The sequence below is a fragment of the Spea bombifrons genome, chromosome 7 (assembly GCF_027358695.1).
Source record: "Spea bombifrons isolate aSpeBom1 chromosome 7, aSpeBom1.2.pri, whole genome shotgun sequence".
Classification (NCBI taxonomy): Eukaryota; Metazoa; Chordata; class Amphibia; order Anura; family Pelobatidae; genus Spea; species Spea bombifrons.
In genome coordinates this window covers 27121994-27194082 of record NC_071093.1, presented here as the reverse complement: position 1 = coordinate 27194082, position 72089 = coordinate 27121994, and positions in this window count along the sequence as shown.

Sequence of the window (72089 nt, the reverse complement as noted above, 5' to 3'; positions counted from 1 at the left end):
GGTCCTTCTCGCTGTTTACATATCGCTCAAGCAAAATTCAAGAAAATGCATTTAAACTACCGTATTTGCACGATTATAAGACCACCCTGATTATAAGACGACCCCACCAAATCGGAATATTAATTTAGGAAAAGAAGAAAGCCTGAATATAAGACTTCCCTATAGGTGTGTTTTACTAGTAAATATTAATTCACATGTAAGCTATTTTTTTCATATTTAATAAAAACTGATTGAGAAATATGCATTTTTTGTTTTTATTATTTTTTATTTGCCAACCTGCCCCCAAGTTATGCATATCTGCGCACCTATATGCCACTTGGCCTCTCTGATATGCGACTCTGCCCCCAGAAATGCCTTATATCCCCCCTATATGCCACTCTGCCCCCCAGACATGCCTTATATACCCCTATATGTCACCCTGCCCCCCAGACTTACCAATCATGTCCCTCCATTTGCCTCTTCTTGAATAAGGTTGCGTGGGTGATCAGGGAATGCTACTGCATCACTCTCCAATCTCACATCCCATGTACAAGAAATAATTAACAATACATTACTTAAATGCAGCTAAAACTATCATCCCGAGGTATTGGAAGTCAGTGCATACGCCACCTATTCGGGCTTGGCTTAAAAGCATTGTATTTATATACTAGATGGAGAATTCATGTCTGCGAGAGGCTTGGGATTCCAAAATGAGGTTAAGCAGCTCTTATGAAAAGAGCTTATAAACTCAGCATCCTTTGAAACCATTATTGGGACCGGAACCACTACCCAGTTACCCAGTGGTGCCCGCCTGGACCCCCATAACATCCCGCACAACAAACAATGTATCCCTGCTGTGCATAGCAGGGGCGAGGGGGCCATCCGCCCTGGGTGCCGCTCATCAAGGGGGTACCACGACACCAGTACCCCTCCAGAGACGCAGGCTCGGTTGGGAAGATCAAAGATTTCCCGCTAACCGGCTTAAAGTCAGTCAAGGGAGCGGGAGGTCTGTTAATGCAGCCTCCACCAACCGTTAGAGCAACCTACCGTCTATACCCTGCCAGCCCCGCTCCCTCCTATGGTTATTGATCTTTGTTCTATTAACACGTACGCAAGCGCTATGGACTTCCCTTTGTCCTTTCCCTGGGTGACGTTATGACCTCAGAAGTTTTAGGGAGCAGCTTCTCATATAGTCTAGCTCCCTACTTAAATCCCTGACTCATTATGTACCTTGCCCTTGTGTGGTACACATCCTGTATAGTGGTCGCTTAGCTATCTTGAGTGTATCCTGGTATTCTGCCCTGGCCTGTGTATCAACCATTCTCTGATCTCCACTTAGACCGACCTTTTGTTTGTGACCACAACTATTCTCTGATCTCTGCTTGGACCGACCTTTTGTCTGTGACCCTGTCTGTTCTCTGACCTCCACCTGGACCGAGTTCAGCTAGTTATTGACTACTTCTGTTTGAAAACTGTCCCTCAGCTACCCGCACCTAGAGGCTCAACCTGCGGGGAAAGGGGGTTGAAGGGCTAACCTTCTCCTCTCCCTGGGATCCTCCTCACCTGTATCGTTACACTAAGGCACAAAATCAACATTCACAGGTGGCTGCCCTATACAGGGCTCTGTGAGTGTAGCCGTACCTGCACGGCAATTGTAACCTGACCAGGTCACAACAAATGGCTACCAGCTCATTAGGAAAACCTAGTAGTGCAGATAGACTACTGGTGGTGTTAGACAAACTCTGCCCCATAAGGTTCAATTACCAGTTCAAACAGACATCACATGACAGAAGACAATGCTTTAACCTACTGAAGAATTTAAATCAAATTCAACGTGAGTTCACTATTTCATAAGGTAAAGATAGTGTGGTAGAGTTTCCATAAATTTTACCTGATTGATAAATATGGTTTTACTTTTACTCAATAATGTCATGCAAATTATATATTGGTATGTGTGTCCACTTATTTATAAAAAACATGAATACTCTTGAAAGTGCATCAGAGACTGATATTTAATTTAGTTTGGACAGTAGAAAACCTTGTAAAACCAACTACTTACACAAAATGTAGGCCATGACCATTAGAGATGTGCAAATTTTCGGCCGAACCGAATGAACAGGGAACAAGATTTGTGGGCCAAAAACAAACTGAAAAATTAGTCTGAATCGTTTTTGGCCCATTTGTTGCAATGAATTTTGTTCTCTGTCCACTCAATTCAGGGACATTTTTAATTTGGGAATGATATTCATTGCCCGGTGCTGTTAGGGATATGAATGAGATAAAATAGGCCGAACAAATATTCTATCACATACACAAAATGCTAGCGCTATTAATTATTGTAGGACCACACCCCCAATATTAATTTAAAGAGATACCCTATATTTTATCTATGATCCTAAATTCTTTCAGATCACGCCAAAATGTATAATTCAAAATGAGATATTATACCATCACGATCAAAATAATAATTATTGTAAAAAACACAATCTACAATATATATATATATATTACCTGTGCAGTGCAGAAGATAAAAAGAAAAATTATCATTGTCAAAATAAATCAAGTCATTATTGATTGGTTATCAAGTATGAATCATTGTCTTATGAGTCCAACACATACAAAATGTAATAGGTGAACAAGCACATTGCATAAACATTTTAGCTTAATCAAATGATATTCCCTTATATAAACGACATTTGTTAATATCAAACCAATTAATCTCCAATTCACTCAGCAACCAAAATAAAACTCAAAATGTAATAATCAGGGTGGTAACAAAAAGATCACTATCTGTACGAGTGTGTATCAGTGTTACTAATACAATTCAAATAATTTAATAATGTCTAAAGAGTATTAGTGAAATTTCTAATAGATGCAAATAATGTCAAACTTCAATTACAGGTAAAAATACTTTTTACATCATTGTCATTATTCTGGGTTATAAGCTGCAGTCTCACAAGCCGTGATATACAATAATGTCATATACTATTTCCCCAAAGAAGGGAATAAATTGTTCTATATTGACCATGATGTTTACCACCAACTGTTGCTGTGGTCCAACTGGTCCTTGTAGATATCAATCCAGGTTCAGTGGAAGAATTAAGTGGAAAGGAAAATAACTTCCTTAAAGTTAGATCACTGCCATAAAATTGCAAATGGCCAGAAGAACGTTTGATACTCAAAGTAATTATGAGAGTAAAAATATGGTGCCAAAATCTTGTGATGTTCAGAAAATCAATTGTCTGACGCCCTCCTTTGTAAAAAACATAAACTTTTAAAGACAGGGCTTATAGTCTCCACCTATTGATTGAAATCCTAATCATAATCCAATCATAATTGTGGATTTTACTCATTATAATTTGCACCATTGTATTTCCATTCTTGACCTCTAAGAGACGCTCCAGTCTAAGAAATAACTTTAAGACAATTACATAAGACATCTGGAATTTGTCCTTAATTACATGTATCTCTTGAAGATAATACTTCCTAGGTAATAAATCAGTTTTGGTGGTCCCATAGATTATAAACTAATTAGGAAATACTTGCTGAAACAGCTATATTCATAAAAGCTTCTTTGTTCTCAAGAACAAGGTATAAAATCCTTTATATGATTAAGGAAAACAAAATGGCTCTGACTCCATTTTTGTGTTCATGTAATATACAGAAATATAAAATACTTGTTTTCCCTCCTAAAATATCTGACAGTGCCCACATTATCCAATCAAGGGAGAGGAAGTCACAGCAAGCACTGTCATTTTGCCCTCACTTGAACTTGGAGCAACTTGCTGTGACATCCTCTCCCCGATCTTTATATGATTATAGAATTATTGTTATGTGTAAGCGTTCTTCTTAAAAGATATCAACTAAACTGTTATATTTTTATACACATCAAATGCATCACCACACAGTTCACATTGAATGTTTCATAGTAATAGCAGTTATCAAATAAAAGGGTTATATGATTAGGCATATTTAATTGCTTTAATACTCAGGGCACCACAGTTGGCAGCTGTACTCCTTTAGAGCTATAATATGTTAGGTGGACTACATGGTGGCCTTAAGTGCTAACAAAAAGAATAAAACTAATGGTCAAACAATGAAATTAAATGAAAAATGAAAAGCAACTAAAAGGGGGAGAGGTTGACTATATGTTGCCTAGCTACAGGAGAAATGAGGCAATACAAAATAATTAATAATAAAAGCAACTTAATCCATGTTATATTAATAGGAATATCACTTACATTAACTACATTAATTGTCTCAAACGTGGAACACTGAAAAACTTGAATCCAGTACACACGCTTTCTCCTAACCTGAAGAGTTTTTATATATTTACTAATATCCTTTCAATGTTGTAAAATTACGGCAGAGGATTGCCAAGGCCGCCTTGCACCCCCGTAGTCCAGACCTGCTTCCTACCCATCAGTAATGGCAACAGACATGAATATCATATCTGGCTGTCCATAGCTCTGTTGTGTGATACATTGCCACCTGGTCTGTTAAACATTCGGGATTAAAATAGCTAAGGTAAATAGGTTTTGATTTACTCAGTCTATTCCACACATTTTAGTGTAATCATTTTGTAAATATTGATTTATAGAAGATGCCATTCACTTCAGGTCAGCTACTTAAAATAACCATTATGACTGTATTTTTACTAACGGTAGCAATAAAATGGTTGAATAAGTATTTGCATATAGAATTGTGGCCACTGATAATAGTATGCGTGGTTATTTATATCATTGTATAAATAGCAATTACTCTTTATAAAACATATGCCCTTTTAATTATGGGAATCTATGTTTGAAATCTATATTTACTTTCTAATGTTAGCAAACAAGTGTAGTAGATTTCTGGTACCAATACAAAACTTAGACACCAAAAGAATAACATATAAATAATACTTGTGTTAATGATTACAGAATGTTTGGAAAATCAAGTGTCTCTGCACCTGATAGTAGCCTCCCAAACTAATGATTTCCATCAAATGCAAGGTGATTAACAAGTGCTTTATATTCTGTGTAATCAAAGCAAGTTTACAAAAATCAGTGTCAGAAAAAAAAACCTTGCAGCTTTTGAATGTATGGTAATTCATTCAATAAATATATTTAACTATTAAAATTAAGATTGCATACTGGAGCACTGACTCTATTTGTTCCACTGCCGATTTCCAACAAACTATGCCAAGATCCAGATATGAAATGCTATTGCATGTCTTAAATTTTAATGATAATAGCCAGTTTTTACCCAATTCCCTCCCCTGATATTACAGGCTATTAAAAATTAGTCACTTCCAGAGAACTTTTGCAGAGGAAGTGAACTTTTGAAGGAAATATTTGTAGATGAATCCCCATAAAATATAAAGGAAGATTGGGGTTTAAACAGTTTATTCCCTCCAAGCGCTCCAGGTATGGAGTCAAATTCTATAAATTATGTGAAAGTGTCAGTGTTTATACATACTCCTTCCAAGTGTATGAGAGCAAGGACCTTGACCCACCAGGTTGCCCTGACAATCTAGACACGAGTGCCAAAATTGTATAGGACCTCCTACATCCGTTATTGAACAAAGGGTATCACTTTTATGTGGATAATTTGTATTCTAGTGTCTCTTTGTTCAATATTATTTTTTGCCTCGCCATAAAGGAGTTGCAAAAACCAGGCTAAAATGGGCCTTTGTGCCAAGAAAAGACATTTAAGGACAAGGGGGATTGGTACAAAAAGGTCACCATCTATATGATGCAGATTTGCAACTAAAATTCATTTCAAATGAAAAAAAAAAACCTGAAATAATGTGAACATTCCTACAATATCAGCTCCAATTTATTTCAGGAAAAATAGAGCTACTTTTTGGGCCATTTTCCCAAACCCCCAAAAAGAAAGATGCATAGAATCATTGTAGGGTGTGCTTCAAGAACAGGAGTAGAAGAGAAACAAGTCTTCACTGTCCTGATTGCCCTGATCACCAAGGGCTGTGTTTCAAGATTTATCACACAGTTGAGAACTACAAAATTCCTTTTTTTTCCTTTCCCCAAAAAATCTAATTATCTTTATCGGTTGAAGCTTATAAGGTACAGGTATACATATTTCCAATTCAATTAAAATTTTAATGGGTCCCTCTTTATAATGTTTGTTTAATGTTTGGTATAATTGGATCTCTTTTTTTGTGTTGTCTACTTTTCCAAAACATATACTTTGATGGGGCTAGACTGTCCAAAATGGGATATGGGCCCAACAATCCAATTTCCAAATTTGAAAACTGAAATGTGCATGTTCCAGCTTTGGCCCAATAGCTTCCTAAAAACATGCCTTATCTATGTATGTGGGGTACTGGTGTACTCCTGGAAATGTAGCTGAACATACATAACAGTTGCACATATGCTATGCAAGAAATTCAAAGCAACATTGAACAGTATGCATAAAATGCGAAAAATAAACTTACTGCAAACTTTGGTAGTGATGAAATGGCTGCCTGAAAAGTGTCTAAATAAACCTTGTTCAACACCTTGAGTTGTGTTCACAAATATATAATTCCTGTGGATAATTGAATCGGGGCTGCTAAACTGTCCCAAATCAGATATAGGCACAGAAAACCAATTTCTGAAAACTCCACATTTGAATACTGGATTGTGTATGGTCTAGCTTTGACCCCACAGCTTCTGCATAGCGTCTCGAAAACTGACCAATGTTTGTGATGCATTGCTGTACTCAAGAGATGTTACTGAAGACATACTGGGTGTTGTTTGGCAGTGACATATAGCGGGAGCTGTTAATTCATACCTGTCGTACACCTGTAGTATAGGCAGTCTCTGTAATGTTTAAATATTTTTTGTGCATTAACAGTATGAACACATATACCATTGCCTGAATGGTTCTGAAGACAGTTATCTCATCAAAATTCAAGAACTCAAGTGCCCTAATATACCCCTAAATGCAAAGAGGCTATGGTTTCTCTAAATCCCCCAGAACAGATGTTAGCTTTTATATGTTTTTTTTTGTTTTAAACATAGATTATTAAAGAAAACATTTATTTTTACCTAACACATTCAATCATTTGTCATTCACTTATGTGCTGAACAGCATCTGTTTTGGTCTGATCAGGCTTTCTTTTACAAAGCTTTCAAACTGCTATGGACAAATTCTGTAGGATTTATTATCCCCTGATCATTTTAAGAAAGAACTTTGAAGGTTGCTTTCATTTTTAATATGTGATCAATGGCTTGAAAAGGAAAGTAATTCTTTGCAACATATGGAAATGTCACAGTATCAGTCATTTTCCTGAGCAAGCAGAGTTGATAGGGTTTTATACCATTGGTATAAGGCAACACTTGGTGTTGTATAGTACCTCCTGCTATCAGCCTAATGGAGTTACATTAATGTATTAGACTATGGGATGCCTTCACGTCTACAGTCCCAGCAAGCAGTTTAGTACAATGCTTGCAGCTGTTAAATATGTTCTACACTCCATTTACATTTAACATTGCCTTTCAGCAGGAGACCTGGCCTATCAAAATAGGTTTAAAATTCTGATATTTTATTTTCCACATTCACTAGTTTTGCCCCGTGGTGTTTGTTCTCTTCTATAAGATCATTAAATGTGTTCCTCTAGATGGTTTACAGCTACATTAACTTTTGAGATACACCTGATTTTGTTAGTATTAAAAAGTTTTTATGAAAGTTCAGTAAAATACCCATCTGTCTTCTGTAAAATGCACAGGCATTCTAAAGGCAGTATCTGGGATCTGAAAAAGGAAAGTAATACTAAATCCAAAATGAAGCTCTAAATATAATATAATATGGTGGGCTTCTTATTTAAAGTGTGATAACCTTTAGGGTTGGCATACACAAACTAAAATGTTACTTAAAAAGTGAACATTGTGCAAATGTACCATAATTACAAATAGCCTTCCAAAATGCACTTTAATAGAATGTTGGGCTTAGCGGAAAAAAGAGAGAGTAATGAAAAAAGAGAGGAGGTTGGGAGAAATAATTGACTGTTTCATCTAAGTGACTCAAGTATGCATTATGATGAACCAAACTACAGTTGGTAAAATAAGTGAGACTTTTGACATCAGCTATAAATTATACAACACCAATTTTACCTTCTTACAAAGGATATTTGCAAGAATTGGCATTTCTCAGTGTATAAATGAATGTTTTAATTGTTTTAGCTAACCTTCATTCACTTTAGTCAATAGGCTCCTCAAATGGTTTCGCTAATGGTTTTAATATTTAAATGAGGCACACATTGTTTTGAATACAACACATGTTCGGTTTACAATAGTTAGACAAGCAAATGGGCCAAAAACGTTTTCTGCGTGTTACTTTCAGAGGAAGATCGGGGTAATTTTAAATTTGAGAATTCAATTTGTTCAACATTTAATGTCACACTCTCATTTCTGTTCATTCTCTCTCACGCACCCTGAATGTCTCCTGCTTCTGCGTCTCGGAGCTATGTGTGTCATATCTTCTTGTTATTCATCTTCTTCTTCTCCCTTCACTCTTCTGTCTTTCTCTTTTCATCCACATCTCCATGGACATAACCTCCCGGCAAACTTCTGCCAAAATGGTGAAGCTTCCCACAGTGTCATTTCCCCTTGACCCTCCAATACGGGTAGAGGAGGTCAACATAAGATCAGCCATATTGGTGAAAGTTCACACTAGGTTATTTAAGGGCTAAATGGGAGAGCTTCCCATGACTTCCTCTCCCTGATCCTCCATCCTTCGTGGGAAATTCTCTTTCGTAAGCGGGTTGCAGAAATTGATGAATGTATCACTAGAAGGTATACCACTTGCTCAAGTTTTAAAAATGTCCAACTTGCAAATTTACTAAATCCTACTTTCATTAGCACTGTAACAAATACAAAAATACATTCACTTCCATGCAAGTTAATGTGAGTTGAAAATACCTAAATTATTACCCACAAAGTCACAAATTTGCATCACTTTGTCTCTGAGCTTTTTACCCATACCAATACAGCTAGCCTCCAAATTAACTTTAAAAAAACTAAGATACCAAATATCTGACTATAATGCTAAACTGTGTAGGTGTGGTAGTGGACTTAAAAGTGAGATGTGGGGGGATTTCCTGCTGGTGGCAATAGCAGACAGATACAGCTTCTATTAGCCAAAAGCAGAAGGAGTCAGTATTGAGGTCTGGTCACGTTTGAGTCGGCTCATGATTATGTTGTCTGTGAGTACAATGCTTGCAGCTCGGGCCCAACTTTTTAATGTGTCTGGCATGTGGGGCAAAATTCTTACTATGGCCTTTTCAGCCTGACACACCAGGGGCTTCTACCCGCGCAAGCTTTTGTCGTTTCTGGCTGCAAGTGCAATCTCTGTGTTCCTGAGTTCCTGTGCATGACCTGGCTTTGCCTGACGTCCCTCCTGGCTCCTGATTCCTGGCTTGTTCCTGACTTCATGGTCTCCGTATTCCTGACCCCGGCTTGTCTGAGTACCCATCTTGGTTCCTGACCCCGGTTTGTATTTTGGTATATGCTCTTGGATCGTGATTTGGCTTTGTTTGTTATTGTTATTACAATAAAGGTGTTTTGTATTTTACGTTTTGTGTCCGTCTGGTTCCTGGTCCCTAACAGCACTCCTCTGTTGTGGATACTATGTGATGTCCATGCTATTTTGTACTGGTTAGATCTGTAGCTGTGAATAAATATATAGTTAAAAATAAAATAAAATATAGTTAAAAAAGGTGAGATTTGTACTATATCAGGGTTTGCCAATGCTATGTTAGAAGAGTGACTGATAGTAAAACCTGTTCAAGATGAAAACAATATAAGATATACTAGACAATGACAGCACAAAAAAACACACAGGGAATGGAAACCTGACTTTACCCCTGATCTTCCATCATAAACCTAAAATAACTTTTTGAGATAAAAATGTTACTGTAAAATATTGTATTTAATAACATGGTGATATAGAAATCTTCCTCTGAAACCCTGTTGAATGTATAATAATATGACACATTATTATGATATTTAACTATTAAGTAGTAAAAATGACATTGTTCCTTTTGGAAGTGTATATTATAGCCCATGTTTATCTGATAGAAAATATACAATATTGTATAGTTCCGTCCAAATATAATCATCCATCAAGTCATACATTTAGAGAGGATTTCAAAAAACGGAATGAACTATTGTACAACACCCCTGGTAATAGCAGGAGAGATGTAGTTGAGTAAACAGCTTCTGAAAAAAATGGAAATAAAGATTTCTATAAAACCTTACAACATGTATTTTTTATCAATACTTAAAAAAACGTTACACATGTGTAAGGATTGCAAATGATTTGTAATATGACAATTACCTATTTTATTATAGTAAAAGTTGGAATGAATCAGTAGCAAAGACTTATTTAATAGCTGTTGTATGATATGCCTAGATGTACATAAAATAAATCCAATAACAAAAAAGTAAAGCAAACATGCATTTTTTTACAAATACAATTTCATTTTAGAATTACTTCCAGTTACATTTACGGAACAGAAATGAAATGTGTTTGTTTATATTTACAAATAATTTTCAGCACTATCTACATTATGACTCATTTGGAGTCAAGATAATGCTCTTTCTGACAGTTCAAAGTGAAAAAGGTCACTGCAACAGATAAAATGTATTAAATAACAACAAATTGATTGGTAAGGCCAAATAAATGGTCTCACCTGCTCTAAAGATAACATGTCCAAGACTGATCTTTTGGTTATACCCTTGTCTCTTCAGTCCCCAGTTCCTGATATCTCATTTGAGAATTCTGCAATCCACCAAACAGCCCACGTTTTCTGAGTTGGTGTTCCACTAGACTACTCTCTATACTTTCAGTAACCAATCAAATACTGCCACCTCCTCCTGTTAAATTTCTATTGATTTCACCCTTTCTTCACACAAGCAAAGGAAGGCTAGCACCTTCTGGCCCTTTTGTGCGTGCGGGTGCAAAACACCTTACCAATTTTAGTAACTTGTCAGCCAGCCCCCAGGAGGCAGGGAAAGGGAAAAACCTCTTCTATGATCTGGTCAGCGCCCATGATAGAGCCTGGTAGCCTTTTACTGGCGTTGATGATATTTCTGATTAATTGATTCTCCGGTATTGATTATGCTTGTTTTCTGTCTATGATTTTGGATTATTTTTTGGTTCATATGGTCCAGAGCTTGCCTGACTATTCCGCTGCCTTCTGTTTGATTCCTGTTACCTGGTTCAGATTTACTCTCAGCTGTTTGGTGCCATTCTGCATTGCGGATCCACCTGCTATATCGGTACATGACAAGGAAGCAGGTAAAACCAAGTGGCCTTATCAGCACCTTGCCCACCACTAACAGGGAACTAAAAAACACACTGGCACACATATTTATACATACCCTCACGCTGATGCACAAACGTACACATACACTTTCATGCTAACACACACTTAGACATACAATCTCACTCATCTAATATACAATTCCTCTCTCTCTCTCACTTCCCACTAACTCACCCTTCCCAGAGCCTTCTTTCCAGCATGCGATCAGCATCACTTTTACTGTGGAGACACATCATTTCACATTATGTGACCCAGCTTCCATGAGTGGCCCAGTCCGCATCGTGAACAATTTTGCCCCCACCTCCTGCCAAACCGATACCTGCACACAAGACATCATGTCTGGATTATTGCAACTCCCTCCTGCTATCAGCTGCTGCCTGCACCATGTATTTAGCACTTCCTGCTAATAGGCGAAAAGTAACTTGGTACGAAGGTTCACAGGTACAAAACATCGCCCAGAGCAATTCCGGTAAAGTGTAGCAGTAATTTTATTGATGTTTTTTTATTGTGATTTAAAATATTGGCTTGTGAAACTGAAAAACGTATAATAAACTTGTATTGTGATAAAATAAAGTGCTAAGGAAAAGGTAAAAATTGGGTGTTCCCAAAATAAAAGTGGACAATAACTGTGGATTTTTACCTCTTTTAGTAAAGGGCCGGTGTGCATGTGTGTATCCAATTTTAAGGCAAGACAGGAGACTTCCTATTTCGCATATGTTCCTTTACTCTCACCGACAGCAGCATAGAAAGCGTTAACATAACACTGATAACAACCAATAAAAAACAAGGTACAGCAGTATATAAACCCTCAGACACCCCTAATCTTTCCCTTTCTTTGCTGCTCACCGTAGCTGCAGGTCGGATCATTTGTCTATGATTCTTTCTGCTTGGTGTTTTGAATTTTCTAGTCTATTTAATATTTATATATATATATTTGGGTGTTACTCATACACTTTTGTTTATTTTATTTGTTGCTATGTCTGTTTCTCTAGTAGTATGTTTTTTTTTGTTATAATTATATTTATTTATATATTGCATTTAGCTTTATGTCCTTGGTGTAGGGACCCCCCCATTTTTCAACAGCCCCCCTCCGTGATTTTTATATCCCAGGTTCTTCTGCTTACCTGTTCTTCTGTCCTTCTTTCTGTTTCCTCCGCCTTGCTCTGTCAAGATGGGTAGTTGTTTTACCTCTGCCGCCTGTGTTCACTTTCCCTGTGTATTTTGCGGATGAATTCTCGCGTTTCACAAGAGTTTGCTGCCATTTTTGGTCGTCGCTCTGCCCCCATCTTGGTTTCTAAGTTTCTTTCATTTCAGCCATCTTGGTGTCCTTTTGTTATCAAACGCTCTAACGGCGGCCATCTAGCTTGGGGTGCCGAAATCTCGCATTTTGAGATTTTTGCGCCATCTTTTCCCTGCAATACTTCTCCGTTTTGTCTACCATAGCACGTTGTTGCTGGAGCGCCGTGTTCCATATTACAGTTTCTCTGCACTGTGTTTGTGAGGTTTAATCTTGTCTTAATTGAGGTGAGCCCTCTATATTCCCTGTGCCATGGGCATTTGTCTATTTGGAGTTGAGCCCTCCATTTTGCCTATTTACAGGGTGAGCACGTGTGCGCTTTGGGTGTCTTTTAGGTTGAGCCCCTTTTATATATACTGCTTTATTTTCTCACGGCCTCCATTTGTGTATTATGTCTCAGGACATCACCCCCAAACAGCAAGCCTTTATGGTATGGCTGGAGTCTAAGTTCTCTAGTTCTGTGGAGACTTTTATTTCTAAGATGTCTGCCTCTATGCCCCAGTCTGGCAGACTCTCCCTCCTGCTCCTGCAACCCCAGCCACTATTCCTTCGGATTCTGACTCTGAGAAATCTGATGAGGTGTCCCACTCCAGTGTCCTTGGAAGGGTAATAGTGCCTCTGCTGGTAAAGGCAAGGCCCCAGCGAAGCACCCAAAAACCTCTGCTACCTCCCTGCCCTCTGGACACTGCCAAGCTACTGATGAGAGTCCTTTTCAACTCTCACTGTCTATAGTGGATGAGTGGTTGGAGGACTCTGCGGATGAGTCAGAGGCTTCTATTAACCTGTCTTCGTCCTGGGCCATGGACTCATGCTTTGTTTGTGAGTGTTTGGTGGATGAGCCCCACCATGGTGAGCCCCATTACTCTAGGGGAGCATCTGTCAGCCCCCATTTGGCATCTAACTCGACGGACCTCCCGGTCGTTGTTCCAACTGGCTCTTATTTGATCCTACCTCTATGTGCCACCCCAGGGCCACAGAATGGGCTCCACCGGAGCATAATGCACTATACTTGCACAAATAGCTGCGCAGACCTAAGGAGGTGCACAACAAGCTTCGGGCTGAGTGTCCCCGTCCCTCGCTCCTAGACAAGGTGACGGTTACCCCGGTGTTTGACCCTAATGTGGTTGCTCTCCTTTCTTTGAATAGGAGGGACCCTACAAAGGGTCTAGAGCAGGGTCTTAAGTCTGCTCAGGATAAGATCCTGGATTTAGTAGGGCCTGTCACTCAAATCCTTTCCCTTGCTAACCGAGTGTTCCTGCAGGCCACTCCGTTGGATCCAAAACGTATCCGAGATTGGGCCTTGGGTGCTGTCTGCCCCCTAGGCAACACCAATGTAGCTGTAGCCACGGAGTGGTGTAAGGCGGCCCTCCTACGAATGGGCCCCCGTTTGGCAGAGCTGGGCTCTTAGGATATCGGTGCAGCAGCTAAGGGTCTGCTGTTTGCGGATGCCTTTGTGAAGGCGCTTAACAGGCATGTGTCCCTGATGACCTCATGGAACAAGGCAAAGCTCTCCATGAGGAAGGTCTTCCAGACTGGCCCTCTTTTTGTCCGGTAGGGCTGGATGACTGCGGGGCCAGGTCACCTGCCGCTCATCCTATCAAGGCTCCAGAGCTTTCCAGCAGGCACAGCCAGCTTATCGCTGCTCCTTCCAGCACCGCTCCTTCACACCTAGAGGAGGAAGTAGAGGCAGAAGTTCCACCAGTTTCCCCAGGGGTCGCTCTGGATTCGGTAAGTCCAGATGTTTCCTATCTCTCTTCCCCTCCACAGGTTGCGGGCAGGATTTGGCATTTTTTCCACAACTGGGTGTGGATTACGTCAGACCTCTGGATCCTCCAGACGGTGCACGGGTGTCAGAACAATTTAATCTCTCCTCCTCACCAGGTAAGGTGACCTCCTTTGGTGTATCGGTCTCCCGCCTACAGGGAGTTGGTGGACCTAGAGCTCCGGGACAAAGGGGCTATTCAACAGGCCACAGGGCCCATTTCTTTCCTCAGTTCCATTTTTCTGGTCCAGAAACATTCTGCCCGGTCATCAACCTGCGGGCACTGAATGCTTTTATGGTTTATCGCCACTATCGATCTTCTGCGAGATCTTGTGTCAGAGGAGATTGGTTCACCAGGTTGGACCTCAAGGATGCTTACCTTGCCATTCCGATCCACCCGGCCCACAGATGTTTTCACCATTAGCCAGGTGGATCCGCTGGCTTCTTTCCTTGGCGGGCTTTGCGTGCTCTTTTGGGGCTCATTCCGTTAGGGGCTCCGTGGCGTCCGAGGCTCTGGTGACTGGTGCCCTGGGTGATATTTTGCAGGCTGCAGGTTGGTTGCGTGCTTCCACCTTTTGTACCTTTTATTTCCGCCCGCTGTCTTCGCCGAAATAGGAAGCCTCCTGTCTTGCCTTAAAATTCTAAATTCTAAATTCTAAATTATTCTATCCTTGGTTCCTAAATAATTGCAATTTTAATAAAGACAGGAGGCGAGTACCCCCCCCCCTTTCGCTTTTGGAGCTGTGCTTGGAGTGAGTATGATTTTGGTATTATGTATCTGTTATTTTGTTGCCTGTTTGCTTTATGGCTATGAGTTTGTTGGGGTTAATCCTTTTTTCCTCAACATTATTTTTTAAACAAACATCACTAACACTTTAGTATGGAAACATTTATCAGCACATGTACTGAAATAGTTAAAATGTTTCTTCTTTGCAGAGGGCAAAAACTATATGTGGTCTACCACATATATATTTTTTATACATAAAATGAAGCTAGTCAAAGGTTTAATCAAAATGCCCTTGCAGTGCTAAGGGTGGCTATGCAGCGATCGTGACATTATATAGAGAGTAGGAAATATAAAGGATTATTTTCACATTGTGTCCCAGAATCCCTTTAGCATACACAAATAGTACATTCAAGAACAGTTATTACTTATACAATAAACCTGCATTGTGCAAATGCAGGACATTTATAGGCTGTGCTATTCAGAAATAGATTCAGATGATAATTTCTGAGAATCTTTCCCCAGAATAAAAATATTACCTATGTAACAATAAAGCTTGAAAATACTGATGAACAATCTTTCTTATTTTACAACCAATAAATACAACGATATTGTATAACATAATTTTACAGAAGAAGTTTATTTCCATAATAGTTGTCAGGAGTAATTTAAATTTTATGTGCGCATCTTTGTGAAATGCAAAAAAATATGCATCATTATTTATAAAAATATGAAATATTCCTCTTTTTATTCTATTAAACCCAGTTTGAAGGGGTTTAAACCACTATAGATAAATATTATTTTTAGTGCTGTTTCAGATTAAAGTTCAACAGACACGATCCAGGACCCCTTGTCCTTGGGCAATCTAGCCCCCCCTGGTCAAGTGGGTATAGTGTGGTTGGGTGAGCTGTTTGGGCTTGGTGGTTGCTTGTGTGCACAGCAGTCTCTACATAGGACCCATGCTTACATAATAACGTACCCTTGGAGGTTGCAGCAACATGCCTGGATTTCCAGATCAGGTAGTATATGCATGCACTGGCCAAAGTCCACTAAATGGAGACTGCATTATTTCACGCTGTGAAGCTGGTTGTAAACATTTTGCTACTTGGTGGAGTGAGTGTCATGTGATGCACAGGTTTCCCAAGCATTCTCTTGAGCTAGGCTTGTGGTTTATGACATTACAGACCACTCAGTCTGCCTCTGTTTAATATACATAACAATGTACATAATTATATTTTCATCATAAGAGCCTCTTAAAAATACATTTATGGTGCAGGCACAATATTAGTGCATTTGATGCTACTGGTTTGGGTTAGCACAAAAAAATAGTGACTGAAACAATCAACCTGGGAAAAAATACTTTTAGCACAGTATTTAAGGGAAATCATATATCATAGGATGGAACTGTGGCCTGCAATGACTAAGGATAAACAAGGAAACAAACCTCCCTTTGGTTGATCCGCCAGGTACAGTGCAGTCTCCACTGAGTGGACTGTGTTTGCCAGGACTTAACTGCTTCTCACAGGGTCAACAAAGTAAAAGTGAAATCTGATTCAAAGTCAAAGAACAGGGCAAAGAGTTGGGTCAGACCGAGACCTTTTGTGGTCAACAGAAATAGCTGAAGTCAAAACTACAGAAACAAACTGAAATGAAGAGTACTAAAAAGATCACCAACAAAACTCACTAAATGAGCTAAGAATTAGGGACAATGCTAATGAGCGCTAAATAAGTCACTCACAGAGAAAAGCAAAATTACATCACAAAAGAATATACATGCACAAGGAAAAAACACAGAAATGCAACCCACAAAGGCATGCCAGGGCATGTGACAGAGCCAGACAATGTCATCTTTGGGTGGTGGGTCTGCTACAAGGGGGCAGTAAGGCAGTAACACTATCCCTGCTAAACGAGTGACATCTGGGCACCAAGGAGAAGGCTTGTCTTGAATTCACTGTAAAACTGTGTAAAACTCTTGAAATTTAAGATTGACATAATCATCCTTAGTCAGAACTAAAATTCCCCGGGTTTGTACTGCCCAGCTTAAACAAGTTTACAATCTAGAGGGATTTAGGGTGTATTACACAATAGGTAAAATGTAAAAGTGCCATTGGCAGGGATGGACCAGCCACACTAGTGTAAGTAATGCATTAGAGGGACTAGGAGAGGTGAGCTAAGGGACAATGGGGGGTGTTAATGTGCAGTATTACAAGCATCCTTAAAGAAGATGGATAGACAGGGGGAGGGCATTCCAGAGGATAGGGGCAGCCAATCTACCAAATATTAAAAGGAGGAGAGGTACAAAATGATTCCAGGATTTTAGTTATGAAATACTCCTCATGATCCTGAAAGACAATGGTAGACAAAGGTTTAATAAAATGAAATAGAAATTGTAGATCATAGGTTTCTATGAAGATAATGAAGGCATCTCTAGTCAAAAAGTTGAAAAAAATAAAAAAGAATAATAACAAAGAAATATAAAATTATAAAACCTTTGCTGCCTCAATATAAGTTTCAAAAAAAAATTAAAATGTAGTATAAAGATAAGATGCTTGTCATTTTAAAACTACCTTAAAAGAATTATTCACGTGGGCTGTAGTTAAGTGATGACGATGAAGAAAAATAATTTTCCCCAGGGAAATTGGGAAACCATTGTTCTCATTTTTTATATTTTTTAGTTTTCATATTGCATATATGGCTTACCACAAAGCTCAACTCTCCTTCTAAAGCATTATTAAAATTAATTTAATTTGCATGGGCATATACAATAAACATGAAAATCAAAATTATGGCGAAACATACAGCATTGCTTAAATCACAAAAAAATATCATGCTATAAATGGGATAAGAAGAAAATCTACATTTTCAATTTAGGAATAGCCAAGTTTCAAAGGTGTACAGAACTGCACATCAAATTATCCACAGGGAATTTATTGGGTACATTTACACAGTAAGGTTACGTGATTTAATTATGTAATTACAAAGGATTATAGAAAAAAGACATTAAAAATATATAAACAAATTTTTAATTGTCTTAGTAGCAGTTGCACTTTGAGTTAAGTATAAAATCAATGCAATATTATGGCTCATTTAAACAAAATAATTATACTAATTTACCTTGCTCTGGTTTGAACATAATTACTGAAAGGATTTACCCAAGAACTTAGATAAAATATTACCATTTTTCTTTCTAATAATAAATCTATGACAGTTTGTTTAAAGTTGCTATTTATGTGAAATGATAGGTGCTAATCATGGTTCAAAATATTTTACTGTAAGGTTTTATACTTCTCTTGGTTGATTCTAAGGGTTGTTGTACGAGGTACCCGTGAAACAGGGTTTTCTTCTGTTTCATTTAGTGTAATCATACAAATTATATATATATTTATTATAATTTATATATATATATTTACTATATAAAAAATAATAAAAAACTAAAAAACCCGCTAAATAGATTATAATATTTGTCAAAATAGAAATGTAAAAAATGTTTGTTTTTTTTTAATTGGTGATTTTAATTGACATTGTAAAGGGGGAGAAATGAGGGGGGAGTTAAAAAAAATAGAGATAAAAAAGATATACAGGAGAGATAATGAGTAAGAGAGAAAAAAGGAGCGATAGGGAGAAGGGAAGCTATCGAAAAAAATGAGAGATGGGGAAATTGGGGGGATATTGCAAAAGAGGAGAGATATTGAGGAGGAGGAGAGAAGGGGACAAAGAGGAGTGATAAAAAGAAAGATGAGAGGTAGGTATAAAGAGGGGAGACAAAGAGAAAGGAGGAGAGATAAAAAGAAAGGAGAGAGATAGTGAGAGATGAAAAAGAAGTGAAAAGAAAGAAATAGAAACAGAATTTGACAGAAGATAAGAACCGTTTGGCCCATCTAGTCTACCCATGTAACAGGTTTAAACCCTTATCAGTCTTTGGTCAGGTCCTATAGTAAGGAAACCTTTATGTCTATCGCATGCTAGTGGAGGTGAACTACTATTTAACGCAAACCTACAGCCACAACTAGTTATCGTGGAATAGTCATCACCTACGAGGCAAAAGATAGAGCAGTATCTCAGGATACCACGGAATTGCATAGATATTGATGATTTTTTAAGGAGACAAATAACTTCATTAGTCTTTTTAGGGAAAGGGGATTCCCAGGGCACATATGACTCTTTGTGGGAGGGAGATCAAAAGATTGTTAACATCTATTGGTCAACTTTATGCCATGATCCACAACTGAGTCAAATGCTAAGTCCTCATCCATCAATTACAATTAGGAGAGCACACAAGTTGAGAGACCTAGAATATTTACTCCCCCTACAAGTAAATCAACCCTCATGATTTGGATGCAAGCCTGAGGGTATTTATCAATGTGTCAAAAATTAAAAATACATACAAGGATTTTGAAACAGATTTGATTATTCACTTTGCATACAGCTTCTAATATTTCAGGTTTTATTTCTAATCTTTTAATTCCACAAAAATATACTCAGAACATAAAGGAATATCACAATAGTGTACACTGTAGGGTTAATTCGACGTCCCCTCCTCCAAAAGACTTGTACTAAATTTATGCAATTGTAACACCTTGGGGTGATATACGATAAAAGCTGCAGCTGTCTATAATCTTCACTTCATAGTGGCAGCTCATGCAGCATTTAGGGAAATAATGACATAGGCCCTAAGGGGTTAATTAAGCATCCTGTGTACATTCCTGCAGAATATCTAATTACAGGTTAGAGGGCTAGTGGTCACTCTCCATAATCACCCTTACTGGTCACTTTCCTACTATATCCATTAGTCAGGGGAGGGCTGGCAGCCCAAGGCCTGGGGGGCAAGTCTAGTCAACTGGCCCATTGCGCATCAAAGCGGCTGCGAGCGACATTGAAAGCGGCTGTCGTGCGGCAGTCACTCCACCGGCGCCTAATGAAATCAAAGCGGCCGGCGTGCACGCACTGCACCGCCCAATGGCCGTGCCTCAGCTCTTCATCCCACCCCTTTTAAGATGTGGGACAAAGAGCTGAGGCACAGCCATTGGGTCTGACTGCCGCAAGATGCAGGGGCGTACCGAGAGTATTTGGCACCTGTGGCATATACTGTATGTGGAACCCCCCCACACACACTTTAAAACTGCATAGTTTCTATGGTTAGGCAAACATTGACAGGGGTACAGCATAACTATTATATACTGAGGCACACATTGACGTCAACGCGTGCCTATCACTATACATTGAGCCAGACACTGACAATACTGCACTACAACCCCTATCACTATATACTAAGCCAAACATTGATGTGGTGTAGGCCTACCACGTCAGTGACTGGCTTAGTATATAGTAGGGATGCACTGAAATGAAAAGTCTGGACCTAAACTGAAAATTCAGCATTCACTTGGCCAAAACAAAAAAAAAAAAACCCCAAAAACTTTAAAATACTTTATTAAAATTAACTCACCAAAATTAGACAAAAAAAATCAACAACAATATTAATTATATATATATATATATATATATATATATATATATATATATAATTAACAGCAATCACAATCCTATCATGCCCAGGTTCTAGCATGTGCTGGCTGACTTAGCATGCATGATAGGAGTGTGATTGCTGTTTGCAATATCAATATATATATATATATATATATATATATATATTTATTAATTATTCTGTCCAATAAAAGTGTTGTTAACACACCAAAGTTGGACCCCCCAAAAAAATTGATAACAGCAATCACACTCCTATCATGCCTAGGCAGCCAGTATATGCTGGAATCTGGGCATGAAAGGAATGTGATTACAGCCTCCCTATGCTATGCTATCACCCAACACTCTCACACACTATCCACTCTCCCTCAATCTTGTCCTACCTTTCTTCTGTCACTCCTCCTCTTCGTTCTTCCTCTTCTTCTGTGTCCTGTCCTTCCAGTGCGGAAGACGGTGGGCGTGCCGCGCCGGTACCTCTCAGATGAGCGGCAGCCGCGGCGGGCCGCCCCCTGCCAGGTACGCTACCGACACGACGGCCGCATTCAATCCAGCCACAAACTAAGCGGCTGCGTTGAATATCCATCTGCCGGCCATGCAGCCGGCCCACCGGTCCGGATTCAGGGCGGCCTGGGGGGCAATTGCCCCCCGGCCCAGCCGCCCCTGCCATTAGTACAAATGGTTCACTTTTGTGTCTTGTAATTATTTGGCGATTTGTCTTTGCGTGTTATGATTGTTTCTCAGTTCCACTCTTTCCCATCTCATTAGTCCCTGTTTAGAAACCCAATTAGAATGTTTATCTATGTTACTGTTCTTTCATTGCCTTTACCTGTCTTTAAAAAAAACCCTGTGTTATCTGAATAAATAAAGTTTGTGTTTTCCCTGCTTCTTGACTGGTGTACTCTGCTCTGTGTTTGGTGGTATGGTATTAGTTAGAGGAAGACGGCAATGGTGGCCAGGAATAGAGTGGTCACCCTGGCCCTCATTACACCCCTTTTGAAGCTGTTCAGGTGAAACGTGTAGGATGGGAGAAGCCAATACCTGTCTAAAGTTATACAGTATTTTCTTCTAGCTATATACTATAACGTCTTCAAGCTATCCCAGTCTAATGACATCCTCGTACCGATCCTCCAATTGAGGAGAGGGCGTCACTGAGAGCACCGTTGTGGGTTGCCAAAGTGATATGGATGGTCTGAATATCACGATACAGATGATGCTTGTAATTTGACCTGGAATGCCTCCGCAAGCAATTTGAATAATAGAGGAGGTGTGCCTTACAATGGGAGACGTATGTGCCTGCTGTATAGAGAAAGTCTAATCACGTGATCGGAACAGTGAACTATTTGAAGGCTCTTTCAGAGTTATGCTTTCATGCAGATGAAGCTGTGACTTGATCCGGTGAAATGCATTGAGGCTGTAAATATTCTCATCCAATCATTTTAACTTCTTCTATTTGCTATTATTTATTGCTGTGTGGGCAGCACCGGGCTCTAATTTCTATGCATTCTCACCTGTGAAACACTCAGCTCTGATCACCAAAGTTTCTTACCTGTTATCAGGACGCCCATCAATCATTGCCCTTGGATGGTCATATACTTCTATTTCTATGGTTCTACTCCTGCTTCCTGTTGTGATCTGGCTTGTTTTTGCACAATCCTCTTTTCTGTCTTCCCCACCTCTTTAATGTTGCCAATGTCTTACTTAGATGTTTTGTGATTAGTAATGCTCTTGATTTGATGAAGGGAGGTTGTTACCCCAGAAAGCTTCCCCTTAGAATGGACTGTTAGTCCAATAAAAGGTATTATTTTATATTGCAGTACTGTCACGGCTTGCTACCGGATCCCAGGTCCCGGCTACATCTCGGTGGGCTGCTTCTTCACTCCCTGCGTCCACGCGGGGAGCTGGGGAAGATGGCAACGGAGCGGCGTCGGGTTCCAAGAGAGGGGTGGCACTTCTGCACGCCGCTCCGGCACCTCCTTCTCCTGCCATCTGTGTGCAGCAGGAGGAGGGAAGTGTCTCAGAGGAGGCTGTTGCTAGAGGGGCAGCGCTTCCAGGTCCATTTTGGAAGAGTATAGGAGTTGATAACATTTATTCTGCCTGCCCATGATAGCTCGATGTTTCTCCAATTTTTCAACAAATAGTTTCTTGGAGGCAAGAAAGAAAGCTTCTTTCCATCATATCCTGCACCTTTGCTGTTAATTTCAGACCCAGATAGTTAAGCTCTTGAAATTCCCCTTTAAATTTAAAATCGGCTTGAATTTTTTGAGCAGTTTGTTTGGAGACATTCAGAAATAGAATTTCTGATTTTTCTATATTTAATTTATAATTTGACATATCAGAATAATTATTTATAATTATCATTAGTTCTCTGATTTACATTCCTGGATCTTCAACAGTGAGGAGGACATTGTCTGCATATAGGCATATTTTTAATTCCTCTTGCTCCACCATAGTACCTTTAATCTTTTTATTCCTCCAAAATCTCCATGGTCAAAATATATAGCATTGGGGAAAGTGTATATCAATAAAATTGGTGTCACACAAAAAAAAAAAAAAGAAAAAAAGAAAAGTAACTATTCCTGCGCTCTTCCTTCTGTGCCAGCTGCACCTTAATTATGTGGCCCCCCTCCACATACAATGTGAATATCACATACAATTGTGGAAAACAAAAATCGCCGAAAGAAAGCCATCCTCTATTCCATATAAGCGGATAGATTGAAACATAAAATCCCAGTCAATACGGTCAAATGCTTTCTCTGCATCTAGTGCTAACAAACATGTTGGTCTTCTTTCGGCGTTAGCAAGATCTATAATATCAATAATGCGTCTGACATTGTTGTAAGCCAATCTGTTGGGAACAAACCCTATTTGGTCGGGATGTATTAAAATGTGATCACCTGTTTCAATCTATTCGCTAGAATCCCCACAAAGATCTTCATATCTTCATTTACAAGTGAGATTGGCCTGTAATTAATTAGAATCTTCAGACATTTTATAGGTAAAATATTAGCTCTGAAAACTTCTTCCGGGGCCTCCCCTTTTCTCATTAATTCTTTAAATAGAGCAATTAAATATCCAGCAATATCTCGTTTTAGGTTTTTTTTATAAAAAAAGGCCACTAACCGTTCTTAAGCTTTTCTATCGCCTTTATCACCTCTAGTTCTTCTATAGGTTTGTTTAACTGAGTTAGTTGATATTTGCTCAGCTTAGGAATAGGTAGTGTTTTTTAAATATTTTTTAATATCATCAAGTTTTGTGTTTGTGTTTAGAATATATAAGGAGGCATAGTAATGGTTAAGTGCCCTGCCTATACTTTCCGGAGACATGCAGACTGTATTATCATTAATTCATTTATAAATTTGATTTTTAGCCTGCTTTTTCTTTAGTCTATTTATTAGAGTCTTTTCCATTCTATTATTTTTATAATACCACTGTTGTTTAAATTTTTCTTAGTAAAGTTTTTAGTAATTTGATCATATTACAAGTCTCTTATTTTATTAGATCAAAATTTTGTTGGGGATTTTTTATTAACTTGTTGAGTTTATATAAACTTATATATAAGGTAGATAACTCTGGTCCTCTTTTTTATTTTCTAAATTTCCAATCTTAATAAGATGACCACGAATGACGGTTTTAAAGGCGCACCATAAAATAGTGCGTGATGTTGATTCATCATCATTCTCTTGAAAATAGAATTTTGTGAACTTGCGTAGAAATTCTAGATGTTTTTGCTGGTTTAACAACACATGATTTATTCTCCATTCTCTAGGTACTTTTTGAAAGTGATTGGAATGGGTTTCACAAATAGTGGCATTGTGATCTGACCATGTTATGTCCTTGATCAAAATTTTCTTAATAATATTTACTAAAGAATAGTTCCCTATCAACAGGTCTATGCACACATACGAGGCATGAGGTGCTGAAAAATGGGTGTATTCCCTCGATATTGGGTTGAACACTCTCCAAATGTCTTATAATTTATTTTTTTTAACGAAGTTTGTCAAAAGTTTAGCTGATTTCTCTAATCTCTTGTCAGGGGTTTCTCCCCTTCTTAATATTTTATCAATTTTAATATCCAGAATCCACTGGAATTGCATTACATTGTCCCAGAATTGATGCGCCGTTTTTTGTTTGTTTATTTTCACGCGGAGGAGAGGGGCACCTAGCGGTCGCTCATAAAGTTTTCAGCAATCGCTTGGCACTGCTCCGTCTCCTCTAGCTCGGACGCGGTGCCGGCGCGTCATGCTGAGCACTGGAATATGACATCATATTCTGGTGCTCAGCAGCAGTGAAGCAGCACGCACCGCAGCAGAGCAGGGAGAAAGAGGCCTCGTGCTCTCACCGCAGGACTTCTGGAAGGTAAGCGAACTACAAAGCGGGGATAGATTGTGAGAAGGGCGGGAGGGAGAGGGGTAGATTGTGAGAAGGGAGGGAGAGGGGGGTAGATTGTGAGAGGGGGTTCCAATTTATCTATACCTGCAAAGCTGGGTTTGTGTGTTATTCTGTAGATCCATATCTGATAGGCTATGTTTCCATACATTATTTATGTATACCTGCAAGTACAGGGTTTTTATGTCTTATTTAGTTGATCAATATCTGCAATGCTGTTTCCATGTGTTTATTTGATCTATACCCTCAGTGCTGAGTTTACATGTGATTTCCAGTTGATCTATACCTGCAATGCTGGGCTTGTGTGTTCTGCTGATCTATAGCTGCAATGCTATGTTTCCATACCTTATCATTCTATACCTGCAAATACAAGATTTGTTTGATTCTATGCCTTCAGTGCTGAGTTCACATGTGATTTTCAATTGATCTATGCATGCAAAGCTGGGTTTGTGTGTTAGTGTGTTGATCTATCCCTGCTATGTTATGTTTCCATATATTATGTATGTATACATACAAGTGCTGTTTTATGTGTTGTTTATTTGTTCTATACATATTTTTGGTGCGTGGAGCAGTTTCCAAGCAAATGCTTGCATAGGGTCCAAGTTTATCAATATAAAATGTATTGGCAGCAGGGTCTAATATTTATATATAAAGACAGTGGTCTAATATTTATATATAAAGACAGTTGGGGCTAATATTAATATATATCGGCAGCAGGGTCTAATATTAAAGAAACTGAGCAGTTCAGCTGTAATTTTGAATTCATATTTCAATCATAGTCTTTACTTCAAAGAGATAAGTACATATTATGTAGTTAAAAATGCATGTCTAACATATATATATATATATATACACACACATCTGTGTGTGATCTCATGGGCTTCATAGTGTGTCCCGGAATAGAAGAAATAAAATATGGTCACCCTGGATCCGCGGTAGTGGAATTCGAAGATGGTCGCACGTCCAGCGGCCATCTGACTGTAGGGCCCACCTCCGCTCTTCCTCTTCTGGCCACCTGCGGGCCTGTGGTGGTGTGGCGGACTAGGAAGATGATTTTAAAAGATGGCTGCATATTCTGCGGCCATCTTTAATTCTATAAAGATGGAGTGCTCGCCTCCGCCCAGCCCCAGCGGCACCTCTCAGCTCTGGTGTTTAGAGCTTGCCATGGGTTACCACAGCAATGCTCTAAAACACTAGAGCTGAAACTTGCAAAATAAGAACCCAGCCAATAACACATTGGACCTCCATTGCATAAGGATCCCCCTCCCTGCTGCCCAAAGTAAGGCACAGGGAGGGGGAATAACTTTATAAAGTTTTTGTTGTTTGTTTTTCCTCAGCCTCTTTTCCCCACTATCTCTTTTATCCCCCCATACAGAACCTATCCCCTCCACTACCTATCTCCCCCACTATAACACCTGCCCCCCCATAGTGGGGGGTTGTGGCTGTAGCAGTGGGAATAGAGGCTAGTAGTGGGGGGAACAGGGCTAGTAGGCCCTCCACTACAAGCCCCTGTCTGTCCCCCCACTACAAGCCCTGCCCCCCCACCTACAGCCCCTGTATCTTCCAGTTTTTGCATTTGATTGGCGGGAAGGCAGAAGGAAGGGAGGGGGCCCCCACTATTATGTTGTTTGCCCAGGGCCCACCAGAGCCTTGAATTGGCCCTTGTGACGTATACCTGGAGCTATAAATTTATACCTGAAGTATAATTTGTGTGAAAAAAATACAAAAACATAACTACCACAAACTTTGGCAAAGGCTGGTGGTAGAATCTCATGCATGGAAAGGTTTAAAATAGTAACATTTGAAATACCTTGGGGTGTCTAGTTTTCAACAAATATATGGTTTGATAGGGTAAATTGAATAAGCCGGCTTCAAAGATGGCCCTATTAGGATATGGGGCAGTAAGGCCAGATGTAAAAGTTCCAATTTAAAAAATGTGGTGTTTTACCTCCAAACCAACCCGACCCCCATGCATGGGGGTTATCACTGTACTCGGGAGATATTGCTGAACACATTTTTAGGTTTTGTTTGAAAGTAACGAATACCAGGAGCTGTAAATCTATACCTGAAGAGCAATTTTAGTGACAAAAAAATACAAAATAAATTATTACCACAAAGTTTGACAAAGGGTGGTAGTAGGATTAGTGCATGGAAAGGGTTCAAATGCCAGCATATGAAATACCTTGTGGTGTCTAGTTTTCAAAAATATATGGTTTGATGGGGTAAATTGCATTGGCCAGGTTCAAAGATACCCAAAATAGCACATGGGGCAGAATGACCAGCTTTGGTTAAAAAATGGTTTTGAAATAGCAAAAGGCTACTTGTAGTTATTGCCAAGTAAGTTGCAGAAAAAACATATACACATTGGGTATTTCTAAATTCAGGACAAATAGTAGAATCTATTTAGCAGTTTTTTCATATTTTCATCATATTTTATTATTTTTTGTAGGAAATTAGATAATATGTTAAAAGATGGTATCTAAAGAAAGCCCTTCTTGTCCTGAAAAAAACAATATATAACTTGTATGAGTGTACTACGTTATTGAGGAGAAAATTACCTCTATGCACTAGCACCACAAAAGTGTTAAAACAGTCTCGGTCCCAAAGAATACAAAAAGTAAAAAAAGCCAGGTCCTTAAGAGTTAATTGCTTTATCATCTGTTTGTGTAAAAGGATTGTACACACATTGTGATTAAACCATATACACTGTTATCATAGAAAAGTCTAACCCTTTGGTTGGTGAGAGTGTGTATAGTAACATTGCTCAACTCTTAAGCCTATTGCGATCTGTGGGTGTAGAGTTTAGTGATCTTTGCTTGGGAGATTTAGCTTTAGGATTACTTTCTTCCTCTTGTGAAGTGTAGCAAGGGATTGTCTAGTTACAATTAGATTTATTGATGAGTGTTCAGGTTTTAGTAAATTTAGTGAATTATGATTAAAAATGAATCAGATTAGTTCTTACTTTTAGACTTTTAATACCTACTGAAATCCTTTCTTTACATGTACATCTGTCGAGCCAGCTATTCTGTTTATTCTTACCGCTTGCATTTACAACCTTACAAACACATAGTCTTAGAAAACACTGCTTGGTGAGCAAAGCTTTGCATTACAATATTTTCCAGCAGCTGACCGTTGGATTCTGGAGCATACTTCGCAAATAAAATGAATGGAATATTGAAGTACCATGTGTATGTCTTTGGTAAACGCAGGTGTGATGTTGGAGCTGTGGAAAATACATTTTAACAACTAAAAAAAACACAAGTGATAGATTGTGTTACAGAGATAGGAAAGATTGCCTATACAAGGATACTATTATTGTTAACAACACCTCTTGCATGTATACCTAGATATCTGAATCACCACTAAGGAGAGATCCTGCCATAGAGTTCACTGGAAACTTGATCTGATCCAGTGCAAAAAATTATCCAAGAAGAGCGTCTGAATAAGATTCGAATGGTACCGCATATGCTGTCCTGGTAGCCATACAACTATGAGGACCCCACAGGGTGTGATCAAAAGGGAAAAATAATTTACCATAATCTCAGTTATGACAACAAAGATATGGCTAGGGTTTCATGCTAGATATATAAACATGTACTCTGTTTATATATTTAACATGACATTGCGCAATTGAAGTAAATATGCCAGGAAGAGTACATGAGACATACGAATGTGGTATCAGGTAGAGAAGACATACTCGGTACTTACATTAATAGTGGCTTTAAGGACCTGATGAATCCAATGTTATCAGTATTTGAGGAGCCATAACAGTGTTATGTCAAAAAATATTCTATGAGGCAAGATTTGATGAAAAGCTTAGAATTCAAAGGCTGCCTTGCCTGGGTTTATTACCCTATTCCCAGTCTGTACAAAAATTGAAGCTGCGAGGGAACTTTCAATCACTTTTCAATGAAATCTGTAACATCTGTCTCACATACTACTTTCAAATACCCTAGAAAGTTTTTTTTGGCGTTTTATTCTATTGTATATTTCTTTTTGCATGTGTTTTAAATTGAACTCATATGTTTTGTGGATTTACTATAACAGTTTTTCTAGTGTTTATGTTGAAAGGTTATGGTCAAAGGGTTTACCAAAGACTCTTTAGGTAAAAGGCCATACATATAACCATATTGCCTGAGGGGTGTTAACCCTTTCATGTCCATACACCCTAACTTTAGGCCAGCCAATGACAGATGGTTATCATGCTGGATTCGGTTATGAACAGCTTAGTTTTAATTTAACAAGAAATAGACTGTTCATCTGAATTATATACTAAATAATGACAATGTACCTGAAATGTTAGACTATACAATTGAGCTAAATAGTAAAGTACTTTGTATAACTAGTTTTCTGAAGAGCTTGGACTACACTAATGCAAAGCATTTCTGTACATACAAAAAAAATAAACCCATCAATTGTTAGTAGTTTGTTCAAATTTACTTAATGTCTTTTCACAAGTTTCCCATATCAGAGCAACAAAATCCCTATATGAATGTTTTTGCCAGCAACTGCTTTTCTAAATACTTAAGCTCTGTTCTAGCGGATGTCCAGTTGCAGAAAAGAAGTCCTCAGTGAAAACAAGACCAGATGGCCTCTATTTGTACAAACGCCAAAAACCTTTTCTTCACAGACTATATTCATAACAGTATTTATAACATTTTCAATCAGCACACATCACAACTTTTTGTGACATTTTGTGTATCATTATGAAATTACGCTTCTTGATTTTGTTACATTCTATTTTCTCAGGTTATATTTGCCAGTTTTATACGTGGTTCTAAAGAAAAAACAAAGCACTGCAATGTGTCAAAAATATATTTTTTTGTGTGAATTGGCTCTTTACTCCTAGGGTTTTATCTCCATCTGTTAAATATAAACCCTTAAAATAATGTAATTAGCCAGACTTCACATGAAATTTGCTGATTAATATATAACATTTAAATTATTGGTGGGAATATTTGGTCCTGGGAATAGTTATACAAACTGGGCCCTCATACGTAATGTGGGATAAATAGTGCAAATAGCCAGATTCAGACATGCCATTTTATGTTTTTGTGGACAACATTATTCTATGAATATAATAACAAGCTTTATTTTTATCTCATAACATAATGCAACAGTTTTTCAGGTTTTTTTTCTAAAACTGATGGCTTTGTAAGGGGGTACACACATAGTAAGTGATAGAGATAGTTTTCTAATATATTTATTTATATTTATGTAAAATAAATAATTGTACTATTTTTCTAATATAAAAATCTAATTAGACCACACTATTTTTAATCTGTGGTTCTTCTGTTTTAGGATGCTAATTTGCCACATCTTTTTATACTTCCAACCTCTCTTTGATGCCAACCAATACAATTGATGGCACAATCTGCAGGTTGTTTGTTGTGCATATTTTTACACAGTTAGTCTTTATTTGTGCCATAAAGCCACCTATAAGCAAGTACCAATTTTACATTTGTACATGATATGATGTTTCAAGGTGCAGCCTGAAGTAAGAGGATTTGGGGGTTTCCAGACTCGATAAATACAATATTAGGCATGAGTTTTGAATTTTTGTGGGATTTTAATTCACTTATATTGCACTGATTTACTATGGTTTTACTCTAGCATAGTCTGCACACAACTTCTCTACACTTTATTATGATCTAACTCGAGTATAGCTTGTATAACACCGATTTCTGTATTGTATTAACACTTTTTCTGTGCACAGTTTGCGGAACACAGATTCTTATATATTTTATAAACTAATAGTTTTAGTTGTAGCATAAACAAAATCTTACACAGTGTCCCTTAATCTTTTTAAGGTAAGATATTTAATATAGAGATATATAAGACACAGTTTCAGTATATCAAATTTTATCCCATGACACTTATACAGCTGCTGTACATGTCTCAAAGATAATGATGGTGGCCACCAAAAGATTTCTCTAGCTTGTCTATTTACAATAAGTAACCCCACAAAGCCCAATGTGGCTCGAAAGAGTTCTATGTAGTTATCTACTTAAACTAATGCTGGTACTGTTAAGGATTTTAGCATAACAGATGTCTACTACAGCTTGTGTTTTACACTCAGTGTAATGCATTTAAAAGTTCATTACGTGAAAGTTGAGATCTATGCCTCAGAGAGGTTATCAATGTCCTCTACTAATGTTGTTCCCCTTCTACTTATCCAACCACTACAAAGGCTGCCTGAACCAACCAAAACATAATCAACTTAATGGTAGGGCTAAGACAAGATGAGGCAGATCTTGGAAAAAGGAAGGTTTTTATTATTATTATTATTTTTATCTTTTATTTATATAGCGCCAAAAATTTACGCAGCGCTTCATACAATACATATATTCAAGGGGTATGACAAGATGAAAATTGACAGACTAAGACAAACCGATACATTAGGTGGAGAGAGCCCTCCTCTATATATTAATACTTTAATCTGCAAATAGAGTTACATGGTTTTTTTTAGTGTATGATTGGGATTCTGATTATACCTGAATGCTTTCACCCTTTAATGTAGTTCTTATTTTTTATATATAACAATTGCATGTAAAATGTAAATTAATAGCGCACCTCTGTAAAGAAGCTTTAAGTTTATAATATTCGATTTTTCAAAAGGAGATATGGAAATAATGTAAATCGGTCAGAGCCAATGTTTATTTATTATCGATAAAGGAAAAAAATGTCACCCACCCTCCCTTTTCTGTGGATACGTTAGTGTACAGAAGTAATAACTTCTCTGTCAAGAAAAAGTATCTAACTGCATAAATAATGTACCATTTGCAGAGTTTTTCTAAAATTAATACAATTATCTGTTCTTGATTGCCAAAACATGGATAGAAGTAGATTTATCACAGAATTAGCAGACTGATTAAACAACCATTCAAAGGAATTGAGGGATTTGATATGCATATCATAAAGCTTCAGTATCATAAAGTATACAATAAGTACATCAGTCAACAAGAGAATACAACTATATTTTATATATACAGGTGCACGTCATTGGTTGATGGCAGCGGAGGCCCCTGCTGGCGACCAATAGAGTTGCTCATACGGACATTTAAAATCCTGTCGCCAACGCTGCTGTGTGGTGCGTACTGGGTTAACCCCGGTGGACACGGCTTCAGTGTTGTACGCCAGGATATAACATCAAATCCCGACACACAGCATCAGTTGCCACACGCATCACTCCCTTGATTGTCTTTAAGCAGGTTAGCGGGTGTCAGGCTCCATCCTGTCAGGCGGGATTATGCGATACTTCTTCACGCTCCTGTTCTCCTGCAACCACTAGTGGCCACCCCTCCCTCTCTGAAGCACCCAGATCTAATTACTGAGAACAGCTGTATCTTGTTACCTGGTGGAGCCCTGCCTTTATATACATGCTCTGCCTTTCAGTCAGGGCCTTTGCATTGCAGTGTGAACATCCTATTGCTGTGGCTCTGTACCTGGTCGTGAATTGTTCCTGAATTGTTCCTGAATGGTTCCTGACATCCTGCTGTGCACCCTGCCAGAGGGCGTCCAAGTTGTGTGCCCCGCCAGAAGGGCTTCCAAATCGTGTGCACCACCAGAAGAGCTTCCAAGTCATGTGCCCCACAGAACAGTTTCCAAGTCTTGTGCCCCGCCAGAAGGGCTTCCAAGTCGTGTGCCCCGCCAGAAGGGCTTCCAAGTCATGTGCCCCACCAGAAGGGCTTCCAAGTCGTGTGCCCCGCCAGAAGAGCTTTCAAGTTGTGTGTCCCACCAGAAGGGCTTCCTGCCGCCCTCCCGGCCAGTGGGCTTCCTGCTGCCCGCCCCACCAGTGGACTTCCAAGCCACATGTCCTGCCTGAGGGCTTCCAAGCCGTGGGCCAGTCACTCTGACAGTACCTTGTCCCTGCTACAGTTCCCCAAACTTGCTACAGTTCCCTGTCCTTGCTACAGTTGCCCTGTCTCACTACCATCAAGTCCTGCTTTGCGATCTGTTGTGTGCCTGTCTGTACCTACCTACCAAGATGCATCAAGGAGTACAGACAGACTCCCTAGTATCCCTGCAACTGGGCTTCTACCCGATCTGCTTACCCGAGTCCTGACAAAGGGAGATCCTTGATCTCCCCAACCAAGCCTGCTCCTCTAGCGGCGGACATTAATGTCCGTCTCTGGAGGGGTGGCGGCGTGGTGGCACCCCCCTGACGAGCGCCACCGGGGGGCCCCCCCACTAGGTACGTTGCTGTCTCTAGATAATTACCATATTTGCTTGATTATAAGACAAGGTTTTTTCAGAGCAAATTTTCTGAAAAATAATCATCTTATATTCAAGGTCATCTTCTTATCAGACCTCAAATAGAGGTCTGACTACAAGACTAAGATCCAGGGGTTAAAAGGAATGTCAGGGAGGCAGAGTGGCATATAGAGGGTTAAAAGGAATATCAGGGAGGCAGAGTGGCAAATAGAGGGTTAAGAGGAATATCAGGGAGGCAGAGTGGTATATAGGGGGTTAAAAGGAATGTCAGGGAGGCAGAGTGGCATATAAGGGGGTATAAGGCATATCTGGGGGGCAGATGTGCATAACTGGGGGCAGGTTGGCAAATAAAAGGAAATAAAAACAAAAAAAGCATTTTTCTCAATCATAGCCAATTAATATTTATTAGTAAAACTTGTTTCTAATAGGGTAGTATTTTTCTTTTTTTCCTAAATTAATATTCAAATGTTGGGGGTTCTTTATAATCAAGGGCCTCTTATAATCGAGCAAATATGGTATTTTTAATGCTAGTTGTCTCTAGTGATCAGTACATAATAATTATACAACAACCAGAAAAATAGAGATAGTATATACGTTGTTCAAAGATTTGACAAACCCTACTTATTTGGACAGATTACAAAAGACAAAATATTGTGTTTATTGCACTTTAAACCAATTTAAGCATTTGCAAAAATTAAAATCTATATAAAATATATTAGAAAGTTTAGCAAATAGATGTCCACACTATAATCAATGCAACATTGATTCACAACATCACACCAGACATTGATTAACATTATGCTGCTTTGTATAATACACTCAAAAAACAATAAAATGTTATTGTGTATTTGAACATTATAAGCAGTGCACATTTCTGTTTCGATGTTTTGATGTTCCAAATAAAATAGATTTTCAATAAAAATGAAATTTTATATGTTTTTAATAAGCAGTATTTCAGCCGTCAAACGCTAACTTTTGTAAACTAGATGTGGCCAAGTAAAAATCTGTTGCATTCATAGTAGGCAAAAAGATTCAGTGTTTCATACTATTATTTGATTACTCATGTTCCAAATTACTTTGACAAGTTTGGATATGTAACTATTCCTGAAGGCATGATATCTATAAGATGTATTATATTTGACCCTCAAACTGAGATCCATTATTATGACATACTTATACTCTGGTTGATCAAGTATCATTTATTCCATATTAATGCAATGTATTCAAGAAGCAGTAGGCAAAGGTCAAAAAAGAAAAGTTCTGGTTCCAAGTGGTGATGGAACTGTAACAGAATTGCTTTTTATACATAACGCGTTGCTAGGTATTATTTTTAAGCTAGTTTTTTTCAATTACAACAACTAATATAGCAATATTTTTTGAGGAATTATTTCAGTTTTACAAAGCTGTAGTTATCATCCAATAGTTGTTGTACAAGGTTATGAAATTACATAAATTACTATTAATATAATTTGAATATCTTGAGGCAGTTTTAGAACTCTATAGTGAATGATGCTACAGAGGACATATGATTTTTATGCACTTCAACACTCTGGTAACACGCTCTGTGCGTGTGTGGTTCACCGCTTTGTGGCTGAGCTGTTTGTACCGCTAGATGCTTCCACTTCCCAATAATAGCACTTACAGTGGACCGGGGCAAATCTTGTGTCACACCCTCGGGTACACGGAGACCCGATACGGTCACCCCGTGGTCCGGGGGCCGCGGACGTTTCCCTGCTCGCAGCGCACAGATGCCCGAGGCACCGGCGGTCTCCGTTCCCGCCGGCGATCAATCCCGTGACCGCCGGTACGGGAGAAGGAGTAGCACTTTAGGGAACTCCTCAACGAGCAATCTTATGATTGCTCGCCAGCAGAGAAGTTCCCAGAAGAAGGTACTTACCTCTCCTCCGGTCGTCCGTTGATCCTCTAGAGGCGCTGCTATGCAGAACCCGGGGAATTGATGAACGGCTGGAGGCGTGGCCATGACGTCTGTGGAGGCGGGGCCTGAGAGTGGCGCCAGATTTAAAAGTCAGTCTGTGCTACTTTCAGGCACCCTGTTGTGGTCTATTCAAGTTCTCCTGTGTTTTTGCTGCGAATTGATCTGTGTTTTGACCCTTGCATTTCCTGACTACGTTTTGCCTTACGATTCTGTACCTCTGCCCGTGATTCCTGTGTACCGACCCGGCTTGGCTGACTACCTCCTCGTGTTTTGAACCTCGGCTTGTCTGACTACCTCCTTCGTTACCGACCTGGCTACCCTGACCATTCGTCTGTGTTCACCCCTTCTGTTCTGATCTGCTGGAATTCTGCATATTGCTGTTCACCTTGCATCGAACTCAGTGCATACCTACTACCTGCCTACTCAGAGACCTCCTCACTGTTGGGATCATCTAAGTCCTGGATTATCGCTGTCGAGGGCCCCTCTCTCCTCAGCGGTTCTCTGAGCAGAATAACTTCTGCGGTGAGTGTCTCAGGTGTAGCAGACGCGACATCTTGCATGTTCAGCAAAGCTCCTAGTATATGTCACAGCCAAAAACACCCCAATATATGTGCAGCAACATATCATGAACTGCCCCAGAGTGCTGTTTGCTACATTGGACAACGTTCCATCCTCCCATCCCCCTTTAGATTATATTTGTATGTTCAGCAGTTATGCTGGCATGCAAGGGTAAACATTCCATAGAGGTAGTTTGACTTGCAGTGCACAAGCCTCGGCCTTAAGTCCAAGACACGCCTGGGGCTTTGTGATTCCAGTTGTTTGATGTGGGCTGTCGTGCGTCACAATGTGGGAATTGGTACGCTAATGCCAGCCGTTGGTGGTGTTACAGTTAATTGGTTCTTTTACATTTATGTTATTGTTTGTTAAGTGTGATGGGTTAGTTTGGTTGCCAATAGAATCAAAATAAAGTGATTGGTGCGCTAAAGTGTTATATATATACATATATATATATATATATATATATATATATATACATATATACAATAAACATATTAATGAAACTAATAATGAAGTGCTGCTGGTAAACCCAAAGAAACAAAACCCCACCGTTGTTACACTCAAACAAAATCATACAATAATCACCAGGTGAGTTGGTAACCAAACTAAATCATACAATTGCCAGGTGACTGCGCCGTCACACCCAATGAGTGCGGAATACAAAAACCATGAGATAATAATACTACCAACAGTTTAATGTCAGGAACTTCAAAGAAGTATATCAGGATTGTATACAGAATAAAAATAAAAAACAGAAGTAGTGTAATACGTAAAAAAAAAACAGATTAAAAAAATAGGAACGAGTGGACTCTTGCATTCCAGAGGGTTTCACCAAGCCAATGTATATGCATATAAATCTGGACCAGGAAACTTTCTTCTTCCTGAAGTTTACTCCTTGGAGTCTTCATGTAGACAAATTTGTGAGATTCCAAACACGGAGGTCCTAATTATTATCTTTAATATGGCTTCTTCCGAACAAAATAGGATAAAATAAAATATAAAAATAAGGAATAAAATATAAAGTCCCACTGTCCCGTGTCTCTGCGATCTTCAAATTTGCGGCGTCCCGCTTTCTATCGGAGCCGGGATTAAGGACATGTGTTCTGAGCAGTGAGAAGCTCCTTCCTCCTTCTGAATGCAAATCAACTGTAGGGTGTGTGTTGTTTTTAAAGATTGTCCTCAGGTAAGTATTTCATTATAGTAAAATTCCAATAAATAAAAGCATTAAATATAAACACACAAATACATTTAAAAAACTATTAAATATTGTTTAAACACAGATTAAGTGCTCTTTCAGGCTTCATTGGAGACATTCCTCCTTCATCATAATGACATCCCATATGGTAAATACAAGAGGTCCTTGACCTTTCACATAATCAATACGGCTAAGTCCACTATACATAGGTTCTGGAAACAGCCCAGATCTCCTCCCCTAATGGCATGGCTCAAGAGGATGATGGTTTTTTTTCTCATATGGAGGATCTGATCATGTCTGCAAAGGGTCAGGCTTGCCAGATTAGTATTAAGTGGCTTCCATGGCACACTTTTCTTGCATCCCCTTCATTTTTATTTATACTAGGACCTACTTGTGTGCCCCTTATTGACTAAACACATTTTATAATCCTCGTTGACGACTCCATTCTCTGGGATCTTCCTCCCCATTAATTTGAGAGGTTTGTGAGGAATAACTGTCTGGTTTCATAATTACACATCATCACATATAATTGTCGGTTTTGCCAGTGGTACTCTTATATACCCTTTTCTTACTTCATAACTTGGTCATAACATGTTTCTTATGTATCTAAAATATATTGCAATGTATATAAGAGGTTATGGGATCGTGTATAAAACTATATACAAAATGTAGGAGCATTATATAAAAATACTGCCTATCGAACCAAGGATAAAAACATTTTCTAAAAATGTATGGTCTATAAAATGTGTATTTAAAAATATGTTAAAAAGTGACATAATTCAAAAACATTATTAAGTCCAATAGGTATTAAAGTTTTTAAAGTGTAGATCCACTTCATTTCTGCCTTTCCTAGCTGATTAGTAAAATTACCTCCTCTCCAGGATATATTTATCTTGGAGATGGCCATAAAATTAAGATATCTAGGGTCACCATTTTGATATGCTGTGAAATGAGAAGATGCACTAGGACTGAGAATACGTTTTTTTATATTCCTCATATGTTCTTCAACCCTTGTATCTAATGACCTTGTGATGCGTCCTACATATTGGAGACCGCAGGGACAATTCAAAATATTGACATTTTCTGAATGGCAGGTCAGTTGTTGCTTGATGTTATATCGTTGTTTTGTTACAAATGATGTAAACTTGTTAATTCTTTTATCAGAATCATTCATATGATTATTTACTGTTCTACAGGCCAAGCAGAAACTACATCTTTGGAAGGCATTATTCTCTTTCTTTAAGGTGGACTTATCTTCGTCTTTTAGGTAACTTTTTACCAAATTATTTCTTAATCGTGGTGCTCCCCTGATTACCATTTTAGGTTGTTGTCCTAAGATCTTTCCTAGGTAAGTGCCAATGTCGATGGGTCGCTTTTTTATTTTTATTCCTGCACCATTGTAATTAAGAATTAATGGAATATCTTTTAGTTTGGACTTTTTATGTTCATTCATGTTCGATTTGTTCTTCTTGTAATGTATTATCCTGTCTCAGTATATTGTTTACTGCCTTACATCCTTTTGAATGTTCTATGATATAAACTGCTAACATCACATGTTACCAAAATATAAGTGGTTTGCCATTTTATGTTTCCTTTGACAGTTTGACTACTGTGGATTGTAATAGAATATCGATGTATTCGGAAAGTCTAGTGGTGATAGAATTGATCTCTGACACAATTGGTCTACCTGGAGGTTTTTTTCATCTTTGTGTATTTTAGGTAATAAATAAAATACGGGGCTCATTGGATAGTCTATCAACAGATAATGATGTTCTTTTTTACTTAAGATACCGGAAAGTAGGCCTTTATCCAATATTGTTCTTTTTTATATTTATTGGTTGGGTCTAAATTTAATTTCTACAAACACACAGAAGAAAGCCCTGCGCTCAAACTCCCATCACTCTTGGGCGGCAGCAACGACTATAGTATTCATCAACCCAAAATACATAGAACAAACACCAAAAAATTGTTACCTGCGTACTATCCCAAACACCTGTGCTTATTTAGAAAAATGGAGGTTTTTAGTTTCACGCCAATGGCCTTTAAAATGGAAGCTCGCCTGCCATGTCACGGCAAACCTCTTAGGCGAGTCCTACACTGAACAATTCACCTCGCTGCTGTGAGCTATTGTAACAAAGTTTAAATTGTTAAACTTTGTATTTATGTGGTCTCATTTATTTAGGGTTCAAAGGGGGAAGGGGTGCCGACTTGGGCTCTACTTCATGAGAGAGAAGAAATTTGCAGTTAAACACAAACACTGCAGAAGCGTTAAAACAGCTATTGCCACGAAGGCTACAACAAATAAAAAACAGCTCTGTCCTTAAAGGGTTAAAAATTAGTCAAATTATATGAGAAATGGCACAACATGAATGGTTTGGCAGAGAACAACCAAGACAAAAACATTATTTAAAATGAAAAAATAGATGTGGGTGAATGACTAGGGCACAAAGAAATAGTGCCGTATTGGCTAGATTATAGGCCGCACCTGATTATAGGCCGCACCCTAAAAGTTAGGTGCTTTTTTAAAGAAAATTTTAAATTCTTAGAAAAAAAACAACAACTTAGTGGAATAGATATGCCTGCACTATGCTGCCCCAGATATGCTGCCCCTCTGCCCCCCCCAAGATATGCTGCCACTCCCCCTAGACTTTCCAATGCAGACTCCCGGGTGTCTGGCGGGGACGGCGGGGGAAATCTGCGCAATACCCCCGGACAACTTCCGGTTCCCGGGACTTCCCATGGGGGGAGTGCCGGCAAGGGAGCTTGTTAAAGCACGTAATGCAGACGTGCCTGCAGCGGAGGTTGTTTACGCGCATCGCCGCAGGCAGTGAACGTCTGCACGATGCGCTTAGACAATCTCCCCGTGGAAAGTGCTGGCAGGGGAGACTGTCTCAGCGTATTGAAGAGTAGGATGCAGGTCCCCTGCAGCGCTGCGGGGATCTGTATTTTAACCCTGCTGCCTGCCCGGCGCCCGGAACTGCATGTTCCGGGCGTCAGGAGATACGAATTGCGCATTCCTGCGCTAAATCCGATTATAGGGCGCACCCCCACTTTAAAGACTTAAAGTGGGGGGAAAAAGTACAGCCTATATTCGGGTAAATACGGTATTTACTTTAGCACATTGCCCACTACTATATAAATAAATGACTATTTCACAAGAATTAATATTGGCTTTGCTGAATCCAAATTATTTGTGCTTTCATTTTATAGTAAGTAATTTCATAACATATATTGTTCTCTCAAAAGTCAGTGTGGGAGTGGTTTCTAGCTGTGGGGGGAGTCTTAAGAGCCTAGGTTATTTAAGGATAGAGCCTCTTCTCTATGCAGCCATTTCCTTATCTGACCCACTCAGTAGCAGCTTCCCTCCCTCCCCTTGGTTTTAATTCTGTGGTTGTAAGTGTATGTCTAATTTGTAATACTTCTGTCACAGCAGATGGGGGAGTGGGTCCTTTGCCGGTCTGGGTTGGTTTTGGAAGGAGGAGGAATCCTGGTGATAAGTAGTGGAAGTTAGGGGCTCGTCCCTCCCTTGGCCTTTGTAAGGTAATAGATCTGTTATTGGACGTGCCCACTGAGCTAAGACATCTGGCTAGTGGTTGGCATTGATGATTTTGAAGAATTAATGGTATTGACAGGTCTATGGATGGGATAATAGATGCTAGTCATACTATGTATAGTTTAGGAATAATTTATTTATTTTATGGATGCAAGGACATAGTTTTTTGATGTTAGGTTGTTTTCTGATATCAATATAAATGATGTGGCCTATTTATACCAAACAATCATGTCTCATGTGTAGTTCTTGTTGGGGTAGAGGGCTGGTGGTTTTGCATGGGTGTGCGTTTTGGTCATTGTACCTGTTACGACTGTAACACAATTCCCCCTTCCTTCATACATGACTCAGCTTCCTCATCTAGTTCTGTCAGTCACAACAATAAGAGGCAACTTTATGGACATTCATTTGTGGTGGGAAATGAAATCCAGTCTAAACTTACTGTAACCCTTCAGCTGTTTTAATAGAAAAAGTAAATGGATGTCCCCTTACTGCAGGCCTGGTTACACACAAGACTGCGCTCTTAAAAGTGGCTCTGGAAGTAAATCATCATGAGACCATATCTTTCCAACTAATTTCTTCCACACAGTTTCCTGTGAATTTGGGTATATACTGGCTAGACGTACATAACTTACAGGTTAACTAGAGTTTGTCATTGCCTTAAAAATCCTGCTTACTTAATTGTCAGCCTTCTATTGATTCTACAGCAACTAATTACATTGTTGCAACAGGTTTTACCAAGCTTCCATCACAATTTCAGGATTTTGCAGATGCCTGTGAAAATAAGAACCCTGATCCACCTCACAGGCCTTATGATTGCCCAGAAGAACTGCTACCAGGAGCTGCTATCCCTGCTATCTAGTGGAAAACAAATATAACTTCCAAAGCACATTTTATTAATGACCTGATTGAAGTCTAGCTCCAGGAATAAAAGAAGCATACTAAACACTAGACATGTGCAAATAGGCCAAAATTAATATTACAGTTACATCATATGGCAGTTTTTGGCTCATTCTTTTTCTGGCAACGAATTTCATTCTTTGCCCTGTCATTTCAGCCCAGAATAAGGGGGCATATGCATTCACTCTCACTCACTCTCTCAAACTCTCTAAATGTTTCCCTACCGTGTCTGCCGGCCACTTTGGCTTCTGCCAATCACTTCCTCATCTTCCTCTCCATCTTCTTCATATTCCATCCTTCCCCCTTTCTCTCTTCTCTTCCCTCTTCTCTTTTCTATCTTCAATCATCTATTCTTAACCTGTTCTCTTCTTTCGAATCTCAGCGGACATAACCGGGCAGGATCTCTTCCAATCAGGAGAGAAGATGTCACCGCATTCACCATCATTTTGCCTCAGTTCCCCTGCAGTTTGAGTTTGTCTATTAAACACTTCTACAGGACAAATGCGATGATATGTATTATAGCTGGAGCTAGTAATGCTAGAGATTATTTAATTTGCATTTTCTGCTCAGTTTTTATAAATTATTTTCTAATATATATTCTATATATTATATTTTGTTATTGAAAACAACATCACATATGGTCTAGCTACTGGACAATTGAAATGGCTTAAACAAGTCAAACTGGAAATGTGTTATTTTTAAGGTTAAAAGATTCCCACTAAAATGTTGAGCATTTGTTAACCTGATGAAACAGCTGGATCAAAATAAAGTAGTTAAGTATTTTACCAAGGATGATTTTATAGATTTGGAATCTGATCTTCTGCATATACCAGCAACTACATTGCACCTGATATATTTGCACAAAATAAGGACAAAGACAAACTGAAATACATTATTCTTACTGTTCTTTCTATGTTTTGCACAGCAGGGTTCCCACAGCATTATGTTGCACAGCTTGATCCTTAATCAATATTTTCAGTAAGAACCTTACATCAAAATAAATACATCTGTTAGAAGAAAGCTCTGTCCCTGATATAGAAATTAAATCTCCTGGTAAAGGGAGCTACATGGTGGGTTTCAAGAACAGTGCTATTAAATTATGGTGCATTCGCTTACAAATGGCATGAAATTCTCTTATGATGTTATAAGAGGATCTAAAAGTTTTAATGCTAATGATCTAATGAATAAAAGCACAATGCATTTATTCCATATCAAATTTTAACTAGTTTATTTATATTACTAATCATGCATAACATTACTACTGCTCAGCAAACACACATTTTATATTCAAGGTTGATACATTTTATTGGGCCAACATATCAAACAGTTATTGAATAGTGTCAGGACTCGGGTGATCAGGTCGGGTAGGAGCCCATGCGCAGGGGATACTTGGGGTTCAGTATGTAACCCACGGTGCATGATTATGCAAACAAAGATACCACAAACAGAAATCCAGGTAAAGCAGTGTATATTATGTATATAACAGGACCAGCAAATAAGGGTAATATAGTCTAAGCAAGTAACCGGACGTATGGCAAAATAAATACAGGTAATAAGTCTTTTGGCAGGGAGCCCGCTTGGAAGGGCACGACAGACAGCCCGCTTGGAAGGGCACGACAGACAGAGAGCCCACTTGGAAGGGTACAAAATGCACAAAAGCGGGGAGTCCACTTGGAAGGACACAAAAGCAGGGAGTCCACTTGGAAGGACACAAAAGCAGGGAGTCCACTTGGAAGGACACAAAAGCAGGGAGTCCACTTGGAAGGACACAAAAGCAGGGAGTCCACTTGGAAGGACACAAAAGCAGGGAGTCCACTTGGAAGGACACAAAAGCAGGGAGTCCACTTGGAAGGACACAATAGCAGGGAGTCCACTTGGAAGGACACAATAGCAGGGAGTCCACTTGGAAGGACACAATAGCAGGGAGTCCACTTGGAAGGACACAATAGCAGGGAGTCCACAATAGCAGGGAGTCCACAATAGCAGGGAGTCCACAATAGCAGGGAGTCCACAATAGCAGGGAGTCCACAATAGCAGGGAGTCCACAATAGCAGGGAGTCCACAATAGCAGGGAGTCCACAATAGCAGGGAGTCCACAATAGCAGGGAACCAGGAACAGTACAGGTGCAGAGCCACAGCAGGAAGGTCCATAGACTTCAATAGAAAGGCCCTGAGTGAAGGGCAGGTTAATAAAGGCAGGGTTATCCAGGTAACAAGGCCCAGCTGGATGTAGACTAGGGCTCAACCCAGGTAACAAGGCACACCTGAGTTCTGAGTGCTCCAGAGGGCGGAGGGTGGCCACTAGTGGTCGCAGATGTAAACGCCACAGGTATTAAAAAAAAAGCCATGGTTCAGGCAGCAAAAAATAGGTTCCTGACAAATAGTCATAAACATTTGGGCCCTCTGAGGTCTTTTGAGATTCTAAAAGGCTATGTGACCTCTCATCTTTTTCTATGTTGACCCAAAAACATGCAGCTTACTCAACTCTGCTCTTCTTGCTGCTTGCTATCTTCACATACAGGAACTTGATGGCAAGCTTTGAATAATCAAAGATCCTTCATTGGGATAACAAATGAACAGCATTCCAAGCTGAAGTGTACAATGTCTATTGAACAGAATATACCTGTATCTGGCAGTCTGGAACCCTTTGTTCAGAGTACTGATGGAACCGGTTGGAGCAACACCGGAGTAGGTGAATAGCAGAGGTGGCAGATGGTACAGACAAGCTGAGAGCAACAAAAGTCATAATGCAGTCGTTGGAGTAGTCATGGTCAGTAGCAGATCAGTCGGTCCGAGCAGAGTACCAAATTGTGATCCAAGCGTAGTTTTAAAATCAGTACCCAGGTCAAAATCATAATAGCAAAATGGATACAGGAGGCAGGGGTGGAAAGAGCCAGGGAACTAGGAACCAGTAGCGTACCTAGGGAGAGTGGTCCGCCCCAGGTGCAACTCAATAGCTGGGTGCCATGAGGCTCGCGTCGGGTGTGCACCCAGGGCCGGACTGGACTACCAGGAAAACGAGGAGCCTACCGCTTACCGCTGTGGAGCTTGCACACTTGGCTGGAAAAGAGAGTTTCCTCACACAACGGTAATCTGTGGACTCGCGGCCGTTGTGCCTCATAGACATCAGCACGACCCCGGTGTTACTCAACCAGCCCCTGGACCAATGAAATCTGCAGGTGAGGTAGGGGGAATCAGGAGGGCGAATGGATGAATGAGTAAGGGAGTGAATTAATGTATAAGGGCAGAAATGGGACAGGCAGGCTGTTAAGGGACAAAGTTGGCACACACAGGATGATTAAGGGGAAGAGGTGCCACAGGAAAGCTGCTGCAACGGCAGATGTGGCACAGCCAGGTTGTTTCAGGGGCAGAGGTGGCACAGGAAGGCTGCTTCATGGGCAGAGGCCTACCACATCAATGTATGGCTCAGTATATAAGAGTTATGCTTTACCATATCTTTCCAGTAAATGTTATTTATTCAAACTTATTTAATTTATTTATAAGTTAATAGCTTATTTTTTCAGATTTCTAGTTTACAAATTTGTGAAATAAATATTCTTGCCAACATTAATTTTTTGTCTTTACATTTTAAAGTGGGGGATTCAGGATCTGCCCCAGGTGCCAAATACTCTGGTATAGCCTTGCCAGGAACTGGTGCTTCATCGCAGTGGCAAGCACATAGTGTCCCAGAAGCCACTGGGGAATTCCCTGCCACAATTGGATGTGGTGCCAATATTTCATATGCGTTTTAATATTCTGTAGAGATATTGGAGATAAATAAAACTTTATGCTCACATATTGCTTTGTGCCAAATTCCTTTTATGGTACTCCATAGAACCAAAACCGCAAGGGAAATATTAATGTTTGAAGTGACATGTTTAAAAAGTGCAGCCAATTTATTTAAAAGTGAAGTGTTTTATTGCTCTGACAACAGACCAGTATGAGAAAGTAAAAACAGGGGAATTTCAGGTGCATTACGAAAACAAATGAACATGCCAGTTTAACCCATGCATCATTAACTGCTCACCTGGGGTGGACAATACAAAAGCTGGTCCTAATGGTATTTTTCTTTATCTTCTTGGTGTTTAGCAAGAGCTGTAATTTTCGTCTTTTAAATCAGCAGTTCTTATAATTTCTGCTTAAAATATTACATTCCCACCAAAGGCCCCAATACTTACTGCCAAACAGTGTTAAAGATTGCCAGATGTTGCTTCCCCTAATGGTAATGAAACCAGGGACAAAAAAATTAAAAAATAATTACCTATAAACGTAATTAGCTTATATCAAAACAGCATCTTTTGAAATGTTCCAACTTATATCGAACTTAAAAACTGAGCTACAAAGAGCATGTATGGAGTAAGTGTTGCAAGAAAGACCTGGCAGCTGTGAATGACAATAATACAAATATAGGCAATTTTTAAGAGAGCTGGCTTTCTGTCTTGGGTCATAGTTTACACTTTTGGTTCTTTTGTGGCCAATTTTAAAATAAAAAAATCCCTTTTGTTTTCTATGAATATTCGCCCGTTCCTGTGTTCGTTTCGGGCAAATATTCGTATACGTTATCCGTGTTCGTTTTCATCTTCATTTTCTCCCGGTTTCCTAGCAGGGGATAACAAGCAGCAGCTTTGGCACCAGGATTTAAAGGTTTGTATGTGCCACTCTATTGGTCGCCGGAAGGGGGCTAGCCTGGCATCAACCAATGAAGTGCCCTTCATTCGTTGATGCCAGACGAGCCCCCTGCCGGCGACCAATAAAGTCGCACACACAGACCTTTAAATCCTGGAGCGATCCGAGGTGCTCTGAGTCCGAAGTGTACCTTGCCCTCAAATGAAATCCCCATTCCCCCCAGGCTAAGTACCTCAGAGCAGTTGTCTGGGACAAACACTCTGAGCAACTTGGCCTGGGAGAAACGGGGATTATTTATTTATCATATAACATCAATAGAAGTTTTATGAATGAATAATAGGGGATTTTAGACCAATTTAATTTATCATATTTATTCCTACATTTGCATACCTAGTTTACCTGAATTTGACGAGAATTTTACAACGGACTACCTCTCGGACGCACCGTAGCGATCATCAGATCGATCTAGTATTCTCCCACCTTTGTTCCACATCTCATTTCTCCAACTCTCCCATCTATCTGTCTGATCACAGCCTGCTTACATTTAATCTCGACATACCACGCACACCTTCCCTACCCAAGAAACCACCACAAACCTATCGTAACCTCTGCAACCTCAATACTCCACAGCTTACAGATACACTACGGCCACTCCTCTCAAATATATCCCCCTCCTCCTGTCCTGACGCAGCTACAGCTCAGTATAATCATACACTAGCCTCTGGTGGTTGCCCCTCTAACTGTACGCAATCCCCCACGCCGTCCACCTCAGCTATGGCATTCCACACAGACCCGTCGCCTCCAAAGGTGTTCACAGACCACTGAAAGCCTATGGAGAATGTCTTGGTCACCTGAAGACTTCACTCACTACAAATTCATGCTCCGTTCCTATACATCCGCTCCCTTGTGATATCCCACCTGGATTATTACAACTCCCTACTAACCAGTCTCCCCCTCTTCTGCCTTTCACTGCTTCGCTTGATCTATCCTCAACACTGCAGCTAGATTAATTTTTGTCTGCCGCTGTTCCTAATCCACTGCTCCACTATGCCAATCACTTCATTGGCTCCCCATACCTTTCAGAATCAAATTTAAACTTCTGGCCCTGACCTATAGAGCCCTCGACAACTCTGCACCCCCTTACATCTCTATCCTCCTATCCAAATACACCCCTATCCACCCTCTTTTCGGTCATAGAAAACACGCACTCTCTTTGAACAGTGGCTGGCTGACATGATAGCAACTGCTGCACAACCCGTGAGAGTGCAGGCCACACACTCTTCTTTTCATCCCAGTAGCTAAGATGATCAATATTAGGTGCAGAAGGAACTTCACAGAGGTATTTCAGCAGCACTACTCTCCTTTCTGCTGCTAGCTCTGACAGTGGGTGTGACTATACTCCCAAGTGCCTCTTCCCATAACGCAGCTGCTCCACTCAGCTGTGTTGTGCTGCTTGTGGCACTGCTGCTGATGCTGCTGCTAGGAGTAGCAAACATCATCATCTCTTCCTCCTCCTGTACCTCTCCCTCCTTGGACAGCATTCCCCTCTTATGCTGCCAGTCATTGAACCAATTGCTCCAGGTAGCTACTAAGAACATTGAATTTGATTGCTATCTTTCCCTTAATCCTTGGTTCGCAAAGGCACGCTAGCATCATTTCAGGACTTTCTTCCATGCGTTTGCAAAGGCATACTTTTTGCAGATCCTTCAGCTTCCTCACTATGGCTGCTACATCAAGATGTAGAGTGCCACCTTGAACAGCCTCACAGTTTTCAAGGAACACATCCATTTTGCTGCCTAGATGGTAGAACACTGGATTACCGGGGCCAGACTGGCAGTGTTTGAGCTTAAATTTTCTGTGGCATCCCTGAATGGTTTAAGGACTGCCACTAGCTGGACGATCACTGTCCAATCTTCCCATTTCAATGGAGATGCAAGATTATGAATTGCCCTCTGCTACTCCAAAATCCGCTCCAGCATATCTAAAGTGGAGTTCCACCGCATACTCACATCTTGTCGTAGACAGTGTACAGGAAGACCTGCCCTTTCTTGCTCTTCTCTCAAACATGGTGGAAATGCCCAGCGATCTTTCTGCAGATCTTACTCACTGGGCTAGTAGTAGTACTAGTTGTGCTACCCTTTAACTTTGAAGGTGCTTTAGGCTTTCCGTAAAAAAACATAGAGCTGGTGGGCCTAGCAGCACTACTACTGCTAAATTGGTGCCTTTCCTTTGCTGGATGACAAAGATTCTTCAAGCAATGATTCCCCAAATGATAACTGAGAGCTTGGCCTACTTGTCTGACTAGACTGATGCAAAGGTTGCATCGTAGAAGAACTGCTGCTGGTGGTGGTGGTAAATGGAGCCTGTCCCTCCTTTTCTTAGTCCCAAAAGCTAAAGGGACAGGGAAAATAGCTTTATAAAGCTAGTAGAAAGACTGGGCAAAGCCCGTTACCTTTCTACACTTGCTAAAACCAAGGGATACTGGCAGATTCCGCTAACAGAGCAAGCAAAAAGAAAGACTACTTTTTCTACCCCTGATGGTGTTTTTCAATATAAGGTTTTACATGGGGCACCTGCCCCCTTTCAAAGGATGATGGACAGGATACTGAAACCACACATGCGCTATGAAGCTGCATACTTGGATGATGTAGTAATACATAGTGAAGACTGGGATTCTCACCTTCCAAAAGTTCAAGCTGTGTTAAATTCAATTCGAGATGCTGGGTTAACGGCTAACCCCAGTAAATGTATACTTGGCCAAGAGGAAGCCAAATACTTAGGGTATTCAACTGGAAGGGGGTTGGTGAAACCTCAACAGGCAAAAATAGAAGCCATACGAAATTGGCCACAACCAGCCACTAAGTAACAGGTGAGAACATTCCTGGGTCTAATTGGGTATTACAGAAGGTTTATATCTGAATTTGCTACAATTGTAAGTCCTTTAATTAACCTTACAAAATCAAAGCCCCTGTGATAGTAAAATGGTCCCCAGAAACTGAGAATGCATTTAGAAAGTTGTAAGAAATCATCTGTACCCAACCAGTGTTGGTAACCCCTGACTTTTCTAAAGAATTCATTTGCAGACAGATGCATCTGATGTTGGATTTGGGGCAGTCCTTTCTCGTGAAAGCTGAGAGGAAGAGCACCCTATCTTGTACATAAGCAGGAAGCTTAACCCACATCAAAGGAATGACTCTATTGTAGAGAAAGAATGCCTTGTTATAAAATTGACAATAGACAACCTCAAATACTACTTACTACGGAGAAAATTTAGACTAGTAACTGTCCATGCACCACTTACATGGAAGTGCCCGAACAAAGAGAAAAACAGTAGAGTAACCCGCTGGTTTCTGGGGCTGGATGCAAACAGGGGAATGCTGATGGGCTCTCAAGAATGCACTCACCGATGTCTATGGTCTCTCACCCCATCAGGTATGAGCCTGGGGGGGAGGATGTGTGACAGAAAGCATGGGATAATAATGGAGGGAGTGTATATATCCCCTTATATTTTGCAAGGTGGTTACCCTCAGTAGTTCTAACATGGTTGTGATTGTGTAAATGTGTGTGTTAACATGAGTGTGTTGGTGTAAATGTGTATGTATTAGCAGTGTGTATGTGTGTGTGTACTTGTAAGAAAAGAAAACCCTTAGAGAACAACCCTAGCAACCCTGTAGACAACACAAGATTCCTATTTATGTTGCCAAATTAAAAAAGACTAAATTAATACTATTTATGCCGAATTATAACAAATAATCTGTGCTGACAGTGTCCAAAAATAGCTTGGCAGGGTCCTGTTTCCCTGCCAACTGGAAAATGTTCTAATATGATAGTGGGTTCCTGCTGTACATTGGAAATCTACCCCTGTATTAGTATAGTACTGTATTAGTTTTGAACTGAAGGAGCTACACAATAGTAAATATGACATGGTAGCCCGTATAGCATGCTTAAAAATGTTGTTTGGTGTTATACATTTTCAGCAATTTAAACATTTTGTTTTCTGTAAAATTCTGCAATATAGTGCAGATGTTGACCATAAAACACAACATGATTCAGCAGCATTCAACTGCCTTACTGATAAACTACAGGCTTAGAGACCATATATTTTTTGCAGTCACTGAAAACCTTCAGAAGTTTAAGGCAATTACTAAAGTCAAGTCATTAAACACTGAAAACCGAATGTATTCAGACATTTGGAAATGTACTACAGATGGTGATTTAGCAGAAAGAGGGAAACATGACTTTTAATTAGTAACTTTTAGATACCCAGGTGGCCCAGTTTAGCAAATAGGTTTTTAAAGCATTACGTCTTGTCTCTTTTAACTGGCTTCACAATTATTTTAGTATATATTGTGGTAAAGTGTATGGGAAAGTGGTGGATGGGGTGTATATGTCACCTGGTTTTCTCAGCCAGGCACGGTAGCAGAAATCCAGGAGGATACATGCTGCTTTAGCAGAGCGTCATCTGCTAGGGCTCTTTTGTTTAAAGTTACATGGGCAGGATTTCTTGGACTGGAGGACTTGTTGGAAGTCCACACCCCTAGTCCACTATGGGTTTTCCTTACTCCCAGGGGTCCTCAGGTGAGGCTTCCTATGCTTATTACTGAGGAGGAAGCCTTAAAAGAAAGGGCTGTTTGGTTTGTAGGGTGTAGGAGAGACTGAGTCAAGGAGCAGCTACAGCCAGCGCTGCAACCCACCAGGTATGAACCTTTCCCTATGGACAACTTGTTATTTTGCTTGGTGCCAGACCTTAGGCCTGTAGTGGGATAGTGAGGTATCCTGATGTTTAGTTAGAGCCGGACAGGCTTAGAGGTTCTTTTGTTTGCAAGGTGCTCTGAGCCTAAATCATTTAAATAAACACCCTCTTGAACTTTTGAAACCTGCTGCCTGTGTGAATACTGTCATTGCCGCCCCATGTGTGAGCTGTCCCCTACAATATATATATTCCTTAGGGCTTACCAATCTCCATGGTTGAACAAATGAAATAGTTTTCACACTTTTACCATTGATATCAATGTTTGTAGATGCCAACGATCAGTTACACAACTAGTCTGCTGGCCGTAATGGCATACCGTCATACTGCTTGGTGCGAAGTAGTCAACTGAGCTTGATTCAATGGCCAGACTGGCAACAACACTGTGGGGAGAACACGGTAAATAATTCATTGGCTTGACTGAACAAGTCCCGTCATGTTAAAAATGTTTAATATGTTTAAAAAGTTTGATGTTTATCGATGCAGTGATTGTGATTTGTGCAAAGTTGAATTATGTGTAATTTAAAAACGGTAGGGAGATTGGATTATGTAACACTATGCTGAAACAATCTGCAGGACAAAACCTGGGCTCAACATTAACAATGTATTAAATCAATATAGAAATACCTCATAGACTTGTGCATTCACATTAGTACAAACTTTATTTTTAATGAAAGTTTCCTGTTTTGTGCGTCTGTGCAAATCTCCGATAACAAGGAAAATCCCAGGTGAAACAACTGAAAATTAATGGCAAAAATGCCAAGTGTAAGATTCGTCCATTCATTTTCCCACATTTAGCTGCCACCATTACAAGCTGTTTTGGTGCCATTACAAGCTAATTTTTGCTCTCTTTGATGAGGTAAAGTAGAGGGGACATTGTGTAGGAGGGTACATATAAATGACTTATAGGCATACCTGGGAACTTCTGGGCTCCGGCTACCCAGAGCCTTCCCTTGCGAGACCCAGCCAGTACTGTCCACTGACATCGGTGGGAGTTCCCCCTGCCGAAGGTGGGAGTACCCCTGACGTCAGTGGGAGTTCCACCTTTTTGTGTTTGATACACCCACGCAAATTACACATCCTTTTTTTTCAGAAAAAAACATGGTAAACATGATTGAGTGCTAGTATGTTATAAATAATAATAAAAAATATTATACAGTAGGGGGAGCGGATATCCCAACAGGGTCTAGACAGACCAAGCAGGGGATGACCTGTCCTGTAACCTTTAGGTTGACATTATCAGTGACATCTTTCGGGAGGAAATGACAGATTCTTTAGGTAAAGGTTTACTGGCCGTAGGACGTATATGTATAACCATAGGGGACTGAATGGGTTATATATATATGGATTGCAACAGACATTTTTTCCCATTTACTTTAAGGTGTTTCACTGAGTAGGGTTATACATTTATTTTGTTTCATTTTTACCATGAAAAACAAAACATTTGAAAATGTCTTCCTGTTTTTGTGGGATGGGCAGAGCTGGTGACCCCTGGCAAACCAGTCTCAAGTAGTCATAAGCCTTCTTGCTCGGAGTCAGAAGATGAACTACCACATACCGCTTGCAGCATCCACATCCAGTAGTGCTAAAATCTTGCCCCCCCCAACCTTGTGCCCAGGTGGAAAAGAATATGGTCATCAACAATGCTGTTGATGACAAAGAGGACATGGATTCAGATTATGAGCCAGACTTGAATGATGAATCAAGTGACACATCTTCCAGTAATAATTTCTCTGTTAGATGTGTTTCTCAATCCACTCTGCCAAAGCAGCACCATTTCTGGTGGGCAACGCCATAGAAAAATGTGAAAGCATTTTGAGAGTCTGAGGGATGGCACACTGCAAGGTGCAAGTTGTGTTGCAAGGTAGTGTGCCAGCAAAGGTGTTTGCACATCTCACTGATTCTGGTTTGAATCAACACCTATATACACACCACAGGGCAGCTTTGCTTCAGCTGGGAATTGGCAGCATTGACGCCAACAGCAAACCCACAACAGCCACCACCAGCAGCAACTGCCAGAGCAAAGAGCGTGGTGAGATCTTGGCTTCCTCTAAGAGTGTTACTAGTTCCCAGTAGGGGCAGGAACATGCACTGCATCAGACTACCCTACAACACTTTGGGGCTTTCCATTCAAATGGCATGAGGAAACAGCAGTCAAAGTTACACAACTGCTTGGTCAGCTTATCGCTGCTGCAGGTCCTCCCTTCTCCATGATCAAGCAGGAGCCTTTCATGAAGCTGCCCTCTCTACCCACTACTGTTTTCACTTGTCGTACCACCATCAGAAGGACTGTGGTGCCTTCCCTCTACCAGTTTTGTGTGTCAATGTTGAAGGTTGAGCTGTCAAATTCCCAATCCTTTGCACCCATGCAGAGCTGCAGCACAAGATCCACCAGAGCATCAGCCATTTGGGCTGTGGCCCTTAATACTTTAGGTAGTACCACCCAAGCTCCCCAAAGTCAGACTAGCTTAACGAGACCAGAAAGCCCACCCACCAGTGTCCAAAGCAAGGTTTTCTTTCTGAAAGGCAACATACTCAACCCTCAGAAAACACAACTCTCCCCCCAATCTTCGTATATTTGGATACTCAGCACTCTGTATTCAATATTAGTTTGGTTCTAGGGGATCATTTTCGTTATTTTTTGGGGGGGGGTTAGTCCACCATCAAGGTTCTGCAGGTGCATCTGCCAGTCACTATTTAAATAGTGGGGAAATTAAGTCCTGTACCAAGTGACTTCATTTTCTGCTGTTGCTCCTCTCTTACCTTCGTTACTCTGGGGGGGTGGCATTTTTAAAATTCAGTTCCAAAGCATGCCACTGGATATATGTAACCATTGGTTTAGTGCTGTTGTTTCTGGTGGTGGTCCTGTTGTGCAAAATTGTGTCTGGATTTCTTTCTGATTCTTGAGATGGCGCTGCTTTAGGTGAAAGGTGTTATGCACCTCCCCCAAATTTTGTTTCTGAATAAAAAAAGGACTCTAAATTAGACTTGGGCACCGGCCAACTCTTCGTGTTCGTCTTTGTGTGGGAAAAAATCTTCGTATTCTGTGAATATTCGCCCGTTCCTGTCTTCGGTTCGGGCGAATATTCGTGTGCATTCTTCATGTTCGTTTTTTGTACTTCATTGGTAGATGGCAAACGAGCCCCCTGTTGGCGACCAATAGAGTCGCTCATACAGACTTTTAAAATCCTGGCCCAGCAACTTGGCCGGCAGAGACCACTGGCGGTACGAGCGACCCTATTGTTCGCTTGCAGGGTCCTACTCTGGCATCAACCAAATCCGTAGGTTTGCTGTCAGGGGTTAACTTCGCCGACAGAGACTGGTCTCCCTGCTCCAACAGTTAAAAGTCCGTACGAACGTCCAATAAAGTTGCTTGTACAGACCTTTAGCTGTTATAGCAGGGAGACCAGTGGTGGTCTCTGCCGGCCAAGTTAACCCCTGACAATGAACCTACGGATTTCTGCTCCTGTTAACCCTTACGATGCTGCGGAGATAACGGGAGCAGAAATCCATAGGTTCGCCGTCAGGAGTTAAAAAGGCCGTGCAAGTGAGCCTATTGGTCGCCTGCAGGGTCCTCCTCTGGCAACAACCAACTGGTTGATGCCAGACAAGCCCCTACTGGCGACCAATAGGGTCGCTCATACAGACTTTTAAAATCCTGGCCCAGCAACTTGGCCGGCAGAGACCACTGGTCTCCCTGCTATAACAGTTAAAGGTCTGTACAAGCGACTCGTTCTTACGGACTTTTAACTGTTGGAGCAGGGAGACCAGTCTCTGTCGGCGAAGTTAACCCCTGACAGCAAACCTACGGATTTGGTTGATGCCAGAGTAGGACCCTGCAGGCGAACAATACCGCCCCTTAACCCCTGACGGTGAACCTACATTTCCGCTTCCGTCAACCCCTGCGATGCTGCGGAGATAAGGTAGGCTAGATGGGGAAGGGACCAGGGAGATTAGAAGACGAGCACAAAGATTCTTTATGTTGTGTGTCTTCGTGTATGTTTTACCGTCTATCTTCGATTCTTCGTTTCTTTGGGACGAACATAAAAACGCACTCTTCGTGTTCGTTTTTTATGTTCGCCCGAAGACGAATGCACAAGTCTACTCTAAATTACATCCCAACTAAATGGCCAGAAAACAAAGTATGTTGCCCAAAAAAAGACTGCAACAAAAGTGAATGGAAAGGGACAGTCTAAAATCGCTGGCACACCCTGAAAAGAAGAATGCATATTAAAGCACACAGCGGGTGCCTTCGGATTTGAATAAATTGCAAATGTATGCAGTTTTGATTCTGCAATTTGTACAAAGCTATGAAAACAGGGCCAGACCTTCCACAAAGCCTAAGAAAACAACACAAGAACCTCTGAATTTTCATCGAAAATTTGTGGGTCCTTTTGCTCACACGCCATCACACTCTCGTTCTCGTTTACGCTCTCTCTCATTCTCTAAATCGGTAGCAGGAAAGTGCTGCTTTTAAAATCAATGTTCAGTGGGAGTTGACTGGAGATAAGTTTATTACCTGTAGGCTGAACACATTTAGCTAAGGGTGGAAAAGGGCAAATGCATTGTAAAAATTAGGGATTCCACATCGGTGGCTGAAACGTATCAGCCGAAAATAGCATTCCAAAATAAATAAAAAAACGACTGAAAATAATCGTCCACAGGGGCCGTGCTGCTTACCTCTGCGTTGTTCAGCAGTGTCTCTTGTTCCGTCCCAGTGAAGCAGGAACACAGCGGAGTCACGTGAACCTCCGGCACCTCCATACAGTTCTATGCCCAGCAATGCCCAGCCGACAAAGAGTAACTATTTCTGGGTGATCCCAAGAGAGCGGTGTCAATCGCACAATACCAATGGAAAGCTCAGGGTCCGAGTATGTTATGGTACAAAAAGCAACGTGATCCGACATCAGGACCCTGAGCAACAGGGTCAGAAACTACAACGGGAATAGTCCCCGTGGTATCCGGACCAGGGTTCCATAGCCGTTGCTGGGTAAACCCCAGTCCTAAAGAGTGGTAACAAAACCAGGGTTCCCAAACGAGCTCCCTCTCCATAACCACCACCGAGTGTTGTCCACCACAAGCTTAATGTAATCTCAAAAGAGCGACGTGGTGTCCGTAGCGATGCAGTACCCATCGTTGACATATCGTGTGACTATACTCCCAAGTGCCTCTTCCCATAACGCAGCTGCTCCACTCAGCTGTGTTGTGCTGCTTGTGGCACTGCTGCTGATGCTGCTGCTAGGAGTAGCAAACATCATCATCTCTTCCTCCTCCTGTACCTCTCCCTCCTTGGACAGCATTCCCCTCTTATGCTGCCAGTCATTGAACCAATTGCTCCAGGTAGCTACTAAGAACATTGAATTTGATTGCTATCTTTCCCTTAATCCTTGGTTCGCAAAGGCACGCTAGCATCATTTCAGGACTTTCTTCCATGCGTTTGCAAAGGCATACTTTTTGCAGATCCTTCAGCTTCCTCACTATGGCTGCTACATCAAGATGTAGAGTGCCACCTTGAACAGCCTCACAGTTTTCAAGGAACACATCCATTTTGCTGCCTAGATGGTAGAACACTGGATTACCGGGGCCAGACTGGCAGTGTTTGAGCTTAAATTTTCTGTGGCATCCCTGAATGGTTTAAGGACTGCCACTAGCTGGACGATCACTGTCCAATCTTCCCATTTCAATGGAGATGCAAGATTATGAATTGCCCTCTGCTACTCCAAAATCCGCTCCAGCATATCTAAAGTGGAGTTCCACCGCATACTCACATCTTGTCGTAGACAGTGTACAGGAAGACCTGCCCTTTCTTGCTCTTCTCTCAAACATGGTGGAAATGCCCAGCGATCTTTCTGCAGATCTTACTCACTGGGCTAGTAGTAGTACTAGTTGTGCTACCCTTTAACTTTGAAGGTGCTTTAGGCTTTCCGTAAAAAAACATAGAGCTGGTGGGCCTAGCAGCACTACTACTGCTAAATTGGTGCCTTTCCTTTGCTGGATGACAAAGATTCTTCAAGCAATGATTCCCCAAATGATAACTGAGAGCTTGGCCTACTTGTCTGACTAGACTGATGCAAAGGTTGCATCGTAGAATAACTGCTGCTGGTGGTGGTGGTAAATGGAGCCTGTCCCTCCTTTTCTTAGTCCCAAAAGCTAAAGGGACAGGGAAAATAGCTTTATAAAGCTAGTAGAAAGACTGGGCAAAGCCCGTTACCTTTCTACACTTGCTAAAACCAAGGGATACTGGCAGATTCCGCTAACAGAGCAAGCAAAAAGAAAGACTACTTTTTCTACCCCTGATGGTGTTTTTCAATATAAGGTTTTACATGGGGCACCTGCCCCCTTTCAAAGGATGATGGACAGGATACTGAAACCACACATGCGCTATGAAGCTGCATACTTGGATGATGTAGTAATACATAGTGAAGACTGGGATTCTCACCTTCCAAAAGTTCAAGCTGTGTTAAATTCAATTCGAGATGCTGGGTTAACGGCTAACCCCAGTAAATGTATACTTGGCCAAGAGGAAGCCAAATACTTAGGGTATTCAACTGGAAGGGGGTTGGTGAAACCTCAACAGGCAAAAATAGAAGCCATACGAAATTGGCCACAACCAGCCACTAAGTAACAGGTGAGAACATTCCTGGGTCTAATTGGGTATTACAGAAGGTTTATATCTGAATTTGCTACAATTGTAAGTCCTTTAATTAACCTTACAAAATCAAAGCCCCTGTGATAGTAAAATGGTCCCCAGAAACTGAGAATGCATTTAGAAAGTTGTAAGAAATCATCTGTACCCAACCAGTGTTGGTAACCCCTGACTTTTCTAAAGAATTCATTTGCAGACAGATGCATCTGATGTTGGATTTGGGGCAGTCCTTTCTCGTGAAAGCTGAGAGGAAGAGCACCCTATCTTGTACATAAGCAGGAAGCTTAACCCACATCAAAGGAATGACTCTATTGTAGAGAAAGAATGCCTTGTTATAAAATTGACAATAGACAACCTCAAATACTACTTACTACGGAGAAAATTTAGACTAGTAACTGTCCATGCACCACTTACATGGAAGTGCCCGAACAAAGAGAAAAACAGTAGAGTAACCCGCTGGTTTCTGGGGCTGGATGCAAACAGGGGAATGCTGATGGGCTCTCAAGAATGCACTCACCGATGTCTATGGTCTCTCACCCCATCAGGTATGAGCCTGGGGGGGAGGATGTGTGACAGAAAGCATGGGATAATAATGGAGGGAGTGTATATATCCCCTTATATTTTGCAAGGTGGTTACCCTCAGTAGTTCTAACATGGTTGTGATTGTGTAAATGTGTGTGTTAACATGAGTGTGTTGGTGTAAATGTGTATGTATTAGCAGTGTGTATGTGTGTGTGTACTTGTAAGAAAAGAAAACCCTTAGAGAACAACCCTAGCAACCCTGTAGACAACACAAGATTCCTATTTATGTTGCCAAATTAAAAAAGACTAAATTAATACTATTTATGCCGAATTATAACAAATAATCTGTGCTGACAGTGTCCAAAAATAGCTTGGCAGGGTCCTGTTTCCCTGCCAACTGGAAAATGTTCTAATATGATAGTGGGTTCCTGCTGTACATTGGAAATCTACCCCTGTATTAGTATAGTACTGTATTAGTTTTGAACTGAAGGAGCTACACAATAGTAAATATGACATGGTAGCCCGTATAGCATGCTTAAAAATGTTGTTTGGTGTTATACATTTTCAGCAATTTAAACATTTTGTTTTCTGTAAAATTCTGCAATATAGTGCAGATGTTGACCATAAAACACAACATGATTCAGCAGCATTCAACTGCCTTACTGATAAACTACAGGCTTAGAGACCATATATTTTTTGCAGTCACTGAAAACCTTCAGAAGTTTAAGGCAATTACTAAAGTCAAGTCATTAAACACTGAAAACCGAATGTATTCAGACATTTGGAAATGTACTACAGATGGTGATTTAGCAGAAAGAGGGAAACATGACTTTTAATTAGTAACTTTTAGATACCCAGGTGGCCCAGTTTAGCAAATAGGTTTTTAAAGCATTACGTCTTGTCTCTTTTAACTGGCTTCACAATTATTTTAGTATATATTGTGGTAAAGTGTATGGGAAAGTGGTGGATGGGGTGTATATGTCACCTGGTTTTCTCAGCCAGGCACGGTAGCAGAAATCCAGGAGGATACATGCTGCTTTAGCAGAGCGTCATCTGCTAGGGCTCTTTTGTTTAAAGTTACATGGGCAGGATTTCTTGGACTGGAGGACTTGTTGGAAGTCCACACCCCTAGTCCACTATGGGTTTTCCTTACTCCCAGGGGTCCTCAGGTGAGGCTTCCTATGCTTATTACTGAGGAGGAAGCCTTAAAAGAAAAGGCTGTTTGGTTTGTAGGGTGTAGGAGAGACTGAGTCAAGGAGCAGCTACAGCCAGCGCTGCAACCCACCAGGTATGAACCTTTCCCTATGGACAACTTGTTATTTTGCTTGGTGCCAGACCTTAGGCCTGTAGTGGGATAGTGAGGTATCCTGATGTTTAGTTAGAGCCGGACAGGCTTAGAGGTTCTTTTGTTTGCAAGGTGCTCTGAGCCTAAATCATTTAAATAAACACCCTCTTGAACTTTTGAAACCTGCTGCCTGTGTGAATACTGTCATTGCCGCCCCATGTGTGAGCTGTCCCCTACAATATATATATTCCTTAGGGCTTACCAATCTCCATGGTTGAACAAATGAAATAGTTTTCACACTTTTACCATTGATATCAATGTTTGTAGATGCCAACGATCAGTTACACAACTAGTCTGCTGGCCGTAATGGCATACCGTCATACTGCTTGGTGCGAAGTAGTCAACTGAGCTTGATTCAATGGCCAGACTGGCAACAACACTGTGGGGAGAACACGGTAAATAATTCATTGGCTTGACTGAACAAGTCCCGTCATGTTAAAAATGTTTAATATGTTTAAAAAGTTTGATGTTTATCGATGCAGTGATTGTGATTTGTGCAAAGTTGAATTATGTGTAATTTAAAAACGGTAGGGAGATTGGATTATGTAACACTATGCTGAAACAATCTGCAGGACAAAACCTGGGCTCAACATTAACAATGTATTAAATCAATATAGAAATACCTCATAGACTTGTGCATTCACATTAGTACAAACTTTATTTTTAATGAAAGTTTCCTGTTTTGTGCGTCTGTGCAAATCTCCGATAACAAGGAAAATCCCAGGTGAAACAACTGAAAATTAATGGCAAAAATGCCAAGTGTAAGATTCGTCCATTCATTTTCCCACATTTAGCTGCCACCATTACAAGCTGTTTTGGTGCCATTACAAGCTAATTTTTGCTCTCTTTGATGAGGTAAAGTAGAGGGGACATTGTGTAGGAGGGTACATATAAATGACTTATAGGCATACCTGGGAACTTCTGGGCTCCGGCTACCCAGAGCCTTCCCTTGCGAGACCCAGCCAGTACTGTCCACTGACATCGGTGGGAGTTCCCCCTGCCGAAGGTGGGAGTACCCCTGACGTCAGTGGGAGTTCCACCTTTTTGTGTTTGATACACCCACGCAAATTACACATCCTTTTTTTTCAGAAAAAAACATGGTAAACATGATTGAGTGCTAGTATGTTATAAATAATAATAAAAAATATTATACAGTAGGGGGAGCGGATATCCCAACAGGGTCTAGACAGACCAAGCAGGGGATGACCTGTCCTGTAACCTTTAGGTTGACATTATCAGTGACATCTTTCGGGAGGAAATGACAGATTCTTTAGGTAAAGGTTTACTGGCCGTAGGACGTATATGTATAACCATAGGGGACTGAATGGGTTATATATATATGGATTGCAACAGACATTTTTTCCCATTTACTTTAAGGTGTTTCACTGAGTAGGGTTATACATTTATTTTGTTTCATTTTTACCATGAAAAACAAAACATTTGAAAATGTCTTCCTGTTTTTGTGGGATGGGCAGAGCTGGTGACCCCTGGCAAACCAGTCTCAAGTAGTCATAAGCCTTCTTGCTCGGAGTCAGAAGATGAACTACCACATACCGCTTGCAGCATCCACATCCAGTAGTGCTAAAATCTTGCCCCCCCAACCTTGTGCCCAGGTGGAAAAGAATATGGTCATCAACAATGCTGTTGATGACAAAGAGGACATGGATTCAGATTATGAGCCAGACTTGAATGATGAATCAAGTGACACATCTTCCAGTAATAATTTCTCTGTTAGATGTGTTTCTCAATCCACTCTGCCAAAGCAGCACCATTTCTGGTGGGCAACGCCATAGAAAAATGTGAAAGCATTTTGAGAGTCTGAGGGATGGCACACTGCAAGGTGCAAGTTGTGTTGCAAGGTAGTGTGCCAGCAAAGGTGTTTGCACATCTCACTGATTCTGGTTTGAATCAACACCTATATACACACCACAGGGCAGCTTTGCTTCAGCTGGGAATTGGCAGCATTGACGCCAACAGCAAACCCACAACAGCCACCACCAGCAGCAACTGCCAGAGCAAAGAGCGTGGTGAGATCTTGGCTTCCTCTAAGAGTGTTACTAGTTCCCAGTAGGGGCAGGAACATGCACTGCATCAGACTACCCTACAACACTTTGGGGCTTTCCATTCAAATGGCATGAGGAAACAGCAGTCAAAGTTACACAACTGCTTGGTCAGCTTATCGCTGCTGCAGGTCCTCCCTTCTCCATGATCAAGCAGGAGCCTTTCATGAAGCTGCCCTCTCTACCCACTACTGTTTTCACTTGTCGTACCACCATCAGAAGGACTGTGGTGCCTTCCCTCTACCAGTTTTGTGTGTCAATGTTGAAGGTTGAGCTGTCAAATTCCCAATCCTTTGCACCCATGCAGAGCTGCAGCACAAGATCCACCAGAGCATCAGCCATTTGGGCTGTGGCCCTTAATACTTTAGGTAGTACCACCCAAGCTCCCCAAAGTCAGACTAGCTTAACGAGACCAGAAAGCCCACCCACCAGTGTCCAAAGCAAGGTTTTCTTTCTGAAAGGCAACATACTCAACCCTCAGAAAACACAACTCTCCCCCCAATCTTCGTATATTTGGATACTCAGCACTCTGTATTCAATATTAGTTTGGTTCTAGGGGATCATTTTCGTTATTTTTTGGGGGGGGGTTAGTCCACCATCAAGGTTCTGCAGGTGCATCTGCCAGTCACTATTTAAATAGTGGGGAAATTAAGTCCTGTACCAAGTGACTTCATTTTCTGCTGTTGCTCCTCTCTTACCTTCGTTACTCTGGGGGGGTGGCATTTTTAAAATTCAGTTCCAAAGCATGCCACTGGATATATGTAACCATTGGTTTAGTGCTGTTGTTTCTGGTGGTGGTCCTGTTGTGCAAAATTGTGTCTGGATTTCTTTCTGATTCTTGAGATGGCGCTGCTTTAGGTGAAAGGTGTTATGCACCTCCCCCAAATTTTGTTTCTGAATAAAAAAAGGACTCTAAATTAGACTTGGGCACCGGCCAACTCTTCGTGTTCGTCTTTGTGTGGGAAAAAATCTTCGTATTCTGTGAATATTCGCCCGTTCCTGTCTTCGGTTCGGGCGAATATTCGTGTGCATTCTTCATGTTCGTTTTTTGTACTTCATTGGTAGATGGCAAACGAGCCCCCTGTTGGCGACCAATAGAGTCGCTCATACAGACTTTTAAAATCCTGGCCCAGCAACTTGGCCGGCAGAGACCACTGGCGGTACGAGCGACCCTATTGTTCGCTTGCAGGGTCCTACTCTGGCATCAACCAAATCCGTAGGTTTGCTGTCAGGGGTTAACTTCGCCGACAGAGACTGGTCTCCCTGCTCCAACAGTTAAAAGTCCGTACGAACGTCCAATAAAGTTGCTTGTACAGACCTTTAGCTGTTATAGCAGGGAGACCAGTGGTGGTCTCTGCCGGCCAAGTTAACCCCTGACAATGAACCTACGGATTTCTGCTCCTGTTAACCCTTACGATGCTGCGGAGATAACGGGAGCAGAAATCCATAGGTTCGCCGTCAGGAGTTAAAAAGGCCGTGCAAGTGAGCCTATTGGTCGCCTGCAGGGTCCTCCTCTGGCAACAACCAACTGGTTGATGCCAGACAAGCCCCTACTGGCGACCAATAGGGTCGCTCATACAGACTTTTAAAATCCTGGCCCAGCAACTTGGCCGGCAGAGACCACTGGTCTCCCTGCTATAACAGTTAAAGGTCTGTACAAGCGACTCGTTCTTACGGACTTTTAACTGTTGGAGCAGGGAGACCAGTCTCTGTCGGCGAAGTTAACCCCTGACAGCAAACCTACGGATTTGGTTGATGCCAGAGTAGGACCCTGCAGGCGAACAATACCGCCCCTTAACCCCTGACGGTGAACCTACATTTCCGCTTCCGTCAACCCCTGCGATGCTGCGGAGATAAGGTAGGCTAGATGGGGAAGGGACCAGGGAGATTAGAAGACGAGCACAAAGATTCTTTATGTTGTGTGTCTTCGTGTATGTTTTACCGTCTATCTTCGATTCTTCGTTTCTTTGGGACGAACATAAAAACGCACTCTTCGTGTTCGTTTTTTATGTTCGCCCGAAGACGAATGCACAAGTCTACTCTAAATTACATCCCAACTAAATGGCCAGAAAACAAAGTATGTTGCCCAAAAAAAGACTGCAACAAAAGTGAATGGAAAGGGACAGTCTAAAATCGCTGGCACACCCTGAAAAGAAGAATGCATATTAAAGCACACAGCGGGTGCCTTCGGATTTGAATAAATTGCAAATGTATGCAGTTTTGATTCTGCAATTTGTACAAAGCTATGAAAACAGGGCCAGACCTTCCACAAAGCCTAAGAAAACAACACAAGAACCTCTGAATTTTCATCGAAAATTTGTGGGTCCTTTTGCTCACACGCCATCACACTCTCGTTCTCGTTTACGCTCTCTCTCATTCTCTAAATCGGTAGCAGGAAAGTGCTGCTTTTAAAATCAATGTTCAGTGGGAGTTGACTGGAGATAAGTTTATTACCTGTAGGCTGAACACATTTAGCTAAGGGTGGAAAAGGGCAAATGCATTGTAAAAATTAGGGATTCCACATCGGTGGCTGAAACGTATCAGCCGAAAATAGCATTCCAAAATAAATAAAAAAACGACTGAAAATAATCGTCCACAGGGGCCGTGCTGCTTACCTCTGCGTTGTTCAGCAGTGTCTCTTGTTCCGTCCCAGTGAAGCAGGAACACAGCGGAGTCACGTGAATGTCCGTCACCTCACATGACTCCGCTCTGTTCCTGCTTCCCCTGGGCGAGAGAAGAGAAGTTCGCACAGGGTGTGTGATAGCATGGATGTGTAAGTGGGGGGACATGGCACAGGGAGGCTGTAAGTGATGTGTACACCCCATATGCTTGTTCATGATAGGAGTAGGATTGCTAACAGCAATCCCACTCCTATCATGCCCAGGATCCAGCATGTAACATAAATCATGCTCATGCAGGATAGAAGTGGGCAGGATAGAAGTGCGATTGCTACTAGCTTCTGCTACTATGGCTTGTGGGATAGAAGTTTTTTTTTTCTTTTTTCTTTTCCAAAGGTGTGTGTGGGGGGGGGTCATTTTCAGTTTTGGTTTCGGCCAGGTGCATCCTGAATTTTTTTATTTCAGTGCATGAAAATGTAAAGGGACCACACAACTATCATGTTCATTAAAGTGCATGTGATGGTTGGAGTGTTTTACCATTTTCAGGGAGCATGTTGTGGTGTTATTATGTAATACTATTGTTTATTGCTTATGTGCATTTTCGCTCATAACACTTGTTTATTTGGTTTTAGTCAGTAGAGTTGAATTGACATCCAGTGTACAGAACAGTTTGTCTGTACTTTCTGACTACTGGTAAATCTAATCATCTATTGAATTGAGGCCATTATGTCTGTGCTCAATCCTTGCTAAGGGGTGGCTATGAGCACACCTGGGAACTTCTGGGCTCCAGCTACCCGGAGCCTTCCCTTGTGTCCACTGTCAGTGGGCGGTCCCGCTGACATCAGTGAGAGGTCCCGCTGACATCAGTAAGAGGTCCCGCTGACGTCGGGGAGGCATTTCCGATTATGTCATTGGGTGTTCCAGATAACATCGGGGGAGTTTCCGCCGAAGTCGGGGGCGTCAGAAACATTTAAAGGGAAAATGGGCGGGGATAGGGGCGTGTCAAGACCCCGTTCCCATGACCTGGAGGATTCGGGTCTTGACCCGGAGAAGCGGTCAAACCCGTAAAGTTCCCAAGTATGGCTACAAGGGTAAAAAATTACATATTATAAAATTTGGGGAAAAGTTTTTTAATATTTTGCATCTGAAACCTAGTTTATCTGGCAGTCACATTATTTATGTTGTCCTTGATAAAATATTTTTTCTAATGTTCTCAGAACTCATTTAAAAAATATGGTGTGGTCAAGTTTTCTCCTTGTCGCATTTATTTTCATTTAAATATTCATCACATAATCTGCATGTTACTTTAAAATACTTATTTGCTGTGAGCAAAGATTGATATACTTTTTTTTATCCAACACATGAATAGATTTGTTCAATGCTTCCTTGGTGAATTATTACATGAATTTAAAACATAGCACTTATTTTCAAAAAGTGTTATTGGTACGTGGCCCTATTTGCTTCACAAAGAACCCTCATAATATTTTATTAAGGAACAGCGTCAAAATACACCATCATTTGAAATAATAATTCTTAGCCAACATTAGTCACAAAAACACCTTTTATGAGCCAGTTCTGCACCCAAGAGATTCATAACCCATGGGATATTTACAGTTTTGTTCAGCTTTGTGCAGCATGACTTATACATGCTGAATAATAAGTCTTATTTACAAACCACTCATTGATTCATAATGCAGATTGCCAGGAATAATGTTCTGATAGATTCCACAAATAACCTTAAACAAACCACGATTTAAAAACATAACCCATGCAAAACTGCAGTTTTAACACTACATACATTATTACCATGAATTATTATGCATTTATACTCTCTATAGTTACTGTGACGGAGACCCGTACTCTGACTCAGTAGCTCCGCCGTAGAGATCTTTCTTGCCGCTGAAAGTTCAATTGCTAGTGCTTGGCGGAATAACCTTTCATATTCCCCCAAGCACTAGCAGAAACCTAGTGTAGGGTACAAACAGAACTCAGTTTATTGAAGACAGCAGAGATATTTATACACAAGACATGATATAATTAGGGGTATAATTCCATCGACTACAAGACAGCCCCGGCACCTCCATACAGTTCTATGCCCAGCAATGCCCAGCCGACAAAGAGTAACTATTTCTGGGTGATCCCAAGAGAGCGGTGTCAATCGCACAATACCAATGGAAAGCTCAGGGTCCGAGTATGTTATGGTACAAAAAGCAACGTGATCCGACATCAGGACCCTGAGCAACAGGGTCAGAAACTACAACGGGAATAGTCCCCGTGGTATCCGGACCAGGGTTCCATAGCCGTTGCTGGGTAAACCCCAGTCCTAAAGAGTGGTAACAAAACCAGGGTTCCCAAACGAGCTCCCTCTCCATAACCACCACCGAGTGTTGTCCACCACAAGCTTAATGTAATCTCAAAAGAGCGACGTGGTGTCCGTAGCGATGCAGTACCCATCGTTGACATCTCCACGGTTCCTTGGTGCCCTATAGCTAAATGAATTTGCGGCTAGGTCCTAGTCAGGCGCATCAATCGTTTCCTGGCTTGTAGAGCGAAGGGTGTGTTTTCGTGGATACGAGGGGCTCTGTCTATACCCCACGATGCATGATGGTTTGGGGTTGGTACAGACAGGCGCAGATAATAAACCACAGACAGATGATGCTGATAATAATTGTATTGCAAATGATGGCACAACAACATATACACAAGGAAAGTCTCTTGAATGGAAGCCCTCTGGATGAGGCACACACGACAGGAAGCCCTCTGGATGGGGCACACACGACAGGAAGCCCTCTGGATGGGGCACACACTGCAGGAAGCCCTCTGGATGGGACACACACGGCAGGAAGCCCTCTGGATGGGGCACACACGGCAGGTTGCCTACTTGCAGAGCACACGGCAGGTTGCCCACTTGCAGGGCACAAACGACAAGAAGCCCACTTGCAGGGCACACACGACAAGAAGCCCACTTGCAGGGCACTAGACTTGGGAGTCCACTAGTGGGGCGCTGGCCGCAACTCAGGAACAATACAGGAACCAAAACAGGAGCAGATCAGGAACCAAAACAGGAGCAGATCAGGAACCAAAACAAGCAGTCCTCTAACGTTAATGTCAAGGCCCAGACTGAAGGGCTGGACAGGTTTAAAAAAGTCTGTGTAATCCAGGACATGGCAATCAAGTCTGAGTGCAGCTGCAGTGGTTGGCAAAGATAATGAGCAGCACAGAATGTAAAGAATTCCAGACAGCGAAGGGTGAAACGTTACCCCCTGGTCCTTTCCACCTCTAGCCTACCTCATCTATGCAGCATTGCAGGGGTTAACGGGAGCAGAAATCTGTAGGATCGCGTGAGGAGTTAAAAGAACTTTAACTCCTGGAGTGGTGAGATGAGTGGTCTCCCCAAAGCGAGTTGATGGTTGATGGCAGAGGAGGCCCCTGCCAGCGACCAATAGAGTTACTCATATGGACCTTTAAAATCCCGTCACCAAAGCTGCTGCGTACCACACTAACCCAGTAATAACCCCTTCTAAAAAAAAAAAATGAATACGAAGAATGTACACAAATATTCGCCTGAACGAACACAGGAAAGGGCGAATATTCATGGAGTACGAAGGTTTTTTTCCCCACGAAGACGAACACGAAGAGTTAGCTGGTGCCCAAGTCTACTGTTTATGTGCATTCAATCTAGGCAGGATGGGGTATAGTAAGACATAAGGAATGGAGAAAGAGGGGGAGACAGATGGATTTGGAAGTTGTATTATTTAAAAGAGGAATAGATTGTGTTGTTCTCTGAAGAGGACTAATTTTTTATTTATTATTGAGATGCATGGTTTAACCCCTTAAGGACCAGGCTGTGTTTTACCTTTTGTACCATTGGGACCAAGGCTGTTTTAACACTTTTGCGGTGTTCGTGTTTAGATGTAATTTTCTCTTCACTCATTTAGCGAACCCACACAAATTACCCCATCAAACCATATATTTTTGAAAACTAGACACCCCAAGGTATTTCAAATGCTAGAATTTTAACTCTTTTCATGCACTAATTCTACCACCAGTCTTTGTCAAACTTTGTGGTAGTAATTTATTTTGTGTTTTTTATCGCTAAAATTGCTCTTCAGGTATGGATTTACAGCTACTGGTATACATCACTTTCAAACAACACCCCAATATGTGTTCAGCAACATCTCCCGAGTACAGTCATACCCCCCATGCATGGGTTTGTCGGGTTGTTTGGGAGGTAAAACGTCACATTTAGGAAGTGCACATTTTTTAACTTGGAACTTTTACATCTGGTCATTCTGCCCCCATGTCCTAATAGGACCATCTTTGAAGCCGGCTAATTCAATTTACCCCATCAAACCATATATTTTTGAAAACTAGACACCCCAAGGTATTTCAAATGCTAGTATTTTAACCCTTTCCATACATGAGATTCTACCACCAGCCTTTGCCACACTTTGTGTTAGTATTTTTTGGTATTTTATTTTACACAAATTGTACTTTGGGTATACATTTATAGCTCCAGATATACGTCACTATCAAACAACACCCTAATATGTGTTCAACAACATCTCTCGAGTACAGTGATACCACCCATGCATGGGTTTGACTGCTGTTTGGGGTTAAAAGGCCACATTTGGGAAGTGCGCTTTTTTTTCCCTATTTTGGTCAGTCTGTGCCTATGCCCTATCTTTGAGCCTGGCCACTACAATTTACCTCATAAAACCATATATTTTTGAAAACTAGACACCCCAAGGTACTTAAAATGGCAGTATTTAACCCTTTCCATGCATCAGATTCTACCACCAGCCTTTGCCACACTTTGTGGTAGTATTTATTTTTGTATTTTTTTTCACACAAATTGTACTTTGGGTATAAATCATATCAAACAACACCCTAATATGTGTTTTTTTCCTTTTTTTTAATTTTTTTTTAAAATATTTTACTAATCACAAAGTGATTAGAAAGCTGGGCTCCATTAACTTGTATGGTTGAATGCAGTACCTGTATTCAACCTGCAAGTGGAGCCAGAGTTCTAGAGGGTCTGGAGACTGTCTAGCAAACTTTTTCAACTTTAGGATTTTTTTTCCGGGCCGCCGCCATCTTGCGGATGGCGAAGACTGCGTGCAGCTGCGGCTGTGACCGCTCTCCGGAGCGGTCACAGCCCGCCCTGGGGTAAGTATTTGGTGTCGCTGGATGCCTCCTGATCGAGGCATTCCAGCGACACCATTGAAGTTTAGGAGGTGATCGTTGATCGCCTCCTAAACGCTTTTAAAACGGGCGTCTGCCGCCATACACTGTATGGCGGATGTTGACGCCCCGGGGAGGGGCCAGAAATGGCCCATCATGCCGATCTTGGTGTTGCTGAATGCCTCGACATCGAGGCATTACAGCAACACCGTTTAAGCTTAGAAAGTGATCGTTGATCACTTTCTAAGCTTGTTTAAGTCTCATGACGTGTCAGGCACGTCATAGGTCGTTAAGTGACCGTTTTGCATGACGTGCCTGACCCGGCAATGGACGTTAAGGGGTTAAGGTTAGTTGAACGTGAGTTCCAGAGATGTGGGGCAGTACCAGTTCAATCTTATACGCAGGTAAAAGAAGAGGTGATATGCCTACCCCTGCAGGGGAGGTAGAAGGACAAATAAAACCCCTTAACAAGGCTTCTAAATTTTGTAATATAGTCTAATATAATTTTTGGGGGAAGAGAATTCTGATTCCCAAAGTGGATATATCTTTCCAAAGGGAATAGACAAAGTGCTGGAGAGAATAAGAATTTGGTGGTGCAGTGTTTGGAGGTGGAGACTAATTAGCAGTTGAAAAAAATAATTGAAGGTGTTCCTGATGCTTGTCTCCAATGGTAACAATCAAAGGTGTGGTATTTTGTGTGATGAGACTTGAGTGGGCTTCCGTCCATCAATTGAATTTGTATGGAGCAAATCTTAGGACGAATGGGTATAGCAATGGCTTTGGAGGCTTGCTCCAGAATTGATTAAGGTAGATAAGGAAATAGGACCTTTAGTCCACTGCAACAAAAGAGATATAGATAAATGTGGGATATTCACTGGAGTTAATTCTTTCTTTTTATTATTGTGGATGAATAAAATCTCACCTTAAGGAGACAAATATCTAGCTCTACATTCTTTGAATGTGTGTACATGTTTACCACCATAGAGGCATAGGTTCTGGGATCTCAGTAAAGCTTTTTCCTCTAGTGTCAGGGGTCCCCTAACTATGCCAATCTGGATGGGTTCCACAGTACTAGCCATAATTGGTGATGCTTCTGACAGGAACGGAAATATGCAGGAAATGGGGTGGAGGTGAGCCATTCCCGTACAACTATCCTTTCTCTTAAGTAACGGTCAATCTGAGTAGCTAAATGGGTCAGGTCATCCAAAAAAGACAGAATCCCAATGTGAGTGTGTTCATTTTTTAAAGCATCCCGCAGCCCCAGGCGGAACTGATTGAGTAGTGCTGACTCCTTCCAAGTGGTTTCAAGAGTGACATGATGAAATTCCGTGATCAACTTCTCCACATTTCGGTGCCCTTAATCAAAGGCCCAAAGGGAAGTAGTAGCTGAGGAAATACAGAAGGGACCCTCATAGAAGGAATCCAATGCTTGCCAAAAGATGTCCCATGAATCCAGGATAGGGGTGTGAATATGCAATAAATGATGAGCCCACAACTGAGGGTTCTCAGACAGGAGTGCGTGTATGTACTTTAACATAGTCGGTGGAATAAGTCACTGGTCTGAGATTAAATAATACAATATTGGCTCGAATATAGGCCACACCCGAATGCAGGCCGCATCCTTAAAGTTTGGTGCTATTTTGCTTACCCGCAGCAGGGCTAAATGAAAAAGAAAAGAAAACAGCCGCCCAGAGCCCAGAACTGCATGTCCCGTGTGTCGGGCGTTACGAACTGCGCATCCCGGGGCTAAACACCGAATACAGGGTGCACCCCCACTTTAAAGACCTAAAGTGGGGGGACAAATTGCGGCCTATATTCGGATCAATACAGTATTTCTGTTGCCTGAGAATTTATCAGGGAGGACAACTTGAGGCTCCAAGGCGACGGCCTCAGCTACAGAAGAAGATGCCAGAGCAATAGCAGCTGGTTCCACTGGGTTAGCTTGACCCGCCTGTAGCTGTTGAAGTTGGAGCTGGTGTTGTCCTGGTTTTTATCCTTACCAGGGAGAAGTTACATTTGGAAGTGAGCAAGCCATTGGATACTTTTGTTAGAACTGTTTCAGTGGTGCTAAGCGGTCTGAAACTAGGCAGAAGATGGCCAAAGAGGCTAAAGGTGAGGTAGTTAGTTAGGTGATCGTAAACAATACATCAGAGAAGTGGGATGTAAGGAATTATTTTTTTTTACAATGGATGTACCATATTTGCTCAGACAACCCCCCAAAATTTGAATATTAATTGAGAAAAAAAGAAAAAGCCTCAATAAAAGACTACCTTATAGTAAGAAAGTTTTATTAGTAAATATTAATTCACATGTAAACTATTTTTTCATATTTAATAAAAACTATGATTGAGAAAAATGCATTTTTTGTTTGTATTTCTTTTTATATGCCAACCTGCCCCCCAGTTATGCAGTTCTGCCCCATGACTAGCTACTCTGCCCCCAGATATGCCTTATACCCCCTATTTGTCACTCTGCCCCTGATATATATGATACTCCCTATTTGCCACTCTGCCCCTCTGATATGCCTTATACCCCTTTTATATATGCCACTCTGCCTCCCTGATATGCAGGGCCGGCCCAAGACATAATGCCGCCCGGGGCGAAGCTTAAAATGCTGCCCCCCCCTGCCGTTTTAAACTTCGCCGACGCCATTATCTACCCACCCTCCCTATTATCTACCCTATCCCCTATTATGAGGCGACCTCGAATATAAGACGAGGGGTATTTTTCTGAAAAAAAACCTTGTCTTATAATCGTGCAAATACGGTAATTGTAGTATAAATAAAGGTTGTTGGTACAGTTCCAAAGGGCAGGAAAATATGGGTAAGCAATGGACAAAGGGGGAAGAACGTATAACTGTTGTACTCTCCAAAACAAAATCCCTAATTTATGATTAAATTACAACAAAATGCATACTTGATAGCAGCCAGAAACTAACAAATATATATTGTTTTTATGATAGATACTAAATACTTAACTCAGACAAATAAATATTAGAAAACACTAAGGATTGATGATGTTGAGCCTTTTTTGGTTCTATTATCTTAA